This window comes from Adiantum capillus-veneris, chromosome 25, assembly GCF_014529385.1.
Source record: "Adiantum capillus-veneris isolate H3 chromosome 25, ASM1452938v2, whole genome shotgun sequence".
NCBI classification, from domain to species: Eukaryota; Viridiplantae; Streptophyta; class Polypodiopsida; order Polypodiales; family Pteridaceae; genus Adiantum; species Adiantum capillus-veneris.
In genome coordinates this window covers 25,770,995-25,843,083 of record NC_140955.1, presented here as the reverse complement: position 1 = coordinate 25,843,083, position 72,089 = coordinate 25,770,995, and the positions used below count along the sequence as shown (strand labels likewise).

The 72,089-nt window shown below is 41.4% G+C and overlaps 1 protein-coding gene across 1 annotated transcript; it reads right to left on the bottom strand.

Moving 5' to 3' along the window:
- Nucleotides 1-36,989: 36,989 nt before the first annotated feature.
- LOC147424595 (phosphopantothenoylcysteine decarboxylase-like) lies at nt 36,990-63,207 on the bottom strand. Its single transcript, XM_086500687.1, has 3 exons — nt 63,086-63,207; nt 37,986-38,349; nt 36,990-37,401 (listed from the first exon to the last, which is right to left on the bottom strand). Exons 2-3 carry the CDS (start codon nt 38,322-38,324, stop codon nt 37,099-37,101), a joined length of 642 nt encoding a protein of 213 aa, XP_086356813.1. The 5' UTR covers nt 38,325-38,349; nt 63,086-63,207; the 3' UTR covers nt 36,990-37,098.
- Nucleotides 63,208-72,089: the final 8,882 nt, after the last annotated feature.

The following is a 72,089-nucleotide window of genomic DNA, read 5'->3' as shown; positions in this document are numbered from 1 at the left end:
AAAGGCAAGGCGTTTGCAAGAGAGAGAAGCATGGAAACAAGCACATGGAGGAAGGAGGGCACCCCAAGTGCCTAAACACCTTGCATGTTTCCCAGATCTCATTAGTGCAGAGTGGATTCATGAGAGAATGATCGAAGCAAAAGCGCGCGGAGAAGACATGAGCAACAAAGAATGGGAGTATGCACGAAGTTGTGTACCAAAGGTAGAGTACTCATATACCTGAACCATATTGTAACTTTTTTTGTGTGTTATCTTTAATTTGTATTTGATAATAGATATTTTCCTATTTTGTAGTGCCTTTTCTTTAACTCTATGTGGTCAAAAGGTCGTCACTTTTGTACGTGCCACATTGACGAGCGTAGAACCACCATGGATTATGCCATCATGGGCAACTTTGACACAGACGGTGATGAAGCCAAATTTTGTGGAACTATTGAACGGATATGAAAGGTTAATTTTAGAACCTTTCATACCTTCATCTTCGAGTGCAAGTGGTTTGCAAATGTATGTAGATGACATGAGAATGGCCTCTACATGGTGGACTCTAGTGTGCATCACACAAGGAGGTATGACAATTTAGTTTTACCACGCAATTGTAAGCAGGTGAGTGGCATGTATCTTTTTTATTCTTATTTTCTTGTAGCATTAATTATACCAATGTTACTCACTTTGCGCTTCTCTTTTATAGGTTATCTATATCCCAACAATCCACCAACCAAAACTTTGGTTTATAACTCCCGTAACACCTCGAGGAAGAACCATTTTTTCCACTAATGAAGTGGAGACCATCTTCGACCCTCTTCCACCTCCGACTTTGGATGAGGTGGAGACAGAGGAGAAAGAGTTCAATGAATCAAGTCCGGCGGCGACAAGTCTTAGCAAGGATGATTGTCATGATGAGATGGAAGATGAAAAATTCGAAGATGATGAAGCCAACACATCCACAAACGACAATTCCGTTTCTTTCTTTATTGATTTAGGAGCCATGGGCTTAGAATTGGATGATGCCTCACGTAGGGATCTTTTGTAAGATGATTCATAAACATTTTGCAGTTATGAAGTTTTTTGGTTGTGTAATCCATTCATCTATCTCTCCCCCCTCTTCCTCTCTCTAATTTTGTAAACATGCTCAATTATGTTAATCAAGTGACTGTGATTATTTTAGCCGTAACCAAGTGTAATCTTATTATCACCTCCCCCCCCTCCTCTCTCTCTCTCTCTCTTTTCTGTTTAAATTTCAAAATTTCATAGAATATTCTTTAATTTTTATTGAGAGGAGGGAAACACCAAAATTTGAAGAGGGGGGGGGGGATGGATGTTTAAGCAAGAATTTGGAAGTTTAGGCGCTAATTTTTTTCCAAAAATAAACGCGGTAATACAAGCGTTAATAGCTGAGGTAATAAACGCGGGAAAACTCGCGGTGATAGTTTAAATAGAAAAAAAAACCCCACCCTCTTCTCTCTTCCTTCTCCAGCTGAGTTTGGACCTTCTCTCTACAAAACGCGGTAAAACAACGCGGTAAACACTTAGAGATTTTCATAGTGCAAGATGTTGTCAAAAAATTCAAGGGAATCAGATTCTACATAGCATTCAAAGGCTCAATACTCGCTCATGTTCAAGAATTTTTTGGGGCTTATTGAGGGGGTTGACACAACCAAAGCACCCTAGGAGACCAATGGGAGGTTAACAAATGAGAATTAGGCTATATTGCATTTGCCTTGGGGGGTAAATGCATTCATCACACAGACAAAATCCTTCATGCAAAGCAAGCTTGGGAAGAGATTAATAAATTGTTTGGCATGGACATCCTAAAATTTAATCCCAATGATGATGTCCCTAGTTACTTCAGTAAGTACAAGAGTATTAAACAACAACTATCTGTTGTGGATTGTCGGCTAGTTGAAGATTAAGCCAAAGCCACAATTCTAGCTAGTTGTAGAAGGCTATAATACTCTTCTAGAAACTCTTTTCAAGATGGTGAATCTCAAAGATCATATTTATAAAGTTCACTTTTAGAGAGAGAGAGAGAGAGAGAGAGAGAGAGAGAGAATCCCAAATAAAGAGTGAAAACAAGGGCAAATTTATAGTGTGAACTTCAAGAGACCAAGTTTTTGCAATAGCTAAAAGACCCCCAGAAGACCATTATCAACACGAAGAGGTTGAGGATGGAGCTATATTGGATCTCCAAGGCCAATATCAATTTTCACGGCATGTGGCATAGAAGGACATGAAGAGTGGAGTTAGAAAAACACAGGGAAACTTCAATGTTTGAAGTGTTTCAATTTTGGAAGAAATTGTTGGAGTTGCAACCATCAAGGAACTTTTGTTGCATACGAAGTTCATAGAGAACAAGAAGCAGAACCAGCACATCCAAGATATGAAGATGAAGCACCAAAACCATCTAAGCAAAAATCTCAATTTCTCACCAATGGAGATCTTTTCTAGTGGTTATGACTACCACATTTTGTACTCCTTTATGAAGGAGGGACTTATATATTCAGTACTTTCACTCTCTAGTATTGATGCAAAATATATCCACACGTTGATAGCTCACATGCTTAGACGCACTACACAACCATTTATAACTATGGCAAGGTGTTTGTTTAGAGCTTATAACTTGTGTGATCCCACCTTATAGCTACAAGACATTCTGAACATGTAGATACCTATGGTCAATGAGTCCCATGTAAAGGCCATGAGCAAGATCATGTATGATTAGACATTGATAGAAGGCCCTTACCACACATAGAAAACACATATCTTCATAGATAAGCCTGTCTTTTACTTAGTTTTTTCTTGTAACTAGATAGCATGAATAACAACTGTGCTAGTTCGTTGATATCTATATTCCACCAAATCAAAATACTAACCTACTCTTTAGTTTGGTAATGGTGGGAAGTACTAGTAGCCATTTTCTTCTTCTTGGCTTCACTCTTGAATCACCTAAATTTACCCATTGGGATATATAATTATTGTTATCAATGGATATTGATGAATATTTCCCCAATGCTTTAGCTATGAGCTACGCAATTTTGAGTTCGAATCAAAGATATTATCATGGTTTCCTACCCACACACATGTGCATGCATGTGCACACATACGTGCACACACCCACACCAATGGGTCTAGAGACACTAACACAATATCTTGTGTCTTATTGATATGCTACTCTTTGACTTAGAACTCCTCTCTTGTGTGAAATGCTAAACTATAGCATTTTGAGCAAGGGCTGCTACTGTATGTGAAGAATACAACCTTCCACAAATCTACTATAGAGCATGATATGGCAAGGACTAGATAGATCACCTCTAGCTCTCTTCTAGTGGTAGAAGCCAAAGCAAAACCTATAAACTACCTGTGTGAATCAGGCACCTAATCACCCTATGTTTGTTTGTAGGGCATTCATTTCATGAAACTTTCCCTTAAAATCTTAGAAGAGAAAATTTGTCATATTAAATCCTATCTAGAAACATGCTTCCACATTACCCCACAGCCTACACCTTACCTAACGACTACCTACAAGGCACATAAAAAATCCTTTAGATAAACTCCATGTGGATCTAATGGTTGCTTCTCCAGTATCTCCCTTCTACTGGCTTGTCTACTAAAGGCATTATAAGAAGGAGCCAAAACGTTGAGCCAACTAGCATTGCTTTGCTATAATATATTATTATACTATTTGATGGATAGTAGACTGACTCTAAGACACTACACTAAACTTTCCACAAAATCGACCTCAATATATTCAACCAACATAAAAAATGTCATGGGAGAATCCCCTTGGTGGTCTAATTAACCATCTTATCAACTATGCCTTTGATTGCCACCCAGAATATCTCCTGTAGAGATCCCCAAAACGTGTATTGTAAGGACATGGTTTGGCAAACATTACCAAATTCAATTGACCTTTAGAAAAGGTAATACCCTTACACTCAATATAAAGAACATGTTTATTCACTGTACTAGCCTGGAAGAATTTAGGCAAGTCAATGGAATCCCAGTGTGAGACTAGCATGTTCCCGAGTATGGTGCAACCTTTATCTACATGCCTTGGAGCAACTATATCCACGAGAGCTTCAGGAAGAAAAAGTACAAAGCCAAACTTTACTACCTCACATTTTCATATAGACATTGTGATGATATCTTATGGGTTAAATGATCCTGGGATTATGTTCTTTCTAAATGGGAATCACATACCAACTTAGGCATGGATGATGACCACCACATTTTTGGATAGAGTAGCAGTGAGTACCTCGTTTCAATCACTACAACTATATACCTCCCAAGCCAACTCATAAAAACTTTATGTTGGGGTATAGGCGTCTGTGCCTTGCCCGGCCGCCCAGAGTCTGGGCGCCCACTGACTTGTATACCTTATACATAGCATAAGTGTATAGGGGGCTGCTCACTCTTTGAGTCTCCCCACCCACATCGTGTATGTCTCCTTCTCTCTCTCTCTCTCTCTCTCTCTCTCTCTCTCTCTCTCTCTCTCTCTCTCTCTCTCTCTCTCTCTCACTCTCCGTCTGTGGTGCTCCCCGATCCCCTTCAATTGGTATCAGAGCTATGGTGACCGCGGAGAGCACGACGGCTTTGAGAGCTTCGAGGCGATAGCTCGCTCGCTCTCGACGGTGGAGTTCGATCGCGGAGTTTCACGGAGAGCGATTTTAGCTTGAGGAGCATTGTCTTTGGAGCTTAGGAGCTTGGTGTGGTCAAGCTTTGTCGAGGAGGCGGTTGCGGCTTCCTTGGTGAGAGGAGCTTTTGAGCTCACTGGAGCTCGTTAGAGAAGTGCTCGGCGGAGGAGAGCTTGACATTCGAGTTCTTGGATGCTGTTGTGGCAGAGCTCTTGCATTGGAGCTTGCATTGAGAGGACATTGCATCATGCAGTGTGGAGCAGGAGCAGGTTCAAGACTGTGTGCAGCTCGTTTTTGCCATTTTCGGGCTCTAAAATGCAGTTTTTGCGTAGCTCCGTCATACAGAGACAGATCTACATGATCTAGGAGTTTAGGTTAGGGTTTTGGCACGCTCCGGACGCGATGGTGATGTCTATTTGCTGAAATTATGCTTTAAATTACAGCAGGTATAGCAGCAGGTTTATTTGTGCACTTTCGGGTCCCAAAAACACTGTTTTTGGTATATCTCACACACACGGAGTATTTTCTGCAGCAACCAGCAAATTCATAGGTGTACACAGGTTTTTGGATATGCATTTGTCCAGAGAGCCACTCATGCGAGAGTGAGCTATTTTGCCATGGTCTTGGCGGTTTATGTATGCCATATATGGATTTGTGTATTTGTTTATGGCTGAGATTATTTAAGATTTGGATCAATTTATAGAAGAAACTCTGTTGGATTTTATCCAGGTTCTTGCCATAGCTTCTACGTATCCGTAGGTTGCTCTTTGACAGTTTAGTGGTTGAGTTTACTCCCACTTTGACAGGTGATTTTCAGTCATCATTTGGTTGGAGTTTGGAGTCACTTGTGTATGCCCTTGTGTGCCGTATTTCGTATTGCGCATAGCGACAGATCTTGCAAGGTTTTGCGAAATATTGCTATAGTTATCTGGCAGACATTTGCTCATCGATTGAAAGGTATTTTGGCAGCAATCATCACTCACATGTATGTCATTTGAGGTGCCGTTGAGTGGTACTCCGGCAAGAGCGGGTATGCTCATATGTATGACTTTGTGAGGTGATTCCGGTCGAGTTTATTCCCGGATTGGCCATTGTGGCATATATTATTGTCTCTTTGAGGTTTACTGTTGAGATTTTGCTCCAGTTACAAAGGAGACTCTGCCAAAATTTTGTCAGATATTTATGCGCGATTGAGTCATATTGACTTGTGATGTATGCTTATGTGGCTACAAGCTAGGTAGCCGGATTCGAGCACTAATGGCTTGAGGTTTTTCAGCAAGTTTCAGCTACAGGTTTACAAGTTTACAGGCAGGTTTGAGGGCTTATTTGGGCGCTGAATTTTCAACCATTGTTTCCTCTTTGCAGGTGTCCATGTATGGCTCAGTTGTAGGCTGATCTGGGACACGTTTGTGACTTGTTTATGTAGTTGTTTAAGAGCCGAATTTTGGGGCTGATTTGTAGCCATATTTTACAGCCATATTTGCAGACTTTTGTTGATGCGATTCGAGCCAGTTTAGGGCTGATTTGGTTGACATTTGCTACTCATTGTTGGTTGCTCTTTTGCGAGCATTATGGCTGATTTTTCATTTGACTTCCAACGTTATGGTCTGACACAGTTTGATGGTGTAGATTTTGTTGCTTGGAAGGAACATATGCTTGTTGCATTGGCAGATTTGGGGCAGGATAAACCCTTGCATGGTTTATCGGCGAAGGCCAATTCTATGCGTGATGATGATTGGCAGGATCTTGATGAGTTAGCCATGTCTACGATTCGTTTGCATCTGGTTGAGTCTGTTGACTGGCAGGTCTCGAGAGAGACTACAACTCATGCTTTATGGCAGAGTTTACATGCTATGTACGCGACATCCATGTCTACAGGGGAGTCTAGTCCGACTTCTATGTCCATGGGAGAGATTGATCCCACACGCAAGTCTCGACGGCATAGAGACTTGACATGTTGGCATTGTGGACATAGAGGGAACATTAGGCGTCGATGTTTCAGGCGTTTGAGACAACGGAGGCGACAGATGCGTGATGCAAATTTTGGCATGACAGATGCTAGTGAGATCAGTACGGTGGTTACTGAGTATGCTTGTGACGGCGATGTCACATTTACATCTAGCTTGTCTTCAGACGATCTTATGTCTACGGATTGCATATCGGATTGCACATTGTCTTCACATTGGTTACTAGATTCAGATGCTACTTTCCATGTCACGCCGCATCGTGAGTGGTTTAGCACGTTTTCTAGTGGGAGACTTGGTTGTGTGCACATGGCTGATGGTGTTGTGTATGACATTGAGGGTGCAGGAGACGTATGTTTGTCCTTGCCCATTGGTATGAGATTTACCCTGCGTCATGTGCGTTATGTGCCAGATCTGAGATGGGATTTGATCTCAGTCAGACAGTTACGGTATAGTGGATGTCGGGTATCGCTGCTTGAGCGATCTTTTGCGTTGCATTTGGGTTCGCTAGTGATTGAGAGAGGTGCCAGGAGTGGTACAGGTTACCCATTGCATGTGGATCACGAGAGAGACGGTGTTGTCTCTGTGATCATGCAGCCAAGTAGAGAGCGAGAGAGCAGGCGAGTCTCTTTTGCTCATGGGTTGCAGCATACTTTGCATGGAGTGCAGAGTAGTGAGCTCGTTGTGCACACAGTTGGGGCACAACTTGAGCAGTCACACAAAGAGGTGACACAGTCAGACATGCATGCTTTGCCCGTCTGTGCCTTGCCCGGGCGCCCAGAGTCTGGGCACCCACTGACTTGTATACCTTATACATAGCATAAGTGTATAGGGGGCTACTCACTCTTTGAGTCTCCCCACCCACATCGTGTCTGTCTCCTTCTCTCTCTCACTCACTCTCCGTCTGTGGTGCTCCCCGATCCCCTTCACTTTAAAGAATAATACTTTGCCTTGTAATTTCCTTAGCACCTTGATAGAAGGAGCAATAGGTCCTCATTATGAACACATAAAGGCATTCCCAAATAAAACCAATAATATATTTCAATTCAGACCCTACCAAAGCTGATAAAGACATTTAGCTACCAATTAAAGCATTTTATCTCAATGGATTTGAAAAATCTTTCTATGGAGTATCATCAAAGCCTATCTTAGTTCTTGCCAATAAAGTCCCTTCTTGTGCAGAATTCAACAAGTCTCTAAAATTGTCAAGAATGGGAACTAGGACCTCAATGGAGGCCTAGTTCCCCCATCGCCATCTCCCTCTTCATTCCAAATGTGAGTAGGCAAGGTTTTCTCTCGTGCACACATCAACCCATCTTAATGTGTACCCATTATAATTCAGGATCACTCATTCTCCACAATTAGGTATGTGGGTTTTTATGATGCATTGAGTACATTATATTAAGTACGTCCACAATCCAATATTCATGCAAAATATGGTTGCACAATGACAGTGCACATGCTGAGAACCACTATGCCACCATTTAGAATGATGGCAATGTGTTGACTTAGAGCTTATAAATTGCATTTAAAGCTACAAGGCTTTTTAAACATGGAGAGACCTATGGTTAATGTATTTGGTATAAAGGTATTGAGCAAGATCATGTATGTATAGGCATTGAGAGAGCATCACGTTGTCCCTTACTACGCATGACAAACACCTACCTTCATGGGTGTGTGGTTAACCTTGTCTCCTTTTTGCTAGTAAGAGCATGAGTTATTGTCTTTTTCTCTAAACATTGTAAACATTGTATGACTTCTTAAACTATGAATTATATGGTATTACTTGGTGGGCTCTCATGGGATGGATCCTCTTTTCTTATCCACTTATTAAATGATCTCCTTGATCTAGATCTTTGAGTTTAAGAATTCATAAAATCTACTCTATTAGGATTACTTTGTGAATTCTAGTTTTCTAGCAAATGATTGGGAAAACTTTGGTTGAGACTATGATATAATGAGACTATGATATAATGAGAGGGCAATTCTTATTGTGACTCTTTGTAGCATAGTGTTTCCTGTTTGATCTGATAACTCTTTGACATTATTCCTAATCAAATTTTAGCGTGAATTTCCATATGATAATTCAATAACTCTCTCCATAATATTAGCACCCACTATGGGGTTGTACCTTGGATTAAATTGGTTTTCCATCTCCTGTGTATAACTCTTTAGACTCCCTAGCCATTTTGTTACCTACTTTGGTTGGGAAGGCTCACATTGGCAATAGCTCCCTCATCTTTGATATCAACCCTCTAGTGGCACCTGCTATCTCATAGGCAATCTGCATGAAGGATGTATCATTCCTTCTTGTTGGCATGCTGTCAGGCTCTTTCCCCTAAATCAAGGTACTATTACACAATGTACTACGGTTCATAACATTGCTATGGAAATGGGTGGCATGGGTTGCTTGGAACTAGTGGACTCTGGCTCTACGAGACTGCATACATGGTATGGCATATGGATTTCCATGCATTATATACACTTCCCTATTATGTCATTTACCTTGCAGGACCTATTTGGAGGAGACAACCTACTCTCAAAAGGCTAGGCGTGCATGAAGCTTGTATAGTGAGGTGGCGGTTGGCCAAGCAACTTTTTCTCCTCCCACTCTTTATTTTAGGTGAGGAACTTTTCCCTCAACCTTGACAAATCTGAATCTGTGTCTGTAATACTTTGAGAGAATAGAGAGAATATGTGCTTGATTTTGAATACTTGAGAGAGGGTGAGCTTGTATGGTGGTCTACCTTATGGGGCTTTTTGTTGGCTGCTGCTAGTCTACTTGACAAATATGGAGATTGTTGCCATGTATCCGTCCTCGATCTTTCGAGGTTGCCTATCTGAGCTTTTGATCATACTTACTGAAACTCATTTTTTCTAGTTTGAATGTTTTAGAGTATTAGGTTAAAATACTTTTCAGTAGAATGGCCTGATTTTGAAACAACTCATGGTTAGCTTTGAGTATTAAAAGCTCGATTTTCCCAAAGCTCTATACTATAGCACCATGTCTTGTACCCATCCACTTGAATATAAATCTTTGGCAAAAGATTTTTTTTATTCTAAGCCAAGGCATACAATGATTTTTTGAATCTTTTTCACGATAAAAAAGTGGGTTGTATCATGCAAATTCTGATTGTCTTTTGCTAGGATTCTGGGATATTGGGCATTAAGGAGAAATACCTAGTGTTTACATTCCATGACTTATGGGATTTTTTATATGGCGTAATGGTATTGTTCCCTTCTCTTTTTGGCCTGCCCAAGGGGAAGAGGCTTTAGAGCTGTGTTCTATTTTTTTGGCTAAAATAGAAAAAAAATTGGTCTAAAAATGGTGATTGATCTTTGAAATGTATGGTTGGCTCCAGGTGATAGTGGCCACTTATGATGAGGCAAGGCTGTAATAAGTGAGAAAAGTATCAGTGTAGTTTGCAATCATGTGTTCAAGAAATGGTATTTTCCTTATAAAGGAAGGAGGATGGGGTGAAAAGAGTGAGTGTGGATAGGGTGTGTTTAAAGGTTTCCAAATTCCAAAAGCGTGGATAAAATTCTTTTAACATGTCTGGATGAATAAAATGACCCCTTATTTTAGGAATTTTTTTCAAAAGTGAATATAAAAACCCCTTATATTTTAATGTATCTATGTTAAATTGCCTAAATTTTTTACATTTTAAAACCCCTCCTTTTGACTCACGTTATACATTAACATGATTGCATAGTGCACCCCCCGAGCCCTTTACACCCCTATGTTTTGTTTCTTAGTGCTCCAACCCCACTAGGTGCTGCTGCCCGCACCTCCCCATTGTCAACAACCGATAAAAGTGTTGGGTCTGTGTACCGCTAGCACCACCCCACACCACCAAGCCCCTTTGTCGGTGCCCAAACTTGCTGCCAAGTGGCTTTGCCCCACCCACTTGACCTACTTTTGCTGGCATTTTGGTCTATTCTACCAACCTAGATTTTCGTTGTTTCACCAACTGCCCATACCTAGTGCCATCCCCTCTTGATCACCCCCTGTGTACCCTGTGCCATCTAGGCCAGCTTTCCACTGCCTACAATTGTGAACTAGCTCTCACCATCGATCACTTCTCCTGTATGCACCCGGCTGTGAGCCGACTAGTGCCTTGCCCTACCACCTCCAATCGATAAGTGATGCTTGATCCCTTTAACACCCACCCCTTATGCTTGGAACTTCCAACACACACAAAGCACACCCATGGAAGCTTTGTGTGCTCCCATGAACACTTTCAGATGTATCAGAATATCCTGCTTGATTTTATCATGCTCTACCACTTTGAAGATGCGGTCACAAGACATGGCCGGCTTTGGATGGTTAAATTCCGAATGTAAGACCTTGTCTTCGTGCATGGAAGCTCAACCCTAAGATTTTTGCATAAATAAGGAAAGAAACCTTCCTGGTTTGCTAGGCAAAGAATCCTTAATCCTGAACACAGGTGTTTTTGCTCTTGTTCTACTCGTTTCAAAATGCTTGGAGTTCTACCGTTTGATCATGCTTCGGCCCAGCCTTTCTAGTGCATGTGGGGTGTATGGTTTGGATTGCATCTCCTTTGGGTGATGATAAGGTCTCGTGTTTTTGTTGCCTTTATATATTCCCTTTATGCTTGGCTTGGCCTTGCAACCAACAAGAACCTTATTCAACTTGGTTCTCTTTTATTTGGTCGTGATATTGTCTTTGCAAAAATGCATCTAGCACATGTCGTGAATACCCTACTACCAACTTTCTGAACCACCACTTTGGATATAGAGGCATTATGAAACAAAATAGTCTTACCCTATTCTTACATTTGCAAGGCCTAGTCAATGGCTGGTAGCTGCTAGCAACAACAATACTTATTGCATTAAATCCTTGTTGTTTTTGTCCACTCATTAATATTTGAGGCTTACATTGGAGGATTTTTGTGTCTTGAAAGTCTTGGTCAAATCCCGGAAAGAATAGCATAAATCACTTTATTTGCATCACATATCATAGAATAGTACTACAATGAGACTAAACGCCTCATGTCTCAAGATAATACATGGTAGAAATTAGACGACACCGAGGGCAAATGTAGTCCTAGCTTGTTAACATATTGTCCCAATATGTAGTTAGGTATATTGGTGGATACTAAAGATGAAACCACCTTTACTTTTTAAGAACTTGAAATGAAAATAACAATAACCCAGCTTACTGATAGTATAAAAACAACCACCTGAAATGATAAAGTCTTTAAGATGATGCTCATTAATTTTTTAATCATTGGAGCTTTAAGGGCTCTTGATTTTATCACTTGTTTGTATTGTATTTCAAGAAGATAACAAATGATGGGCACGAAGGATTTTACCAGCTGCTCATCTTTTTGTCTTAACATACCTTATAGGACTTTATGACTCTAATCTAAAAAAAGAGAGTATTATTGGAGCATGTTTTGGTGTGCTTCTTTCTCTTGTTATGTTTCCTCCATTGGCTTGAGAAAGATTGTGTTTTTTGAGTCTATTATTTGCTAGTTGTTGGTGCTAAAATTGGAACCTTGATAGGATACAAGACCCTTATAGAGATTATTTTTTGAACGGCTGAGATCTGCATGGAGCAATTTGTCTAGCTCAGTTAGTGACATTCTTATTCTCGTTATCTGCAAACTTCTTGCATTTTGAATACTTTTGATTATAAGATGCACACTAAACTTCTGGTCCTCCTCTTTGCTTAGTTTAAGTCAGCATCCTATTCCATTACCATTTAATTTTTTTCTCGGACTTGTTTATAGTAATATTGGTTACTGTGTTGAAGCATGGCTCTTTCCCGCATTCTCTCATAAATTGAAGTCTTATCCTTCTTTTGTGAAATGGAATCCCATAGGGTATTTTGCATCTCTTAGGAAAGCGAGTGGCTTTGCTTGTTCTAGAATACACCTACTAGTTCTGTTTTATTATTATGAGTTTTTTTTAGGTGTACAACAATATTTTTGGGCTCTTTTTGTGACTTGGATATGGATTAAGCAAAATAAACCTCTAGTTTTTTGAGCTTTAGTATATAACAAAACTCTGGTCTAGAAAATTCTCTAAGGCTTCTAGCTTTTTTATTTCCTCTTTTGCTTAGTTTAAAGTAAGCATATTCTATCATTGTGATCTACTTTAATTTTGGATATGACTCAAGAATAATATACTTATTACAGTATTTCTGGTGCAACACTTTTCCACTTAGATGTCTTATTTCCTTGATTGTAAACTAAAAACCTCATTGGATCATATGATAGCCCATAAGGGGGCATTGCATAGTTGGAATAGCTTGAATATCATGGTTTCTAGCATAGCCTTAAAAGATTTTGTCACATTGTTTTTTGCTAGTTTTGACTACCTGGCCTTTGTTGCGGTTGAGCATGGGGAGTTGAGTTTAGTACTCGTTGACGAGTGCTAGTTGTAAAAAGACTACAATAAATTGTATTTGGTGTTTGGCTTCTTTAACATTAGGGTTGTGTGGACACAAGCCACTTTTGTGGCTATAAGCAACTTTTTTGTAAATTCTTATCCTCATGAACCACAAAAAATCTTATCAAAACTTGTTAGGGATTTGTTCACAAGACATGTAGGGGATTGATAAAAAATAGAAATAAATAATTTTGTATAAAATATTATCGTTCAAGAGCCATCTTTTATGTTTAATTGAACAAAAACTGCTAAAAAGTTTTGTTATTCCATGTAGACCCCTTGAAAACCTTCAAATCACATTGAAACTTTGTTGCAAAATACATGGATAAGTATACAATGAGGATCTATGGATATACTATTTTTTGGAAATAGATTGTTGGCTTGTTTTATGCCTAAAAAATCTAAAAAATGTGTATGCTTGATCTTCTCCACTATTCCTATAAAGATGTCATTCTAATCACTCAATTTCATAAATGCAAGTAACGTCTACTGTTTTTTATTAAAATGGCTCTATCTATAGTTTACCTTAATTTTATGGCCTTTTATCATATCTTATAAAAAGATTTAGCATATCTATGCTAAGTTACGTTGGAGATTGATGGGGATATTTCCATGAGATTTCAGAGTCCGTCGTGTGATGATGAAGACCTACTTTAGCCCCAGTCCTTTGTATTTCCTAATGTATAGGATTGTTGGAATGAATTCTCATTCTAACTATATTGTACATAAATGATTCATACATAGAGAAGTTTTTTCGTGCATATATTTTCTAGATATCTAGAGTCTGTTGTATTTTAAACATGGTGTTCTTTTGTGTACATTATTATGTTAAAACGCAACACACGTGCGCGCACACATACACACACACACACACACTTGATCACTATACTTGGCTATGATTGCTTCATCTTTCACACACATACACACACTATACTAGTTTACCTTTGTTAAACTAGGACTCACTTGCTAGCTAAAATCTTTACCTAGCTTGACTTAAGGCTTGCCTAGACATAACTGCATATAATGCTTGAGAAGAAGGCTTGGTTGTGCTCTTTGTTGGTCTGGAGGGTGATTACCATGTATATTTTACCTTGCACTCTCCTCAATAAGAGAATCTAGTTTGTGCTTTACTTGTTGGATGGTTATATTGTCTTGAGGATGATTGCTATAAAGCTTTGCCTTACACTTTCCTAGATGGTTATAATATCCTCAGTTGATGGTTATATTGTCGTCTGGTAACTACCATGAGTTGATACCATGCAATTTCTTTTAAGGGTAAATTTGAGCTTGTGTACTAAATGCATCATTTTGCTTATACTAAATCTTGATGATAGTTATTTTGACTTGTGGGGTTCTACCTTGAGTTAGTTACCCTATAGGGTGATTTTGAGTGTATCCTAGATACATCCTCCTACTTATGTTATTTTTCTAGTAAGCGAGGTTTGGTGTGATCACTCCCTTAATAAATTAACCCCTAAGAGTTGCATGCATTGTAGGTTATTTGTTAGTTAATGTGATTGGCTCTTTTTGTTTACTAGGGCGGATGTGTCTTCGAGAAAGGTTCCCCATATCAATGTCAATATAAAGACCTTTGAGAACCTTACCATTATGCTTATATGCTTTGCCTTATTTGCTAGATTTATTTTTTTGATGTTATCGAAAGAAATTCTCACTTCCTTTCTAAGGTTGGCAAGAAAGTCTAGAGTTATCTAAATTGTTTCAATACCTGAGTGACACACTCATGTAGTGCATCTAAACTTAGAGAGGTGGCTACATTCAAAAAATGCAATGTTTTGCCAATCATCTTTAGTTGTCCTAGCTCTTAATCTCTCATTGCCAAGAAAATAATTAAAATAAAAACACTCTCTTTACACACATTCCTCTTTGATCAGATATAGTAGGTCGTTTTTTTGGACTTTATTAAGAGGAATCTCCAAAGATGTGTTGCTAGGAAGGGGGATGATAAAAAAAAAGTGAGCATAGAGGCACAACACATAAGCCAGAGATCTATTTAGATGTTGAAAGGTAGGCAGATGGAAGAGAAAAATGTCACTTTTGAGGCGCACTGCTTGCTCGTGCTTGTTGATGTATAGGCCATGTTGTATCTCTCTATCTGGAACACAGTTTTGAAACACAATTTTCTAAGACAAATCTTGGGAGATGCATATAAATCTTGTGCTTCCTCAAGTCAACTTTTACAACTCAACAAATCTTGTGCATTTTTAATCAATGTGAAATTTTAATTATAATATCATTGATCAATATATGGTGGTCATAAGGTATATACACTCTCATTTTTTGCCTAATACTAGGCATTAAATTAGTTTTCTCACAAAAGTAAAGGCCTCAAAACAAATTCTTATTGAGCAACGAATTTTAATAAAAGAATATGATATTTTTATAGAAAATCTATTGTCCCTACATGCATCATTAAAATAAAAGCATGCCTACTAAAGACGGGTCAAACTTCAAGAAGACAAGGGCATTGCATATGGAATGTATGATGTTACATTGCTTCTAAGCTTTCTTCTTGTCAATAGTGCATATCCTAAAAGGTCATTTTTCTTCCCACTACACTTGAAAGACAAACTTGACCCTTTGAGACTCATGGTAATCACCTTGATTAGGAAAGATTCCATTTGAGGTCTATTGTACTAATTTTGGTTAAACAAATTCAAAGCCTTGAAATATGTTGTATGATTTTAATAAGAAAATGTTTAATTCCTTGGGGTTAGTTGTATTGACTTCACAGTTTAAAGTTTATCCTATACTTAAGGAAATTGCCACTAGAGTATTTTAGCTTTGAGATGGGATAGTATAATCTTCTTTACCTAAACTTAATAAAAGCAACTACTTAATAAATCTACTCCAAGATAGTGATTTTGGTTAATGCTAGCATTAATGGGCTTGCGCATTTATAGTTGTTAATACTCTCTCTCTCTCTCTCTCTCTCTCTCTCTCTCTCTCTCTCTCTCTCTCTCTCTACTTACTCGTCGGAAATTTGAGGCAGAGCATGTTTTGGTATCAGAGCGTGTCTCTTCATGCGGTGATGCATGGTCAGCCATTATGTGAAAACCCCAAAAAGAGTACTTTTTGTTTTTCAAGAACTGCCCTGATTCTAGACATCCATAAGTACTGGAAAATCTAGAATTGAGATAATATTCCAACAATATTATGGAAAGTGTGCCCAATACCCAAATGTGAGACAGTGGCAAAAAAGACTAAGGGAGGGCCAACCATTGATGTGCTAGGCTATAGAGACTCTCTTCACAAGGGAATTTAGTGATGATTGCATACATTGCTTCTATTATACTATGAAGTATCTGGGGCACTTGTACTTACTTTCCATGTTCTAATGTACTTGGGCCATACAAAAGGCTCTCTTTATTCTTTGTCTGTGCCACAGTCTTTCTTTTGGGCGTTCCCATCATGAGAAGCAAAGGAATGTACACAACAAGCTACTTGGGGAGATTCTCTTGGATGGGACTTACTGCCTCAATAAATAGATATTTCTAGCCTATATGTTTTTAGGGCAAACTACTCCAAATACTACCTCATTTGCAAATTTATTTATTTTCAAAATTAATTTTACTGATGAATTGTAATATTAACCTTGAAAATCAAGGCCCAATTAGATTATAAAAGAGATCTTTCCCTATTCGTAGTGAAAATTTTGGTTAAAATTTCCCGTGGAAAGCGAAAATTTTGAATTGTGATTTTGAAGGCCAAAATTGAGGCACGGGAGCTATATAAATTTTAGAATAAGCTTTTAAATTTTCGGGAATTTTTGAGAAAATTCTACATGTGAGCACTAGCCTCGATGGGCATCTTGTGACCATCATGACTATAATTGGGCCTCCCTTCAGGCCCTTGCACCTCTCCTACAATACATCAAGCTTTTTGGCCATGCCATCTACCTAGTCAGTCTTCTAAGGTAGAGCTCATAATACAAATATATGCCTTCGGAAATGCCCCATTTGGTTCCTTCTAACACATTGTACCTCAAAGATTCTATGTGCTTGTTGAGAGGACGTTCTCAACTTTTACATAGGTAGAGCTCTCATGTCCATATGCACAAATGTAAATAGTCTTAGATCATGTGTGTGTGTGTGTGTGAGAGAGAGAAGTCTTCATAAATGGGGTATTCCTCATACGTACCTCAAAAGGCTCATGTTGGTCATCGGGATAGATAGGAAGCTATTGCTGCTTCTTTTAATCGAACATTTTTCATAAGAGTACACGCATCTTTTGAGCATGTCTTCCGAGTTCTTTATATGTTTGAAAATTAAGACTATGTGCTTATGTACTTTTGACAACGACAGTGTTACACATGGATACCATAAAGTTATTAAACACCCCCCCCCCCCCCCCCCCCCCCCCAAACAAACTCATGTATATGTATATAGCGTGCACGTGCACATGCGTGCATGCGCGCGCGCACACACACACACATACACAAATATGTATATGCACACATATGTATGACCTTCGCATCCTCATCTGCCTTTGATCGCACACGTGCATGCATGCGCACACACAAATTTATATGCACACATGCATATGACCTTCACATCCTCATGTGCCTTTGATCTTCACATCATGTCTTCGTAGCCTTGAATTGAACCTTTTAGCTCAACTTTGAACATTAGTGGCTGTCCATAGTATTGGCATAAACATCCATCTCTTTATGTGCACTTGCAGGTGCACAAATGGTGACATGATTAAAAGCCTATGTGGACTCTCCACTTTGTTGGATGGCATGGACAACTATGACTAAGGGGTGTAGCTCCAAATCTTGCATGGCTGGCCAACCACCCTAAATCCTGTTTTATGTAATTCGCCTAACAAAAGTGGTTATAAAATGGGCATTCCTTGCTCAATTTCAGTCAAGTGGTTCTTGAAGTGGTTATAAAATGGGCATCCCTTGTTCAATTTCTGTCAAGTGTTCATTCAAGTGGTTATAAAATGGGCTTCCCTTGCTCAGTTTCAGTTAATTGTTGAAAAAGAATGATAAAAATTTGTAAAAAATATGCGAAGAAAATAAATTTGTTAGTTTTTGTAAATTGAAGAAGGATGAAAGCATGTATACGTGGTACCAAAAAAGACACTCCTTTTTTTTAAAAAGAGGGGAGAAATGAGGGTGGCTTGCTTAATTGATAGCGTCATTTATAAAGGTAAAAACCTTTTCAGAAGAGAGAGGGAAGAAATGAGGTGGGCAATGGGCATCACTTCAAAATTGAAAACAATTGAAACAGAAAAACATTAACTTGCTAGCAATGGCATAATAGCAGAATGTTCTCTATCTTCCGCTCAATCTGCAACCCTCTTGCACTCGCTTAGTGAGCCTCTCTCTCCCTTGCTTGGGGGCACTTTGAACATTCTCTCTCTCCTCCCTCAGTCTTGCATGCCTTGTGCACTCGATTGGTGAGCCATTCTTCGCACCTTAGAGTGATGCCTCTCTTCCCACCTTAGGTGAAAAAGGATGGTGTATTGTGAAGCTCTCTCTCTCTCTCTCTCTCTCTCTCTCTCTCTCTCTATGGTTGCAATACCAAGCATATAACTCAACGTTTCAATAGCCATTCTTAGAAGATATTCATTGAATCCCCTCTCGCCCTCTCTCTCTCTCTCTCTCTCTCTCTCTCTCTCTCTCTCTCCATGGTTGCAATACCAAGCATATAACTCAACAATTCAGTAGCCATTCTTAGAAGAAATTCATTGAATCCCCCTCCCCTCCTCTCTCTCTCTCTCTCTCTCTCTCTCTCTCTCTCCTCTCTCTCTCTCTCTCTCTCTCTCTCTCTCTCTCTCTCTCTATTCTACCATGGTTGCAATACCAAGCATATAACTCAACAATTCAGTAGCCATTCTTATAAGAAACTCATTGAATCCCCCTCCCCCCCCCCCCCCCCCCCTCTCTCTCTCTCTCTCTCTCTCTCTCTCTCTCTCTCTCTCTCTCTCTCTCTCTCAGTCTATCAATTTTTTATCCTTATTGGAAGAAAAAAGAAAGACATCATGTCTGTCAAAAATTGTCCCCATGGCTCATTATTATGCCTGATAAGGGTTAAATCCTACTAAAAAACAAACAAAAAATTAAAAATTTAAGCAGCAAAACATGCTTTGTACATCGTATACAAGTAATAGTAGCTTTGGCAGCTTACTGTAAGATCTAAAGCTGCAAGGGGTTGAGAAATTATGTATATAGTGTACAAAGCGCGTTTTCATCCATCATATAATGATTTTTTGTTGGCTAAGCAATGTAAGAAGGTTCTACTACCTCATCTGAGCTTACCTATGTATATAGTGTACAAAGCGTGTTTTCATCCATCATATAATGATTTTTGTTGGCTAAGCAATGTAAGAAGGTTCTACTACCTCATCTGAGCTTACCTAAGATGAAAAGCATGGAATAGGCCGTTTCTTCAAGCTCTCTCCCGTAGGTTTCCACTCGCTCTTCATAGTAAGAAGTTGGTGGTAACATTTGTTGACTTGTGAGTGCTTCTACCGGCTACATGTATTAAACAATAGCCCTATTATCTTGAGGCAAAGGAGGTTGTTGGCCCAACACAGGTTGTGGCTTGTCTCCCCCTTGTGCTACATTGTTTGGTCCTATTTGGTACCTCGATGGTGGTGGCAAGGGTTGCACCCCTGGAGGTCCGTATGGCCTTTACCTCATGTAATTTCGGCTCATTTGTCATGGTGTATTTTTGCTCAATTGCACACCACTTCAAAGCTCTAGGTACATTTACTGCTTGTGGCGGTTGTCGTCGTAGGTTAGGATTTTGTTGATAGGTTTGATTCATCCTTCGAATCACTTCCTCGACCACTTGATCAACACTTAGTGTGTTTGAAGTAGGAGCAACACATTTTGTTGATGGCTCTAATAATTGAAGAGGCACTATTGGTAGTGGTATCTGTGTCATCCGTTACCTCTTCATAAGTTTTTCACTTGTCGAGACTAGATATAACGCTTCTCTCATGACCTGCTCAAATGTGGTGCACACCTTTAAGTGAAAATCCTTCTTGAGAGTTTTGTTTATCAAGCCCTCTATAAAGAGAACCGATAAGCTCTTGTCTTGCGCGGCAGTAACTCTCATGCAAGACATCTCTCAATATATTGCTTGAAACAAAGCAAAGCTCCTTTCATCTTCTTGTTATCTTTTTGCTTAAAGGTGTAGATTTGGGAAACTGTGTTATGCTTGATTCCTCTTTTAGATAATTCGTCTACAAACTCGTGCAAGAGTTGCTCAATGTTTGGGAAATATCTACTATTCAATGGATGGAATCATGTCAATGTTGTTACTTACAAAGCTAACCCAAATCCCTTGTACTGAGTTTGGAAATTCACTACTTGTTCAGTCCTTAATACTTGCTTAAAGAGTGAAACATGTGTGCATGGATCCCTTGACCCATTGTACTTTTTGGCCATACATTTTGCCACTTGAGATGGTCGCATCCATCGTGTTTCAACTACCATTCACATTATTATAAGTTCTCCTAAAAACATCTCTAGATTCATAACCACCATTAAGAACTCTGGTCTAAGTTCTCTCCATTGCTCTTGTCTAGTCGCACATCCCCAGCTTCAGTGCAAGTGTCTGGAACTCTTGTCGTATGGAAAGTGTTTGGAGCATCACCTCCCCAATGTGTAGTCATTGGAACCCTAGAATTCAAGGATCCCATCGCTCTTGGCACTGAAAATTGTGGTCAGTTGAATGAATCTTTTACTCTAGTTCTAACAGGATTCTTTCTTGTAGTTTCTGGCATCATCTCGAAGACAGTCGGTTTAAATGTGCTAGGAGTGAATAGTGATGATGAAGAGGTCCTTTGAAGTAGGTACATCTCTCCAACTCTTTGCGGCCGACAACAAAGTATCTTCACGCATACTTATCAAGCATAATCACTTGGGTATCTCTTCCTTCTTCGTATGTAAACACATACAAGATTTTTTGCTCTTATCAATGTAGGGCTCATTGCACTTATAATAGAGCATCTTCTCTCCATTGTTGTACTTATACAACCCCACATGAGTATCATCCGTGTTGACTCAAGGTGCCATATTCACTCGCTTTAGCTTCGCATTAGGAATGTCTAGCTTAGGTGGCTTGTCTTCAGGCTCCACATCAACCTTATCTTTAGTGCCTGTCAATCCCCACTTGTCCACAATATAGGGACTCTACACAACTAAGTACATGGCATCCTTGTCATCAAAGTATCGATCACCATTGTAGTCCACATGCACTATGTCCTTGAACTCACTAGGTCTTTCTTCTAATTTCACACAGTAGCGATCCATATCGTCTTTGTAAATTTTTGCACCTTGTTCATTTTCAAATTGGATATTTCAAGTGCAATAGTTTCATAGCTGGTGCGGGTTGGGATGGTCTTGCCCCCATGTTTGTTCCCTCTTTGAAACTCATACTCTTGAACCCTTCAGCCATGTAGGTGTCAGATCTCTCTCAAGAAGTGTTAGAAAGATTTTCCTCTGGAATAGGCTCGAAGGTTGGCAACGGTCCTTGATTGACACTCTCTTCTATTGAAATGTGACTAACTTGGGCTCCTACAACATGGTTTCTACTTTGATATAGTCTCCTTGATTGCAAATACATCAAGAAAAGCACTATTGCAATACCTACAAAATTTAGAGAAATCAAAGGTGAGAAAACCTACAAAATTCAAGAGAAATTTAGTGTAGAACTTCTAAATATGTTCAATCTACTCCTCAAATTTCTCATATGTAGGTTTTTGAAGTTTGAAAAACACTTTTTTCAAGCACTACTTTGGACATTAAAGTATCATAATTTTTGTAATTCTTTTGTTTTAACCTCAATAGGTCACTAAAATGATTCAGTGAATATACATTTAGAGTTCAATTTGATAGTGTAGATCTATGGCAGTTGACATTGAAGTTCCACATCATGTGAGATGGTGATAAAGGCGTACAACCTTGGAAATGTCATGGTTTCAAGGATACAATCTAGTAGAAGTTGGAGCCAGGGCTCGGGAAAAGATAGGTTCCCTTTATCCAAAGCCTGTTCAAAATGAAAAATGGCAAGTTCAAATTTGAGCAAGAATGTTCTCAAGCAGTTTCAAATTATGGAATTTTTTGCTATAATATGAGATTTTTAGTGTGATTATCCCTCTCAAATTTAGAGTTAGCCTACTCATATGCGTGTGAAAAGGCTCCAAAGCCGGGTCCACAAAAAAAATTTCCAAGCCAACTTCGAGCACTCCTTGCAATTGTGTTACGATTTTCTCATCATACAAGCCATTATTGGGATTCAAGATGTAAGGATTTCGAAGACTGATATGAACTACATCTCACACATTTGATGTGTTCAGGTAGATTTAGTTTATATGCTTGATCACGAAGTACTTTGACTACTTCATAGAGACCACAATATCTAGGGCTAGGTTTTTTTAATTTTCTTAGGGATAAATTGCCTTTTGTTGGCCGGACTCAAAGAAATACTTTCCCCTTGCTTAAAAGTCTAGATGGATTGCTTCTCATCAATATAGTGCTTTCAATAGTTCGAGAATAGTCCTTAGTAGCCTAAATATTTTTTCATATGGTGGTTGCAATCAGATCACTGTAGTTTTTAGAATCCTTATGTTTGTATTGTCATTTTAGAATTGCTTTCAATGATTCAACTATTGCTTGAGATTAGCATATGATTCTAGCATATATTGACTGTGTTTTTTGAGAGTTTTGGCACTCTTGTAGCCTCCATGCCTTAGTCTACTAGACTACATCCCTTGGATTGATAAATTTTTTGGAGGTTATCAATAGGATTAAAATAATATTAACAACATTGGGGAGCAATGTAGCAACTAATTGTGCACATACCATGAAGATTAAGTTGATTCTTTGGGATATTTAGCATATACATTAAATTTGAGTAGACACCCTTACTATGAAAAACCATGAGAGGTACAATCATAGTACATAAATGAAGGTTTTGATTTATGCTTTGATCGCAAAACTATAGATATAGAATATAAAGATTAGGGTAGAAAGAGGTCCTCTTAATGCTAAAGGTTTAACTCTCTTAAATTTCCAAAGAAAGAGGTCCTCTTACCTGCCAAGATATGGAAACGTCCGGCGAGACTACTTGTTTGGGTGGTTTTTGCTTGGTAATAGGAAGGTCAAGTGAACATTTAATGTGATCACAAGTTTTAGTAAGCGATTACTCAACATTATTAACATGTTCGCTTGTTTGTGATCATGTTAAAGAAATCCTTTTTTTCCCACTATCAAGAAGAAGTTCATGGGATTCCTTAAAGTTCATGAAAAGTTCAAGAAGAAGTCCATGGGATTCCTTAAAGTTCATGCAAAGAAACATACCTACTTGGCTGAATTTCCCATACATGTCAAGGCCCAAAGCAACTATAGCTATGGAAGCCTATATGGAAGGAACTTTAAAAAGCATGTCAAAGACACCGGTGCAAGTACCAAACATCACTTGTGTGATGATGAGGGAGATCTACAACACAATATTGACATGTATCACTACATTCAACAACGTAAAACACACAAATATCTCGTGGATGAGCTTCCTATAGGGAACAAAGGACTTATGTTATGATTTTATCAGCTCTGAAAGCATTTCATAGACACTAGCCAAGTACCAAACATCACTTGTGTGATGATTGAGGAAGATATGCAACACGATGTTGACATGTATCACTACATTCAACAATATAGCCTTTTGTTGCATTCAAGTTCTCAAATTGAAAGCAGTTTGAGGTGCACAATCTATCTCTTTCAATCTGTATAAAAAACACTTGGTGGCTATGAGTTTGCAGCCGCTCTGTTAGTCAAAATATGAAGTTGATAGAGTTTTATTGTGATTTTGGCAAAATTTCCTATTTTTCTTGTAAATTTTGAAAAGACCACTAGGCTCCTTGTCACTAGCTCTAGCTATGGTACAAGTTTGATCTCAATCTGTGACAAAGGAATATGGATGTCAATCCATGTACCTTTGTGTTAGAATGTGATGAAACTTGGTACATAGCTTTCTTCCTGGTCTACTGATCACAACTATATGCTTTTTGTATGATTTGGACTAGTCTAGATCACCCAAAAGTCAAACCCTACATGTGCATAGCAAATTTTTGGCCTTGAAGTATTTTTGTCCCTCTTTTGACCTACTTTTTGAACTCTTTTGGCTACCTTTCTTTCGGAAGTATTGTTTGTAATGTTCTCTAGTATAGGTTGATATGGTCTCTGCCCAAAAATCAAAGAAGGTACATGGATCGTGATCCATGTTCCATTAGATTTGGACCACAAATTTGGCATGTTGATTACTTGTGATGTCAATAGTTTGCTCCCAAAACTTTTTTGGATTTGGACAACAATTTGCCAATTAAAAGCAAAAAAAATTGTTTGTGTTGCGGTTTTTGGCTATTTTTTAAGTTTTTGCAACTTTTTGCTATTTTGCCTTTTAGAAAAGTTGTTTCATATGGTATCAGCAACCTACTACGTAAATCTTAGCCCTAAATGATGAAAAGGTACATGGATCACGATCCATGTTTGACAACATTTTGGCATTAAATTTGGTTAGTTGGTTTTGATATGCCCTACAGAGGTCAATTCCCAACCTTTTTTGGATTTGGATCATTGAAAGTTGAAAACCCCTAAATTTTGGTCAATTTCTCAAGCTTTTGCAAGTTTTGTCCAATTTCTTGATTTTGAGATTTTTTTGGTGTCACTTTCACTTCAAAATTTTGGATCTTGTTGCTTGGAAGCACTCTCAGTCCAATGACATTTGTTTTTGGTCAAACTCTAACAAAGGTACATAGACCGTGATCCAAGTTCCTCCACTAAACAGGATGAAACTTTCTAGTTTGCTTCTTGTGAGTTTTGTGATCCCTTTTTTGCACCAAAATTTTGGGTTTTGATCAGCTTTCAAGCTTTGACCATCAAATTTTCCAGTTTTCAAAGTTATGGTCTCTTTTGCCCCTATATGGTTACTTACTCTACTCCTAATACTAAAATGAATCTATGAACAAACAATGAAATTTGAAGGTGAAATGGATTGTGGAATAGTACTTTCAAAGCATCAAGAAAAATGCATGATGAAATGCCTTTTGTGTCTCACTCAGAGTTCTCTCTTTGTCTATCAAGAGTAGATCTAGAAATTCCCCAACTTCTAGCCTCTACCAAGCACTAAACCCCGTGTCTAACTGCTTGACCGCTAAGGTGTAAACAAAATGGCTAACAAAATTTATGGAAAATAAGGCTATGAATATGACTAGGTCACTCACCACTTAAGGATCACTCCCCGACAACGGTGCAAATATTAGCAGGTCGCAACGATCGGACGTCTGCAACATAGATGTCTGGCACTAACATAATGTCAATACTCAGAGAAGTGACTTGGATGGGGCATGGAGACTCTTTAATGGTGTCAATCTCAAGAAGTGAACCTATGGAACTAAGCTATCATCAGCACTAGTAAAACTATCACTCTCTACTTCGCAAAATTTGCATATGTTTTGTCTCATTGCTCTAGGTCATCATGCCATTTTGTCAAACGAATGATCTCGGAATGCAACAAAACTTTAGGAGGTTCTATAATAGGCTTAGGGGCACTATCCTACAAACTCTAGCAACCATCTGACAAGGTACCAAAATCCCAATCCATCATGGTCCAGGTCCTAAAAATAGCAATAGAACTATCCAAAAAGATCTCCCTATGGTCTAGGGTCACTCTCCTATGGTCAAAATGTTAAAAAACAACCTTTTTTGCACTCAAAACTGTAGAGTTAGCTCACAAATTGATAGTTGTGAACCACAACAAATTGAGAATGATTATCCCTAAATAGAAGAAGAAGAGACAAGGAACACAATGCACTTTTTGAAATTGAATTTTGATTACTAGAGACTAAAAAAACTGATTACAATGTGCTGCTAAGTTGCTGCACACAGTCGTACATATAGAGCTCTTCAAAAACTTTAGATAATGTTACAATGGTGTGTCCAAACTAGAGATTTTGAGAGTTATACCTAGGGCTTCTCATTTGGCCAATGGTTGGCTTACAATGCTTTTAGGTTTAGAACAAAAGAATCACAACTTGGAGCGTACAAAATGCGGCTCAACAATCATGACTTCTCTTTTGTACGAAGATTTTTCAAAAAATAGTAAGATTACATCAAAATGCGGTGTAGCAAGCTAGGAGGATGCCCGTTATGTGTTTTTTGCAAAACAGACAGATGCAGAGGTAGGCACTAAAAGGGCCTTGCCCTCTCTCTTCAAGAAAGTGTATGTCTCCTTCATCAAGGAGGCATGTCTCCTCAGCTCACAAACCATCCTGTCCATCTCCTCAATTGAAGACTGTAATACAAAGTAGACGAGGATTAGGGATGACACAACCAACTACGAGTACTTCAAAACACATTTCTAGCCTTAACAACACTTGTTAGCACCCAAGAGGACTTCTTGCCACTTATCGGCACATGTCAAGCATTTCAATGCACTTGCATGCATCTAAGTGCGAAGTGCTATGAACATCTAAGCACATTTTTGGCCTGAAAAGCACTCGTTAGCACCCATGAGGGCTCTTTACCACCTATCAGGCACTTTGCAAGCACTTGAAAGTCCTTGCACTTTTAAGCATTTTAAAGTGCACTTTTCAAGCACTTTAAAGATCACTTTCAAGTGCACTTTTCATGGATTTTCAAACTCTTTGAAGTACATTTTTAAGCACTTTCAACCACTTTGAAGTTGTTGGGAGCAATTCCTTGCACTTTTAGGTGTTTTCAAAAATGCTACAAAGCACTTCAAGCACTTTCAAATTGCCTTGAATTACAAAGCCATAAGAAGTTCTAAGCACATCTTGGGCACTTCCAAGCATTTAAGGCTCCATTCATTGCACAACCATAAATCACGCTTCTCTACTAACACCAATTTAGAAGACGCAACCTTCTCTTCACCACTATGGACCTGGCCATCAAGAACTTATGAAATTTTATCCACCCAATATGTGTATAGAGACTGGGATGCAGTTAGGTAATTGGACATAGTTGGACCATACAAATAAAAAACAGAGTCCCTTTGTCCATCTAAGTCATTGTAATCAGACATAAACTTGTTCAGGTTGTGATACAAACCTCCCTTTTGAGCCTTGAAATTCACCAAGACCATCCCATTGATCATGGTTCAGGCAATCTTGTGGCTTTTAGAGTGTGTCACAGTATCTATGTAATTTACATATGCAAATCCCCTAAAAAACTTTGTCATCATTTCACCATTGGAGGGGGTAGCCTGGTACACATTATGATACAATTGATGACAAACATCATAACGGTGGTCCTACACAATATAGAGGAAGAGCTTGGAATTCTTCTTTTCAAAAACCTTGAAGACAAGAATCCACTAATTAGGCGGCGAGTCCCCATTAGTGAGGTCCTTGGCAGCTTGCCCTCTAGGCTCAACCTGTACTCATCATGCAACTCAACATTTGAGTAGCAAAAGTGGGACAATTTGGGGCACTCTAAAGACACTAAAAATAAGAAAAAAGCACTATTTTACTTCTCTAGCTAGTATTAACATGCATAGACACAACCCTCCAATAATGCATACATGCATGTAAGACATGGTAGGTGAGCAAAGCACCTTTTTGAGAAGACTTTGTTATTGGGGGGGGGGGGGGGGGGGGGGGGGGGGGGGGGGGGGGAGGGGTTGGTTTTGAATCGGAAGCTTCACCATGCACATATCTTGGCATAGATGAAGGGGTTTTTTGGATAGACTTTGCATCCTCACACGGTCTCTTACTTCCTAGAAGGGGTGGCCTTCTTAGCGGTTGGAGTTCTCATCTCTACATGGCTATGAAACTGTCACGAGTGATGGAGGAGGAGGAGGTTGTGACAAAGGAGTGATGGGAGGAGTAGGAGGTTGTGACAAAGGAGTGATGGGAGGAGGTAGGGAGTAGCAAACAATGGAAAGAGGGTTAGAGGAAGGGAGGGAGAGGAACCGCAAGATCAATCAGTATAGTTTTAGCTATGGTGGACATGTATGAAGAGGTAGGGGGAGTAGCATGTGTAGTTTCACCATGGCAAGCGACACTCATGGTAACTCGGGCCACTTCAAATCATAATGCCAAGTTTTGGAAAAAAAGGACCCGACTAAGTGACATATTCATGCGTAGGCTTTTGAAAAACCACTCTATTGAAGGTAAAATTCCCTCACTCTGCATTTGGAACAGGTAGAGAGAGGGAATTTTGTGTGCTTTTGAAAAAACACCCTATGCATGAAATTTTTCCTCTCCTTACCTTTTCTAGTTCTAAAAACAACTAAAGTTTCCTCCTTCTAAGGGCTAATGGTGGTATGGGGTCCCACCAAAAAGTGCAAATGGTGGTACTACCACCTATACATGCTTTTGCCCAGAATTTTTTTTTAATAAGGCCTCCTAATAATTTGACAAGATTTCCAAATGAACATCAATGAAATGAATTGTAAATTTTTTAGTTTTTCTATGGAACCATACATATCATGCTACCATTGGATTTTGCAAAACATAATTTCAATCGAAAAGTACTATGTGCAAGAAAATATGTTTAGCTTTGGTAAATATTGTTTTATTGAGAAATAGGAGAGTTTAGAAGGTGGCAATAGAATATCTCTCTCCACTTTTATTTACAACAATAGAATTCAAAAGAGGGTAACAAGAAAATACCATTGCTAACTGGCCTCTACGGACTACTATGTGTAGCTCATGGATGAAATTGGAGGGATCAAGGGGACACTACGGTCACCTTGTAGGGTGATGACCCTACCACCACATGCTCAAACTATAGTGTGTTATGCAAATAACTCCAAACTAGACTAGGACCCAGGCTATACAGCCACTCCCTGCCTAGGTAAACATCTACTATAGCCAAGTGCATGAACTGAAAATCAAGCGAAGCCTCGTAGTCCTACATGGCTATGTAACCCCCAAGACTACAATATTTAATACCATCTTATTATAAATGTTGGTCAACCCAGCAATATACTCATGATTGCTCACATTATCAATCAACCTTAACTTTTTAACTAATGAGTAGTTTAAGAAGTTATGGCTATCTCCATCATCTATGAAGACATTGACTCTACGGCCACCTATGGTGCCATACATGTGCACCATGTCATGAGGACCTATGTGAGGCTACCACATAGCAGGTGTCACCAAACAAGCATGATGCTCATCAGAATGACACACACTCACCTCCCTAAACTCCTCAAAACTAAGAGGAAGCCTCTACATTGTAGGCAGCTACCTAGAGGATTTACCATCTCTATTGGGTTCATTACCACTAGTGCTAGCTTAAGCTTTGAACATTCAGGCTTGGTGTGCCCTACCTCATTGCAGCTAAAGCAAAAAAATTTCTTTTGCACTTTAACATAATTCTCTTTTTCTTGGATTTTGGACTCTCAATTCTTTGTAAATGGTCACGTTTTTTTAGTCCAATGACTAGCATGACTCCCCTGGTCCATCCTCTCGCCTTGCTTATCACTACAGAACCCTTTTCTTTTAAACACCGACCCCTTTTTCTCTGTATCTTCCGACCTATTTCTCAACCTTGCACACCACAATGCTGGATGTCATCATGAATTTGTGCATATTTGATTGTCTTGGATAAGTCTTTTGGCTGAAGAGGCTCAACGTTTTACGTACTCAAGATAATCATCCATGAGGCCTCTCTTGAAGCCACCTAGTGTCTGGAATGCATCAATCCCGTTCAACGTTACTATCTCTCTATAGTCCAAGATGTACTGAGTTAAGGACTTGTTCTCAATGGAGCACTGGTCCCATAACTCCCAGTTTCTCTCTTCTGTTGCCTTGCAAGAATTCCTTTTGAAACATCATTTTGAACTTTATCCTAAGTGGCTAGACGAGTTCAAGCTCATTCACCACTTGTATGTCTTGCCAATCAACAAGAAGCTAGCCTCTATGGGCTACACATGGCCAGGCTACTTTCACAATGCATGAATGTCTGACCACTTTTCTAGGAACATATTCACTAAATCATCGTTCCTCTCTCTTCCGTCACTTCCAAAGCTAGGTAGCTTAAAATCTCTGAGTAGGGATGAAGTTGTCTCTATGGACAACCCCATAAGCACATTGGCATGGACTCTCCTGACTATGGGTGAGACTATGCTCACTCATATTGTGGGAACTCTTCTACTATGAGGAAGAGGAGAGACTACCGAAGCAGCTGTCAATGCATCTAGGCGTGTGGAGATGCTTTGTAACATTGTGACTACGTCAATCTGAACCTTGTCTAAGGTGGTCAATTTTGCATTAAAATATTTAAACATCTGGCTAGAGAGCTCTGTTTCTGTCAAGACATCGGCAGGGTCTACTAGGTCATCGTCATCTAAGAGGTCCTCATTATCCCCCTCGGCGATGTCACTATCCATAAAGTTTGGTTCATTGGCCAGAGGAGGGCTTTGAAGGTTGGCGGCCTCTAAAGGCACGCCGGGTCCAAGGATAGGGTCTACGAACATGGATGGCATTTGTGGGTCCTGTGACATGAACGGCACGCATACTCCAAAATGGGAGAGAACCTGACATCTAGGGCCGGACAATACGATCATGGAACCAATGAGAGTAAAGTCAAGAATCCTAGAGAACTAGAGGGTGGCAGGGACACTACAACCGGCAGACATTTGTTTAATTTTTCTAGCAAAATCAATGCAAGGAAAAACAAAACAATGGATTTTTGCAAAAACAAATGCTAACAAATGAACAATAAAAAAATTGTTCACTCCCCTTTCTTTTAAGAGTCACAAACCCTTATCGAAATTGGTGGTGCATTGTAGTATGTCCGTTATGGGAGGCTGCAATGCCAAGAGCTTCATCCTTGCTCGTTTGTGTGAGAATCTACTTATTTGAGCTTGGCGCCTTGAAGCTTTGTCTTAATCAATTTTCTATGTGAATGTTCTCCTTATTTTAGCTTGGCACCTTGAAGCTTTCCATTAATCAATGTTCTTTCTCCATGTTCTCTGTAAATACAAAGAACAGCAGGGGAGAGAGAGAGAGAGAGAGATTCATCGCAGGTGTTGGCTAAGGGTGAAAATTGGTGGTGAATGCAACAATGAACAGGCGGCACAACAGCAACGGTGATGGTTGCATCCGATAATGGCAGCAAAAAGTGTTGGTCAACGGCTGGTGGCAGCAATGACCATCGGGAAGAGAGAGCTAGAGCAAGGGCAGCCAACAAACGACGGAGACAGGAGGACACAAGAGTTATCGGGGGGGAGAGAGAGAGAGAGAGAGAGAGAGAGAGAGAGAGAGAGAGAGAGAGAGAGAGAGAGAGAGAGAGAGAGAGAGAGAGAGAGAGAGAGAAATGGGTGTGTGTGTGTGTGTGTGTGTGTGTGTGTGCGCGCGGGCGTGTGCACGTGTGCCAGAGAGAGGGAAGTGGTGTTTGTGTGTGTGTGTGTGTGTGTGTGTGTGTGTGTGTGTGTGTCCCTCCCTGTGTGTATTTTTTTTCCTAAGTGCTAGACAAAGAGTGTGAGAGCTTCCTCAGTGTGTAGGAATAGCAAATTGTCTCTATGGTGCAATTTTTTGTAAAGGGATTATCCACACCTCCCCCCTTAATCCAATCAAAATTTAGATCAAGGCTCATGTGGGCCCGTTCACACACAATGATCCAATCCAAAGCTCTGACACCAAACCGTAATGCCACTACATGTGTACCTGAAGAGCTCTTCACCTAGCCATTGAGAGAATGAGGCTTGCCACTCATTCTCGAACCTTATATAGGAGTGTGGTATGTTTTCCACATTGGTCCGGCCACCGGGGAACTATGACCGGGTGGTCTCCCTCTGAACACCGTCCTCATGGCTCTACGGTTGGAGGGCAGTCAACCTTATCACCATCATTACATGCTACCTGACATAGCATGAAGAGTGTCTATTTGGTGCTCGAGCTAAGCAATCCAAGATGAGCATCAAAATTGACCTTTATGGTCTCACTATGCAAGATCAAGATGATGTTGCTAGCCTTGTCAAGAAACTTAAGAGTATTTCAACTCAACTTGTTTATGTTGAGGTACAAGTTCAAGATGAGGAGAAAATAGCCATCCTCCATAAAGACCTACCAAATAGCTTTGATAACATTGTAATTGTGCTCAAGGAGAAAGATCCATTCCCACACTTGAAGATGTAATCAATTCACTTCTAGAGGAAGAGAAAAGACTTGGCACTTACACAAGGTCTCAAAATAATGCAATGGTTGTCAAAGGTAAAGGTTCCTCGTAGTGTAGAAAAAGCAACCAAAAATCACAAGATTATTTCCAAAGAAGGTATGACCTCATTGCAATAGGAAGGGACATGCACCAAGTAGGTGTTTTTTCAAAGACAATTCTTAGAACCAAACGAATCCTAGAGATTTCAAAGGCAAAGTACATGTTGTAGAAGAAGAAAAATAAGAAGAAGAAGAAGAAGAGGAAAGGGACATCAACATTATCTACTATGAGGATGTGTTGTAATGGATTTAGACGCTACCTCAAAGCCAAAGTTTGGTGGTAAGACCTACCCTCTCGCATTAAATTCATCTTATGAGCCATATGTAGTTACCCAATGTAGCTTATATTAAACTCCTTGATTAGAATCCATTCCTTTTTGTGTAAGTATAGCTTACAGGGGAGTCTGTTGGGAAAATCCTTCAGCTTACACTCTTTATGTGACCAATCCTTAAAACCAAGCATACTAGCATGCACCCCTATGTGCATGGATACAACCCCCTACATAGAGTTCTCTAACACATGCTTGTCACTCAAACTACACATTATAAAAACATGTTACACATTAGAGACGCATGATACTTATTGTAGCCCATATGTTATTTTCCATTTTCCACATATAGTGCATATCCCTTTCACAATTTATTACCACCTTTCATCTTGAGCTTATATAAATCCAATATGCTAAACTTTTATTCTCTCTCACTCTAACCAATCGAGTAACATTCATTTCATTGTATTGAGTACACTATCTCTAATCTTCTCTCTCTCTCTCTCTCTCTCTCTCTCTATATATATATATATATATATATATATATATATATATATATATATATTGCTATGGTGCTCACACAATGATGAATGCCGCATTGGTCTATCAACCTTAGCACTTACAACAGGAAGACAATTGTGTACAACAAACCGTGGATAATGCTCCAAATGTTGGCCTTGTACTCTTCAATAATACCCTTGACATCTTTCAAGGCCTTGCAATATTGGATATTCTTTCTCTCCTTCTACAATCATTGTATAGGTGCCTCCATTCTAAAAGAAAAATACATAGAGAGACAAGCATGGGGGTTGGGGAGAAATCTCTACTTGTGAAATAATGCATGCATGTGTGATAGGCACAATGTTATCCTCATGGTATGCCACAAGCTTAGTTGCTTGGTTTTGGTCCCCTTTCACGCTCTTTGCTACGTATAACTGTGCAAACCCATCTTTAAGCACCTTTACTTTGATCATGATGCCAAATCTACCCCTTGCGAACATTATCAGATGGCAAGTACCCTTTTGTGCATGAGCACATCAAATGTCAAAGAGACCTTCTAGTGGGGTCTAAGTTTCCCATCTAGATAGGTGTACAAAAGAGTGCCTCCCCTAGAGAGTGGTCCCAGGAGGGTGTAGGCCAAAATTCCCTCCCCTTGAGAATGGTAGACAACAAGGGTGTAGGCGGAAATTTCCCCCCTAGAGAATTGTAAGCAACTAGGATGTAGGATAATATGAGTGTTTGAGAGTACATCTACGTAGCACAATGCTCTATTGTCTTATTCACACTATATTCTTCAGTTGTGTTCTTTGCCTTTATCTTTGTATAAGCACTAGTTAGACCCATGGTTATTTTTACCACAATGCATGCAAGGGTTTCTTTTGTAACATTTTTTAGATGTATGGGAAGCCCCCCCCCCCCCCCCCCCCCCCCCCCCCCCCCCCCCCCCAGCTTGCGGATGTGTGTATATACAAACTAAGGGAGGAAGCTCCTACTAGTGGGAAAAAATTATCGTGGTAACCAATTCCCTTTGGGATTGATGCGGTGAACATGAGTTGGCACTCATGTATAGGGGAGTGCAAGGGGTGGTTGTCAAACAAGAACAACAAAGCGAACAACCAATAGAAATTACAAATTAAGTGAGCAATGCAGAGCCATCACACACCAAAAACTCTATCACAAGCTACTACATTGGATTAATATAAATTACAGTTCAAGTAGACACGCATTTTTTTCACAAGCTAGCCCATGGAGTATTAGAAGAACCAAATAGTTCTTAGACAATGCTACCATACATAGACCGAAAGAGAATTAGAAGAACCAAATAATACTTAGACAATGCTACCATACACAGACCGAAAAATGTCAATGTGAACAAGGTAATTGTGCACAAGATGAACTTTTATGTTTTCAATGGACAAAGACAAATTATTACTAACATTGTCTTAATGAGTATAGGGTGGCCATAGGCAAGCTTACAAGAGGCATCAAACTCGACATAAATCCATTAGGAGAGCCGATAAATCTCCGTGAAAGGTAAGATGCCAAAAGCTAAGAAGCGGCATCAGGTGGTGGCCACCCAAATCAAGTGATAAAACCACTAGTTATCACAGCTACCACCAAAACCAAACCAAAAGAAAACATTGGCAATATAACGAGGCATCCTTCTTAGAAGCCCATTCAAGAGCAGCCAATTGAAGATTTATAGGTGCAGAGTTACATGGTTGGCCCTTTTTGGTTGACAATTCGTCTATAGGCATCGTATCCAAGAAAGAGGCATGATTGTCAAGCATCAACATGTGCATACATCCTCACTACCAAAAAAAAGTACTAGCTATACTAAGTTAGGCTCACTAACAAACACCAAGGTCTCGAACAAAGTCTAAGCCTTCTCTAAGGTAGATCCCTTGAAGTCTTTCATAAATTAATGATTCAAGAGGCAAAGTCGACCACTCAAACAAAGACAAGAGCAGACATGCTACTTGCTTAAACAACCAACAAAAAAAATCAATTGCACTTGGTAGAAATATATTGAGCGGAAGATCAATGGAGAGCAATATAGCCCTTATTCACCTGTAAACAAAGACTAAACTTTGTTATCATATGTCACATTTTCTTTCCCAGTGGAGTGCACTCTACCACTTACAAAAAGGTTACAACTCCTTAGTTTTGTGCCTCCTACTCGGTCTATATACCCCCCTCTGTGGTGTATAGACAAACAAGGTACCCTTTGTCAACCAAGTAGTGGTTGGCCACCCTGAATGTGCTCTCATCCACCTTCTCTTTGGTCCTATGTCAATTGGGTAACCTCCTACCTTGGCATCCTTCAAGAAATACACTTGAGGGAAGTCACAAAATAAAGTCCCCTTCACTTGCCCTTGAGTGTACATGGGATTCAATGCCTCACAAACTTCTTGGGCTAGGCCTCTAAGCTATGATCCAAGTTGCATCCCACAAAGTTCCTCTACAGAGGCATTGAATGTCCTTAAATTATGACATCACAATCGATAATTGAAAGAAGCAACATCTTTTTTTGTAGCTGTTACAATTTCAAAAAAGATATGCAAATTCAATTTTTTACTCTCTTCAATCCATTATAAAATGATATTTGGAAACATTGGCTCTATTGACTCCTATATACATGAAGACAAATTTACATGGTTTATACACTTAAGTCGATATGAGAGGATCAACACGAAGTTTTGACGGACGTTTGTAAAATAGTTTGTATTTGTAGTGAATCATAGATGTCGCCTATATTCGTGATATTTTACAAGGTCTCATGCACTTTTAAGCCTATAGGACACTGCCAACACAAGTTTTGATAAAGGTCTTAACAATATATTTCAAGTTATTGAGGAGATCATGTAATGAGATCAGTCTTGATAGCAAATTTCAAGTTATTAAAGAATGTCTCCTATTGGCTTCCAAAGAATTAAAGTAATAGATACATGTAGAGAACCTCTGAGAAGAAACTTTAAGGAAAAAGTAAACCCATAGCACGCATGCATGCTAACCAATCCCTTTAAATAAAGAGTAGAAAGTCTTTTGAATTTTTATTACCAAGAGGCTTTGAAACTTAAGGTCTCGCCAAATTAATACCTACTTGTCCACACTCATTGTAAGCACAATTGAGTTTAGCTACTCAAGCTTAACAAGCAAGCTACCACCACACCATTGAAACTTTTAACTACGAAACGCCCACAACCATTGAAGGAATTACTGGACAGAAGCACCTTGTACATATTTGAAAGTATAAATTTTCCTCAACCTACTCTCGTTTTGAAGGCACAATTCGTATAGGAAGAGCAAGATTGACCAAAAAGGTAATTGCCATAATGTTTACGCTAGTTTGGTACCAAAAAAAGACAGCGTCCTTTTAAAATGATTCAAATAAAATGGCACAGGCGTGATTGATTTGTTTACAAGTCATGCATGACAAAATTTCAAAATGCAGCTTGATTTATAAGCTGTAGAATCACTTTACATCATAGCTTTGCCCTTCAAAATCTTTTTGGTAATATGAGCTTTCAATTTGTTTCCTAGTCAAAAAATTTACAAACAAAATTTTTCATTTATTATTTATAATAGGCTTTTGAAGACTATTTTTCCTTCAGTGAATGTTATTATCTTTCCAAAATAATCACATGGGAATCATAATTTCTTTAGGAAGGTATAGGCCTTCTATTAAATTTTTAAAAATAGCTTTTAATTTTGGTGAAACTTAAACTTCAAACTTTTCACGAAACTTTTCATGTGGTATTCAATTAACACAGAAACATAAAAATCCTCAATTTTTGCCTTGTCATAACCTAACTACACAATGAACAAAACCTCAAAACTGTGACTCCTTGCTCATGCAATAAATCCAAAGCTTTGATACGAAAAAGGTTAACTTCTCAATTGAATATCCAATTACAAAACTAGTATTACCAAGCTTCTACCTGAACTTAAACATTTCTGAATCACATAAACTTGAAAACTATGCAAACAGTTTTTACTGAATTCATACTACCAAATAGCAGGGTCTGATACAGAGTGTATACCTATAAAGCTATATCATTAAAGTTCAAGGTCTTACCAGACCCAAATCTACAAGGAATCTAACACCATGGGCTTCACCTGAGATTCTCGACTGTGCATTGAGAGCCGTAAAGTTGAGTCTATGACGGATGGCTCTGCCATAGCACCATTTCCATAATCTCCACATGCAAGCTTCTTTGGAATTGGAGATAATAATACAAAACCTAAATCATTGACAGATTCCAGATGCTTTTGAGTGAAGTGGTTTTCCCACATAAATGTATTCATGGCAGGGGCAACAAAAACTGGTTTGGAGTAATCCCAAGCACGGACGATGCAAGTAAGAAGGTTGTCACACAAACCACCTGCTACCTGTACAATGAAAAAGCAGAAACGTGTATGTCAATAAACCATGACATCATTTCAAAGTTCAAAAGACGCCATCACAGACAAGTAAACTAAATCAAGTGTTAAGAAAATGCCTTTCAGCTGATAAGTAGGGCCAGTTGTTGCTAGTCCATATTTGTCATGGACTTGCCCTAAATTGTAGCTTCACTGTGATCATAGCGATATCAATCAATTCATATAGACATATATAACCAGATGAATCCAGGAAAATCTCAAATGATTTGTGGTAATTCTTCTTGAGAAGGGAGAAATAAGGTTATCCCAGAAAATTTCTCAGGTTCAGTGTAGGTCTTTCCGAATAGCTCTTCAAACTCTCACCCCTATAATGTAATGAAATAGCATAACTCATGGGGCCTATGCCTGAGCTCTACTTGTAAACTAAAACCACAGGTTAAATAAAAGCCTACAGGCTTAGTATAACCCTCTGGGGCATAAGAAATGGAAGCTTACACAGATTCAAAACACATAAATATTTAACACACTAATTCTGCACATAAAAGTGTGTGAAAATGATCATGCTAGGGATCTAAACGGTGGTTGAAAATTACCTTGCCGAGTGTATTTGCTGAAAGAGGAGCAATCACCATTGCATCAGCCCACTTCCGCAACTCAATGTGAAGTACATCATCACCAATTTTTCCCCAACTTGCCCATTCATCTTCGTCAACATATAACTTTACTGATGGTGAAAGCGATTGCCTGTCAATAAAATGAAGGGCAGATTTTGTAGCTACGGCCCTTACTTCTGCCCAGTCGGAAAGACTATCAGCAAGAACTCCAAACTTAATGGCCGCTACACTCCCACTTGCAGCCAAGATAATACGAGGTCTTTGCACAGGTTGAGCTCCAGACTGTGAACTTACACTTGTTGGCACTTTCATTGCCATGTCACCAGCAGCACAAAAATCAGACCTATCAGAAAGGTGAACTCAGGCTCGATAAAACCACACCAAAGAGCCAAACACCACAGAAACTTTCTTACAGATAACCGTCAAGGTCGGGGGTCGGAGGGCAGTAGATCTGCGCCGTACATCTACTGTCAGTTATGAGCTGGAACAATCGCTTGCACGCGACAGATGACCACCACGTCAGCACTGGGAATGCAAGGCGCACTCATCGAATCAGGTGATGGCAAGTCAGCAGGTGGAATGGCCTGCGCCGCTGACACCTCAGCTCTCGGAATGCATGCGTGAGTCTCCAATCAACACGCACCAACTCACCAGCTGGAAAGGCCTCTGCTGCTGCAAAATCAACGTTCCAAATATCCCCTGCAGTAGCCAGAGCACACCCTCGCACAGTACTGGTTTCTGAAGTCTGCAATGAGTTGTGCTCGACCAATGATTGCCTAGCTCCCTTCCCAATGATTGGCCCTCCTCCCCCCGACCTTGACGGCCGGGAATGGTCCTGTGGTGACCATTCCCTGCAATGCTTGCTCCCCCATGGCTCCCGGCCTCCGCCGGTCGCCAAGGGGTCACAAGCATTAGAGGGAATGGTCACCACAGGACCATTTGTTGGGGTATAAAGCCCAATGTGGTCGCCCAGGTAAGTGGGCGGGCCGCCAGGTATGTACACATATTCTTTTGTTAAAACCGAATAAGAACTCACTATGCTCTACACATTACAGTAGAGCGAGTTCACCATATCATCGTGCTCTTCTTCTCGCACTCTCTCGCGTCGCACTTCCGCTCGTACTCCTTCAACTGGTATCAGAGCTCAGATCGAGGCTCGGGACAGCACTGCAGGAGGCTAGAGTCACCAGCTCAGATTGGAGTGAAATTCGACAGGCGTCATCTCGGCCACCGTTCGGCTTCGACAAAGGTCTGCGTAGGCCATTTTCGACTACGTGGTCTCGGCGGGTGCAGATCCGACTCTGCAAATTTGGGGTTTTCGGCCTACGACTGCAGGTGCTGAGGATATCGACACTCCCAGAGTGTTGATTTGTGGCTGTCTACACATCGAAGGACGGCTCACGGTTCTTGGAGACGTGTCACATACGACACGGGCGCATCTACACACAGACTGTAGGCGACATCCACTAGTTCATCAGGTAGCTTGTGTTTGCTGCTTGATATTCCAGATTTCATCCTGACATTGCAGGTACTTCCACATGAGATGTATTGTCAGAGATGATGTATGTTTGTTGAGGGTTTGCTGGCTGTGAGTCATGCAGCAAACAACCGCCGCAGCGGTTACAGCATATAGTGCGAAATTTGTGGATGTATGACTTTGTGGGAAGTCTATGTACTGTCAGATTTATTGCAGCCTTTGTTGAGGGTCGAGTGAGGTTTTATTGAGCTGGGGAATTCTCGAATGTTGAGATCCTTTCGGTGATACAGGTCTTGGAGCGATCCCTCAAGCACCCTTAGATAGGCAGCTAGGATGTATTGACTGTGAGTTAGACAGTTGGGATTGCATCTTTGCTTTTCTGCCGTTGAGGCATTGTCGCAGTCTATGCTTACAGGACAGTGACAGGACAGTCAGAGACAGTACAGGTGCAAGACAAGTTTACCCACAGCTTACAGTGTCGGAGAGACAGTGTTTTTTGAGCTGTTTTTGGTCTGTTTTTTAGTACACCAAAGCCATTTTACAAAGGAGACTCTGCCGAAATTTATGCAGAATCTGAAGCTTTCTTGGTTCATTTGACAAGTTGATATTGGTTCAGAGGTCAGTTTACCGAGGAAACTCTGCCGAATTTTTCCCAGGAAAGTAAACTACTGTGAAGCGTAGCTATGGCTGGATCACAGGACACTGCTCTTTACAATATCAAGAAGCTGGATGGAACCAATTTCCCATTGTGGAAGAAGCAGATTTGGCACGTATTGGTACAAAAGAAGCAGATAAAACCTATAAAGCTCAAGGGGATAAAACCAGAAGATATGGACGAAGATAAATGGAGCGAAATGGATGAATTGGCACTTTCTACCATTATGCTGACTTTGGCAGAAAGCGTTTACTTCAATGTAGCAGACGAGATGTCGGCTTATCAAGCATGGTTAAAGTTGAGTGATCTTTATGAGAAGTAGAGTGCAGCTTCACAGGTATACTGGCTTAAAAAGCTTGTTGACTTGAAGATGAAAGAAGGGACACCTATGTCCAATCATCTGATGAATTCAACACAATCTATAGTCAGTTGTCAGCTCAAGGTGTCAAGTTTGATGAACCTGTTAGAGCTATGTTCCTGTTGATCACATTGCCGGAAAGTTGGGACACTTTTCGCACAGCTTTGAGTAATTCTGCACCTCCAGATGGTTTGAACATAGCAGGTGTAGAAGGAAGTCTGCTTACTGAAGAAACCAATAGAAAGACAATGGACAAAGGCAAAGGAACAACCTTAGTTGTCAGGGGAAGGACCAAAGAAAAGTACAAAGGTGAAAAGAGGAATCAGTCTCGTAGCAAGTCCCGCAGTGCTAAAGGCAAGAGTGACATAGAATGCTACCATTGTGGCAAGAAGGGTCACATGAAAAGAGACTGCAGAGAATGGAAAGCAGAAAAAGGCAAAGAGAAAGCTGAAGACCATGGTGAGAAGAACAAGTCCTCAGTGAAGATTCAAGAAATAAATGTGACAAACACTGTTGCAGAGGATGACAGTCTAGTGTCAGGAGACATCTACTTCTTGAAGAATACAATGGACTCAGCTCTTCTTACAGCATCTGATGGAAATGCACTGAGTGACTGGATTATAGACTCAGGGGCATCACTTCATGTGTCTCCAAACAAGGAGTGGTTTACCTCTTATGTGACCACTAAAGATCATGTTCGGCTAGGCAATGGGCAGACATGTAAGATCTTAGGTGTTGGAGATGTTCAATTGAAGTTTCAGAATGGCTCTTCTTTCACGCTGAAGAATGTGAGACATGTTCCCGCAATTACAAAGAGCTTGATCAGCACATGTTTACTTGATGATGCTGGCTACGTCACCACTTTTGGACAGAACATGTGGAAGATATCCAAGGGTTCTATGACAGTAGCACATGGAGTAAAGTCTGAAGGACTTTACATGATTTATGTATCAAATGTCTCTAAAAATGTAATCAATGTAACCGAGCAGCCGAACGTTTCTTTGTGGCATAGCCGGTTAGGACATATGTCCAAGAAGGGAATGGAAATCTTGTCTCGTTCTGGTTATTTGCCTGGCTTTTCATTTAATGATTTTGAATTCTGTGAACATTGTCTGTATGGTAAGCAAACACAGCAGCCACATAAGCATAGAAGCAGTAGAAGAGATACACAGTTGGCACTTGTTCATAGTGATTTGTGTGGACCATAGTGGTCTCGTACGGTCCCGTACGTTTTGTACACGTACGATGATGTGCGGTACTAAACGAACTAAAAAATATTAAGATGTACGATGACGTTACGTACGTTCAAAATAAAAAAACAAAGAATTCTTACGTCTAAGGCTCAGGCCCTTGGGTTTAAACTTTACACTTAAAGAAACTTGACATTATGAGATCTTCAATGGGAGCTTGAGAGGGAGAGACCCAATGGAGAGAAGATGGAGAGGCAAGACTCTAGTCTCTAGAGCTTGTCACTTGAGAGCTAGAACATGGGAGCATTGAGCAGTGAGAGCATTGAGAGCAATGAGCATTGAGAGCATTGAGAGCTTGAGAGCAATGAGCATTGAGAGCTTGGAAGTGTTGGAGAACAAGATGGAGAGGCATTGCTTAAATAGGAAGAGGCTAGAGCATGAGAGAGAGAGAGTTGGGCTGCTCAATGTAATCCATTCACAATTGTGAATTTTGCCCCCTAAAAAAAAAATTTAAAAAAAAACGTACAAAACGTACGAAACGTACGGGACGGTACGTGACCCGCAGTACGAAACGAGACGTTCCGTACGTCGTACGAAAACTACCCTGGTGTGGACCTGTGCCTAACCTATCTCTAGGGGGAGCTTCTTACTTTATGACATTTATAGATGATTACTCGAGGAAAGTATGGGTTTACTTTCTCAAGCACAAGGATGAAGTGTTTAATGTTTTCAAAACGTTTGTGACACTTGTGGAGAATCAGAGTGGCAAGAAGCTTAAATGCTTACGCACTGACAATGGTGGAGAGTATGTTTCAAAGGCCTTTCAAGACTTTTGTGAGTCAAAAGGTATAAAACGTGAACTTACTGCTCCTTACAATCCTCCTTAAAATGGTGTTGCTGAGAGGATGAATAGGACCATACAAGAGAAGGTCAGAAGTATGTTGTCTAGTGCACAGCTGCCAAATGGGTTTTGGGCTGAAGCTGTATCAACAGCTGTTCATCTTGTAAATAGATCTCCTAGCAGGTTTTGCAGAAGGATTCAGTGCCAGAGATGGTATGGTCAGGCAAAATGCCCTCATACAAGCATCTCAGAGTCTTTGGCTGTGAGGCATATACTCACGTTCCAAAGGAATTTAGGAACAAACTTGAGCCAAAGAGTAGAAAGTGCATCTTTCTAGGCTATGGTAATTCTGGTGAGATGGGGTACAGACTTTGGGATCCCGAATCCAGAAAGGTTGTCCGCGACAATGATGTTCATTTTAATGAAGCCAAATATCATTCTAAACCAGAGAGGGTTGAGGAGATTAGAAGAGTTGTCTTCCAAGAAGATGGACCTGCACGTGCAAGACAAAATGTCGGGGCTCAAGAGGAGCAAGGACAGGATAGAGTGGAACCACAGGTTGTGGCTGAGCCTGAGCCACCTATTGTGCGTAGATCTGGACGTGTCACGCGACCTCCTGATAGGTTTGTTCCATCTATGAACTATGTCATGTTGACTGATTGCAATGAGCCTTCATGTTACAAGGAAGCAGTGCAAATGAAGGACTCCGGGAATTGGCAATTGGCCATGCAGTCAGAGATGACAGCTCTGCATAAAAACCAGACATGGAAGCTAGTTAAATTACCACCGGGCAAAAAGGCTCTACCTTGTAAATGGGTTTACAGGTATAAGATCACCGCTCATGATAATCAGCCAAAGTACAAAGCAAGGCTTGTTGCCAAGGGCTTTAAGCAAGAACAAGGCATTGACTTTGATGAAGTCTTCTCTCCGGTGGTCAAAATGACTACATTGAGATGCTTTCTTGCATTGGTTGCCATATTAGATTTGGTGTTGCACCAAATGGATGTCAAGACAGCGTTCTTGCATGGTGATTTAGATGTGGAAATTTACATGCAGCAGCCAGAAGGGTTTGTTGAGAAAGGCAAGGAAGATTGGGTATGCCAGTTGTTAAAGAGTCTTTATGGCTTAAAACAATCACCGAGGGCATGGTACCATAAATTCCACAAGTTTATGCTTTCTCAAGGCTACAAACGTAGTGAGTTCGATCACTGTCTATATACAAAGAAGGCTAAGGATGGTAGTTGGTTGATCCTTATTTTGTATGTGGATGACATGTTGACTGCTGGCAAGCACTTCGAAGAAATTTCAGCTTTGAAGTCAAAGATGGCAAAATCGTTTGACATGAAAGACATGGGTGATGTGTCTGAGGAAGAACAGGCTGAAATGGATAAGATTCCATATGCGTCTGCAGTGGGTATTTTGATGTATGCAATGATTGCTACTCGCCCAATCATTGCATTTGCAGTGGGAGTAGTAAGTCGATACATGTCAAACCCAAGCAAGAAACATTGGGAGGCAGTGAAAGGAATATTGAGATACCTGAAAGCTACAAAGAGTATGCGTATATGCTATGGGAGTCAGGAGCTAAGTGTAAAGGGTTTTACAGACTCAGATTATGCAGGTGACTTAGACAACCGAAGGTCTACGTCAGGGTATGTCTTTACATTGGTTGGTGGAGCAGTATCATGGCGTTCTAGATTACAAGATTGTGTTACTCAGTCTACTACAGAGGCTGAATATGTTGCAGCATCAGAGGCATGCAAAGAATCAATTTGGCTTAATCGACTAGTAACAGATTTGGGAATCAAAGAAGAGATGCCTGTGTTATATTGTGATAGTCAAAGTGCTATATAATTGGCTCGCAATCCAGTTTATCACTCAAAGACAAAGCATGTGGATGTGAAGTATCATTTCATCAGGGAAATGCTCGAGGATAAGCAACTTCAGCTTGTCAAAGTTCACACCACAGAAAATCCTGCTGATCTACTTACAAAAGGACTTCCCTCAGAGAGCTTTGCGCATTTTTGCAAGCAGTTAGGTGTAGGGTAGTACATCACTTCTCTACATCTCTTGTATATTAGCTTGTATAGTAGCTTCTCTCACACTTAAAGTACCACATTGGACTTTAAGTGGGAGGTTGTTGGGGTATAAAGCCCAATGTGGTCGCCCAGGTAAGTGGGCGGGCCGCCAGGTACGTACACATATTCTTTTGTTAAAACCTAATAAGAACTCACTATGCTCTACACATTACAGTAGAGCGAGTTCACCATATCGTCATGCTCTTCTTCTCGCACTCTCTCTCGCATCGCACTTCCGCTCGTACTCCTTCACCATTCCCTACCCCTTCTTTTCAACTTTTTACAAGAAAATCCTTTTTACAAGCAAAAGAATACTACATTGAGTTTCCTTAAAAAAAATTGCTTTTCCTGAGAAAATAGCAACAAATGTATTTTTGGGAAAGAAGAAAAGAAAGTATAAACACTCTCTCTCTCTCTCTCTCTCTCTCTCTCTCTCTCTCTCTCTCTCTCTCTCTCTCAGCAATGGAAGTTTTTGCTGCAGCTGCATTTCTGAACTGTAACAGGGTGTTTTCTCGACCTAACACAACTCGCAAGGGGCCTTCTTCATGAACATGATCCATAAACATGGTTGAAAATGACCCCAATCCCCAAAGATTTTGGATCCCAACACAAGCACATTACCAACGACAACGAAAGCCATAGCATTTTAGAAGATTTCTTGTTGTTGAGAATGAGCACCTTTGAGGTGCTTAGATGCAAATGATGCGCTCGACGCAACTTGAAAATGAAGTTTTAGAATGTAAACGCTCCCTTGTAGACATGAATGCTTTAGAATAACAATTGGACAACGTTGAGAATGTTTATGCATTGAAAGAGAGAACGATGGATACAATGAGACTTGATGTAGGTGAAACGAGGAACGTATCCAAGTCATGGGCTGATATCTATGAGGGGAGGGGTAATGCCGTTTTTCATTCACCTATCATGCACGTTACGGCTCAAGCAAAGAATGCGGAAAATGTGGATGCACAAGAATTAAAAGAACAAGAAAGACGTTCCAAGAACATTGTTATCAGTGGGATTTCTCAAGAGAAAACAGAAACACCTCCATCTCTTGCAACTGCCATTGATGAGTTTTTCAACATCCACTTTGGCATGTCTGGAACCATGGTTTATGGTGCACACAAACAAAGAGCCCCTCGCTCGGAAGAAAGGCCTATTGTATGAACTATGGTTGATTAAACAAAGTGAAAGATTATCTTGACAATAGTTGGATCTACCTCAAGGGGACGGGATGTTGTGTAGAAGACAAAACCCTTATGCAACAAAATGCTCGTCGCAAAGCATGTGAGGAGAGAAGCGAAAAGCTCAAGGAGCTATGACATATACCTAGATGAATCCAGGATAAGCCCAGATTCACCCTTGAAGGAAAGTGCAAGGTATAGACCCATGGTAGTCACCCACAAGACAATATAACCATCAGCTCCATCATGCATAGTATTGACTAAATACCACGACATCCCCACTAACGTCGTCAGTGCCCAATAGTGGGTGTAGAACTACGTACTAACATATGCTTCCCAACACGACACACACCACACGTACACACATGAGCATACATCAACACAAAGTTCAGCGTACTGAGTTTCTGTCATGACTCCGGAGATCAAGGACAGACTCAACCATAATGAAGCCTAGCACTAAAAGAAGCATTAAATCGAAAAACTTAGCACAAAAATGAGGTAGTTGATAGGGCATACGCACCACAAAAGATAGAAAGAATTAGCACAATATCAACTGGTCGTAACTCGGACGAAAACTTCACAATGTTAAGTCTGCATGTCCGCTATACGACTAAAAAATATACCTAGATGAATCCAGGATAAGCCCAGATTCACCCTTGAAGGAAAGTACAAGGTATAGACCCATGGTAGTCACCCACAAGACAATATAACCACAAGGAGCTATCACATGACTTTCAAAGTTTCCGGTTTGTCTTCATTCTTCTCCTCCACCTTAGGACACTTTGCTAAGATGCGTCCTCCCTCTCCACCCTCAAAGCACTTGCCTTGCTTGAAATACTACCTTTTGCTCAACAGACATTTGAGGGGTGGAAAATTTCTTCTTTCGCATCGTCTTTTTCGACTTTGTTTTGTCCTTCGATGCCTCATTCTCTGCTATTTTAGTAACTAGCTCATCTGTGGCATAAGCCAATGACCCTTTTCTTAATGAGAAAATGTCTCATACTCCGTGAGGCGCTGAATGCTGGAAGACCTCTGCCTAAGACAATATCTCTGGATCTCTTTGGGTAGAGTGCAACAATACCGTTCCATTTGCAATTTCAAAGAGACTTTTTTGAAAGAAGCCACTAGTAAAATCGTGTCCCAGTATCACTGTTTGTAAATGGACATTGAAGATAGTGTCTTCTTCCTTCATTTGCAGCAAGGTTGAATCCGTCCATACATATGGATACTTTTCGTAACAAACGGGGATCTATATGTACGGATCATGCTGTACAGGCATGATTTTTTATATTTATTCTTTTAGGGCGATCAATGCCTGCATGGGGTCACTTTGGGCAAATGTTTTAGTGCAGGCACCTATTATTATAGGCGCGTTTGAGTCTGCAAAGCTCTCTAGTTATCTGCAGAGAGCACAAAGCTACTTAGAGCATATGTAGGTTCTCAAGGGAGCTTTTGGGCACGTGCGAAGGAAGGTAATGTTGTTTTCTACCATTTTGCATGCATTGCTCGCACTTTCTCGCACGTACTCAACTCTCGTGTAGATTTCTGCTATAAGTAATCTCTCCCTCTCTGGCCTAATCATTGTGTTTGCAATGTTTCTTGCATCTTCACGCAGACCATGCTCGATGAGCAGAAGTTCCTGATAGACAAGGCATTGGTTCCTGTGAATGCAAGGTGGCAGTTCTGGGTGCCCCATTATCTCAGATGGGTGAAGTGATATTTGGAGACGGCACATCATCAACATACTCGTGTCGTCTTGCTTGGGCTTACTTCTTACGTCCTATAGATGCACGAAAGGCTAGAGAGCGCATCACAACCGAGTTTATTTTTGGGCATATCCACTAAAAGCTATCATTGAGGTTGGTGTGGATAATGTTGTTTAGGTTGCTCAAATTGCAAGGCTATGGGGAGAAATGGTGGAGACAAAGTTCCCTCACATTGTTTGGACTCCACTACTTTTTTTTGCAAGAAGAATCAACCATCTTCAAAAGCCATAACACGCTAGATATGGTGTGTCTTTCCAAAAGCAAATTTGCATACATGTACTAGGGTGTTGCATAGGCTTTTCAGGTTGAGGGGTTCACTCTTGCAGACGGTTGTGGATACAAAGTCAAGAAGATGTACTGTGCACAGTGTCAAAGATGCAACGGAAAAGGGTGAATCAGGTGATGCTCTCTTCTCCAACCGCGGCGAAAACTCCTCTCGGGACCGAGCAACCAATGGATCTCGGATCTATCGCAACAGATCTTCACAGCATCCTCCTCCTATCGCGTACCGCCCACCAAACTAGCATCAGTAGCCGATCTGCTATGCGATCTACACAGGGGAGAGGAAGCAATAGTGGCAAGTAGAAGCGCTAGAGCGAGGAAGTGAGATCACAGGCAAAAACGTTGCAGAGAGAGAAAACGTTGGAGTAGAGAAGAGAGCGACGAAACACCGAACAAAAAACGCTAGAGAGAGTGTACTGGCCCAACGTTGGTTGCTCTGCTAATCACTAATATGACAAAATACATTGAGGGGGTCTCCTGGATATATAGGCCTGGCAAAAATATTTCCTACATACAAGTAAAACCCCACGACCCAAAAAAGGAAGGCCCTGCCAGAATGCCAACTGTCCCACCCAAGTCACAGAAGTGGTCAAGTGTAGAAGCGATCTATCCGAGATAGATTCACGCCTCCCACTCTGCGGTCCAAACGAGAGAAGGCAAGGCTGTCACGAGGCCTCAAAAAATTGGAGCGCTGCCACACATCTGTAACCCGCAGATTCATACAAAACCTCTCCCAAGCGGCTAGCTCAACACCATGCACAGTAGTATGGCTACCACCAATCCTGTCCGAGGGTTCCTCCAACATGTTGAAGTCACCCCCCCTATGCACCATTGCTCTGCCTGCGAAAGAGTCTCAACAATCTGAGACCAAAACGTTGCACGTGCACTCGCCACATTGGGCGCATAGATGTTCAAGAAGCCCACGAGACAACCTTGAACCTGCATAGTGATCCACTGAGCCCTGCCTGACACTATAATCCCTCTGCCCACAATGGCCTGCTGCAAGGAATCCGCAATAGTCATACATACCCCGCCCTGGATGCCGCCAAGTCCAAATGCAGCTGACCAAAAAGTCCCATACTATCCACGCAAAAGCTAACCACAACGTCTAATGCGGCTCACACAGATGATGCTCCTGTAGCATAAGTATGTCAATCTCTCCTCCCACGAGGTGACGCTTGTAACAAACTTGGACACTCCAAGTCAAGAATCAACCGCGACAGCACCAAATAACCACTTCAAAACAATTCACAGATCACAATAGATTTGCACTGGCCCGGCGGAGTTCCGTGCCTAGAGATATTGGCCCCAGAGACTGGCGCCCCTTTCGGTATTTCTTTTTGTATTAATCAATCATCAAAGTACAAGAGAGCGGTTAGGGTTTCACTCTCAGACTCTGCGTCCAGATGCCCTTGAGAAGTGAGGCCCTCACCACTAATTTAAAGGTTACAAGGGATGCCCAAAAGCAGAGCCCCAAAAGCTTTTAAAATCAAAAGCATCAGTTCTCTCTCTCTCTTAGAGAGTCTTTTCTCTTCTTTTTTTTAATAAAAAAAAGCAAAAGCAAAATTCGCGTCGCTCATCATTTTCCAAAAAAAAAAAAAAAAATTTTTTTTTTTTTTTAATAATCCGCCTCCGCGATTTCCGGAATTTAGGGTTTTTGGCAAAAATTAGGGTTTGCAAGAATTTTAGGGTTTCTGGCAGAAATTAGGGTTTTTGCTGTCCGCCACGTCATCACTTTGTGACAACGCTCCTGACGCAATCGGCCCCTCTGACGCTGAAACTGGGGCCCACCTAGTCCCTGTACGTTCCATGAGACGATCCTCATGGGGAGCTAACCGTGCTATCTTCGAGGCTCGCTTGGATGGGGAGTAATCCGCATCCGAGCGTCCTCGAGATAGGCGTGACTGCAAGGAGTGTCTAGCCTAACGAGTAGACCGAGCCGTGCGTAAAGCAACCTCCTCTGTCTAGGAGTCCTCATATATGTGTACATAGCATGGCGGGCTCTGCGTGTCAGCAAAGAAGTGAACCACAATGTGTCTACATCCTGCTGCATCTGGAGGTGTCACAACAAACTTGGCCAATGGCCAGAGAGTCTGAAGCATGTCTGTAACTCCTAGGTCTCCCATGTGATGAGCGAACTCAAGGGCCTATGGCTACAACCACTCCAACACCGAGTCTGTAGTCCACTCAGCCTGGTCCCTACCGCAAAGTGGAAAAGAGAAGCCAACCGCTGAGTCCAAGGCCTCTATCCCCCTAGCTGCAAGGAACAGTACATGAACTCTGAAGCGGGCTTCCTCAAGGTCTGGTGAGGGGTCGTCGAGAAACCGTGTAAAGTCGTAGGCAAAGAAATCCCACCGACAACGAATGTCAAAGCTCGTACGACTACGACGAACTGCTGCAAAGGGAGATGTCTGCTTTTAGCTGTAGCGGAATGAATGTTTGCGCTTTGCTCAAGATGAGTGCTCCGAATTGTGCTCAAGGTTCCTTTTGTTCTTATGGAAAGGAGAGCCTTCTGTTCTTAATGAGAGAATGCTATGATCACAAACAAAGTGAATGGACACTGTGCGTGCAAGTGTATGAGACTAAGAGATAGAGAGAGAAGAGAGATACGACACTAGAGACGTTGTAAAACCCTCCTCCGAAGGCCCCACTCTCGTCGGCAAGAGTGGTCTACTATTAATTGCACAATCTGGTACAAATGAATGCAAGTGATTGATGCAAGTCTAGGCTATGTCGACGATGACGACGGTGATGACGAAGTCGACCTAATGGCTGAAATCTGCAATCTTTCTACTGTTGTTCAAAAACGCTATGGGCTGAAATCTGCAAATGTCCTATCTGCTGAATTCTGACTCCATGTCGATGACGATGTTGATGACGACGATGCGACAACGACGCGCTGAAAACGCAAATGCTGAAATCTGCGTTTTCCGGGCTGAAACTGTAAACCTTGCGGAAACTGACCGTGCGGCGAGGAACTGCTGCGGGAAGGTGAGATCTGCGAGGTTCGGGACTTGATCTGCGGGTACTAACTGCTGAAAACTGAAAACGCTAATGTTCCTTGACTTTCCGTCGTGGTAAAGTTGCAAAACGTTGGGGCTAATCTGCAACCAAAAACGCTAGGGCTGAATTTTAGTCCTTCTGTCGCCGGGATTCTGCAAATGCAAAAACGCTAGGCTGATCTGCTGTGTCTAACTGTTGCCGGGTTGATCTGCCATGCAAAACGCTGGGGCTGATCTGCAATGGAGAAAACGCCAAGCTGTCCTTGGCTGAAAACGCTAAGTCTCCTGCCCGGGGGGTTCACCTGAGAAGTTGCCTGTTGAGCAAGGTGCTCCTGTTGCCTCTTCTGCCATTTAGTGCTAACTTGGGTTTGCTTATATATTTTCTTAGCAAAATTGCCCTACCTACTTTTGTTGGAAAGTCACTTAAAAATAATAAGTGAAAAATGTCAAAAATAGGGAAAATAGGCTAAATGCACTGGAAAAATCCCCTAACTGATTCTAATGGATTATGATGGGAATATTGATGATCATGATGTGTGCAACCAGAGGATATGCATCTACATTAAGTGACTGGGCATGCACGGTCTACGAATAGACTCACAAAGTGCCAGATCACTTCTAAATCTAGACTGACTGGATTGACTGAACCCTGATCATGATGTAGCTTGTCCACAGACACATAGGGTTGGATGTGTCACCTGACATCTGCACCAGAAGAGGGGGTCCCAAGAAAGGTTGTCCCTGAAACCGGCCTGTACTTTCAAAAGGGGCGGTAGACCTTAGACTTAAACCTTATATGCTTTCACCCATTTAATTTGTCGCCCACTTTACCTGTACTTTCAAGACACAACAAAGGGGAGAGGGATACAGGCTGCTAGATTGCACCTGTATGAGTACACCGACACCAGATTGGCCCCTAAGTTAGGCCGCCCTTTCGGTATTTCTTTATCTTCATTGTTTAAAAGAGGGAATAAACGCTGTGGTTCCCTACAAGCTGCCCCGCACAAGCTTGGCTGAATTTCAACTGTTCCGGCCTGATTTCGGGAGCATAACTGTAACCGGCCTGTTCAATCCAAAAAGGACGGTAGACTTTACTTCAAACCTTGATTTAGCTTTCACCCATTATTAGTCGTCTATTTTACCTGTACCTACAAGACAAAACAAAGGGGAGAGGGATACAGGCTGCTAGATTGCACTTGTATGAGTAGACCGACACCAGATTGGCCCCTAACTTAGGCGCCCCTTTCGGTATTTCTTTATTGTTCAAAAGAGGGAATAAACGCTGTGGTTCCCTACAAGCTGCCCCGCACAAACTCGGCTGAATTTCCACTGTTCTGGCTTGATTTCGGCAACATAACTGTACTAGAACCCTTCACAGTCAGTATTCCCACGCACTGACTGACTTTCCCGACGCATACGGGCGAAAATCTGCAGCACGCTGAATTCTCTGTTTTCAAATCAAAGGTTGCAAATCGAAGGCTTCCAGGTAAAGTGATAACACAGTTGGTTGATTGTTGGTCGTCGCGGAGATAAAGAAAAGTTGAAACCCAGCGTAGAAACAAAAGAAACCAACAGAGATTTGTCACAAGGCAAGCACCACGTGCCAATAGAAAAGAACAGACTGAATAGACTTTTAACACTTGAATAACAACTGAATTGAAAGAGAGAGACGACACGCGGCATGGAGTGGCAGAATTCCACCCCAGAGAGTATTGGCCCCAAACCTTGGCGCCCCTTTCGGTATTTCTTTATATTGCATCAACACAGTACAAGCCGGTACTCTAGACTCTGCACCTTCTCCAGGAAGCATGCCAGAGAATGAGCCCTAACCTCATATTAAAAGGCCCTTGGCCTAAAAAGCAATTACAGAGAAAAGCCTTCAAAACTCAAAAGCTCCTGGTCCAAAAAGCAATGCCAAAAGCTGCCAACTTTTCGTAAATCGCGCTGGTGTCCGTACAGCAGGCCACGTGTCAGCCTGCCACGTCAACAAATTAGGGTTAGGGTTAAAGTTAGGGTTAGGGTTTCAACAGAATTAGGGTTTTGGACAAAATTAGGGTTTTTTTATTTTAGGGTTAGGATTTCAACAGAATTAGGGTTGACAGAATTAGGGTTTTTGATTTTAGGGTTAGGGTTTCATCAGAATTAGGGTTTTGGATAGAATTAGGGTTTTTTTTTTTTGAATTAGGGTTTCGACACGTCAACAGTTTGTTACATCTCCCTTTCTTGAAAGAGAGTAATCATCCGCGATTACAGCATATCTGCAAAACAACTCAAGTTAGCTCAAAAATTTCCGAGGGACATTCTGAGGGACAATCAGTTTGCTCTTTTTATCAAGGAGTTAGCTTCTCCTTTCGGCTGTTTTGATCAAGGAGTTAACTTCTCCTTTCTCCAAATCTGATCAAGGAGTTAACTTCTCCTTTCTCCAAATCGGAACTCTTGATATTCCGGCGTAGTAAAATTAGCCATCACACTCAAACCGTACTGATCTTCCACGGGTGTCTTGATGCACTAAAATTACATACCCAGGCAATCTCATCAAATTAGGAATATTCAGTGGTTGGCACATCAGAATGCAACACAAATGCATGCTACAAGACATAGAAACATAAAGCCGCCAATGAACACTCCCCCCGCAAATAACCATCCAGGTCCGGGCCATGAGTTGTTCAACGACTCCCTCATCACTCCTCCCGCAAATAACCTAAAAAGGTCCGGGCCATGAGATATAGAAGCCTTTTACAACCAAACGCCCCCCAGACTGTAGCCTGCGTCGTTTGGAGGTGCTGAGAGTAACCACTGCTCAGACTTCTTAACACTCCCCCCGTAAATAACCATCCAGGTCCGGGCCATGAGTAACAACAACAATACTCCCCCCGTAAATAACCACAAGGGTCCGGGCCATGAGTAAAAACAACAATACTCCCCCCGTAAATAACCACAAGGGTCCGGGTCATGAGTAAAAACAACACTTTTCAATCATTCGATACTCCCCCTGCAAATAACCACAAGGGTTCGAGCCATGAGTATGAACAAGCATTCATCTTTTCTCACTACTCCACCCGGGAGTAAAATCACCAATCATTGAAACCAGTATTAAACCAAAGTCAAACAATTCAAATCGGCACCAAGACAGGTTCAAAATAGATACCATCCATTTCAAATAAAATTTCAAACAAAGCTTCAAACAATACTTTCTCAAACAAAGTTCAAAGGTATCTAACTATAGAACAACTAAAGAGTTCATTCAAGGTTTTGTTCGGACGACCGAACTTTGAGGACTACTGGCTTGCCCTTCTGCATCACGGTGATGGTTCGGTTCCGAACTTGGAGAGTCGCATCATTCTTGTCATGCCAAGGCATGCCTAATAGAACGTCACAATTGCCCAACTTCATAATGTGGAAATCGGCTTTTCCATGATAATCTTGGATAGTCACTGGAAGAGCACCAATGAGTGGTACCACTTTCTGAGTTTGCCCTGTGGCTAGCTCAGCTTCAATTTCTCCACCCTCTGCATCATAATCAAAGTTCATCTGCTTCAAGAATTGTGGATGGATAAAGTTCTCGGTAGCTCCTGGGTCAAAGAAAATTAGGGCTTTCAAACCGTTGACTTTGCCATATGCTCGACACAATTCATTTGTACTTTCAAGGCGTATGCCATAGATGTCAGGTACCAATCCAATGAGTTTGCCCTGTGGCTAGCTCAGCTTCAATTTCTCCACCCTCTGCATCATAATCAAAGTTCATCTACTTCAAGAATTGTGGATGGATAAAATTCTCTATAGCTCCTGGGTAAAAGAAAATTAGGGCTTTCAAACCGTTGACTTTGCCATATGCTCGACACAATTCATTTGTACTTTCAAGGCGTATGCCATAGATGTCAGGTACTAATCCAATGGCCGGTTTAGCTCGTTTGGTTAGAGATGGTCCTGGGTTTCTGTCGACCGTCGACGCGGGAGTCGGCTCCGCAGGTCTGTCAGTGCGTTGGGGACAACCAAAATAGTTATGTACTATTTGAAAGCATCCAAAACATCGACCTTCTTGTAGTAAGGTGTCTCATTGTTGAGGTGTCAAACGAGGCCTTTGTGGTTGACTTTCACGAGACTCTCGAGAATTTGTTCATTGTTGCCGAGAGTTGTGGTTAGCAGCCGGAGATTCTTCTGTGGTAAACTCTAGCTTTCCCTTCATCAGTTTGTAGCCGACTGCGGCATGGTCCATAAGTTCTTGCATGGTAGAGACTTGCTTGGATAGACAATATTCCTACAATGGTGATGGTAGTCCAATGGTGTATCACTCGCACTGGGCCTCCAAGGGAACAGATCTAAAAAAAGACACCGGAAGGTACACATCGAGAAACCTTTGGTTATATTCGTCCATGGTTTCAGTGGCAAGCATTTTCAAGTTGCCCCACTCTGCCAAAATCCGCACTTCAAACATAGAAGTCATGTAACTACGTGTTGAAAGCTTGCCAAGTCCTTGGAGCATGCGGTTGTGTCGCGATTGAACTCCACCATTGCATAGCATTATCTTTAAGAAATCCCGTTGCTCGAGAAATCTTGGATTCTTCTGTATAGTTCCCTAAAGCATAGATGTTGTCGAATTGCTGTAGGAACTGCAATGCTTTCTTGCGATCTTTCACCCCGGAAAAAGTGAAAAATTTGATTGTCGTGCCACCATCTTTGAAATCTTTGGGTTGGTTTGGCACATATCCCGGGTATGGATAATAAGGGTATCCATATGGGCTCCAACCATTGTAGCCTGGTGGCGGTGGTGGTGGAGGTGGGGACAATGGTGGTGGCAAAGGCGATTGCACTGGATCAGGGTCAGATGGCTGCACCGGACAGACGGCTGAGAAGGTTGCCGGTTGGAAGCTCTCGTACTTTCTGGTGCCGGAGGAGGACGTACCACCTGGGATATCAGAGGGGGTAACATGTAGTTCAAAAATTGATGAAAACCTTGCAGCATCGGAAGATTCTGCTAAGGATGCCGCGAAAGAATGTCGTGACGCCCGTTGAGCAGAAACTGCAACTATTCTGCCGAATCCATGTATTGGGTTGTTTAATTGGCTTATGCCCTGTAAGACACTGCGGTGAAGACGGGAGCGTGTCCGATGCGCGATGAAGTAAGGGTGGGAGTGGCTAATAAGTCCGGGTTGGAGGACGAAGATACCTCGAATAAAATCAGTCTGCTCTTTTGTAGGACCGCTATGCTTTCAGAAAAGCACACGCCTGATGCTCTGATACCACTGTCACAAGGCGGGCACCATGTGCCAATAGAAAAGAACAGACTGAACAGACTTTTAACACTTCAATAACAACTGAACTGAAAGAGAGACGACACGCGGCACGGAGTGGCGGAATTCCACCCCAGAGAGTATTGGCCCCAAACCTTGGCGCCCCTTTCAGTATTTCTTTATATTGCATCAACACAGTACAAGCAGGTACTCCAGACTCTGCACCTTCTCCAGGAAGCATGCCAGAGAATGAGCCCTAACCTCATATTTAAAGGCCCTTTGCCTAAAAAGCAATTACAAAGAAAAGCCTTCAAAACTCAAAAGCTCCTGGTCCAAAAAGCAATGCCAAAAGCTGCCAGCTTTTCGTAAATCGCGTTGGTGTCCGTATAGCAGGCCACGTGTCAGCCCGCCACATCAGCAAATCAGGGTTAGGGTTAGAGATAGGGTTTTTGATTTTAGGGTTAGGGTTTCAACAAAATTAGGGTTTCGGGCAAAATTAGGTAGGGTTTCACCAAAATTAGGGTTTTGGGCAGAATTAGGGTTTTTGATTTTAGGGTTAGGGTTTCAACAGAATTAGGGTTATGGATAGAATTAGGGTTTTTGATTTTAGGGTTAGGGTTTCAACAAAATTAGGGTTTTGACACGTCAGCAGTTTGTTACAGATTTTAACAAATTTCCGGTAGGGAATCTCGACAGAGCGGAGTACAAACGTCACTTGCAGGTTGACACGTGTGTGAAACAATTGATCGAGTACTCCAAAGATCCGAAATATGTGAACCATCTGAAGAATTACCCGCTTGATGAGATTCACTCTAGATGGCGAGAGGTCGTTGATTCTCCTCTCAGGACGGTAATGAAACAGAAAGCAGAGCCAAGTGCAATAAAGCGGAAATTGTACTCGCATAAGGAGTTTGATAAAGCTCTTGAAAAGAAGATGAACCACTTAATGAAAGGCTTAAAGCACTCTCGAAAGAAGAAGAAATCAGCCGATTTCCCCAATTATTTTGGCCAGAAGTTGACTTTCGTGATGGTAAGCGGATCCAAGAAGCGTGTGTTTCGAGGATGACCCAAATTTTTCTTCGTCTTCAATAAAGTTCTAATATTTATCGTCCTCTAGTTCTAGAGAGGATGAGAAAAAGCAGAAAAAGAAAAAAAAAGGCACAAAAGCAAGAAAAATACATTTTTGCACAAGTCTAGAAGGCAAAGAGAGCCATTTAGCAATTCAGCAGAAGAGACTTCATCCTCTACTGGCAATTCAGACAGTGAACAAATGGACGAGAAGACCAAGGAGTTCAAGGATGGGGGTCAAGTAGTCAAGTTTGACACATTTTAGGCTACCAAGACACCCATCAAGCCCTTGAATTCATACAACAGTTTGACGCCGCCTTCTTGGGAGGTCGTTTCTTGGAACGCTTCAAGGTGCGAAGGGCGGCATCTTACTTGGAAGGAAATCCACACACATGGTGCTCTACTCTATTACTACACAGAGAAGCACGTTAGAAGTGGGTAAAATTCAAGAGAATTTTTACTACTGCCTGGATAAGGGAAGAAAATGAAGATGTCATCATGGCTTGGCATCGTCTAGGAATGACTAGGAAAGACACTTTCGATGACTACTGCCAAAGGTTTTGGGATACCTATTTGTCAATGTCCTCGTTTTGGAGGGTCACTTTGAAGGACCAGAGTGAGCAGTTTTGTTGTGGATTGCCAAAAGACGTTCGACGATATTGTCTGCAACATAAGTCTGACTCCAATCAAAGACTTGTAGGACATGCCAAGTAAGGTTTTGGTATACATGCCGGCTCCCTGACCTATCCTACGAACAAGCCAATGTCCACCTCAATAGGGCAAGAGTCTTCTAGGGAAGAGAAAGAACCAAGGGAACCGAATGAAAGTTCATCAAAGGATTTCGAAGAAGTAAGGTAATCAGTTGAAATTGCATCCGAGGATTCCAACAAAGCAAGGGAATCAGCTGATGGTTCATCGAAGAATTTCGATGATTCGGACTGAGGTGCTAGTGGATAGGGGAGGCCAAGGAGGCTACCAACAGGTCACAGTGCACAAGAAAAGAACAAAAAGGTAAGCTAGGTCCACCCGATAATTTTGTCAAGGACATTTTTTGGCACTTGATGCAAAGTGGATGGAGGAAAAACATTGCAAATTCTCTTTGGTTTGAGTTGTACCTTGAAGCTTTTGGATTATTAGCAGTGCCTATGCCAAAAGTTACCAATGAATCAACGGGTTGAATCTGGTATTGTGCGGATTGCACAAGAGGGCAGCCACTCCACTCCTTTGTCAAAGATTGCCTAGATTCAATAAAGTCACTAATTTCTTTTTGAATCTCGTGATGTGCGTATTGCAGAAGAGGGGAGCCACTCCACTCCTTTGTCACAGATTGCCTAAATTGAATAAATTCACTAATTTCTCCTTGAGATTATAGGGATATTAATAGGCTGAAAATATTTTGTGGAATGACTTTATGAAAATATATACATTGAATTGGAAATTTCCTTGATTGAACTGTGTTCTTTCATGTGTATATTGTTGGAGACATGTAGAGAAAGATGAAATGACATTGCATCTAGACAATTGTTAGCGATCAGCGAAATCTGGATGTGATGGCTAAGTGAATGAAAACTAAATGAGACTCGAGTGCATCAAGATTTCTATATGGATGAGATGACTAGATACTATTGTGAGTGCACCAAGAGTTCCGGAAGGATGAGATGGCTACATAATCATCTAGTAATCTAGAGTTCTAGACGAGATGGATGGCTAGATTGAATGATTGAAACACAATGTTCCATGTGAACTAAGTATGTGATTTTGTGAATTGCATGCTATGTGGATGTTTGCTTGGAATGTGAAAAGAAAGCGATATGAATCTAATAGTAGCAAGATTTAGTAGATCAAGACATCCGTGAAAAGATCAACGCCGTCTGGATGTGATTACTAAATGGTTACAATGATCATCTGAGACCCTCAACAAATATGTGATTGATTAGTGACTAATGTCTTTGTAGAAGTGCTCGATTTGCAGAAGTCTAGTGCATGGGTACATAGAGTCAATGTCTACTAAAGAAAATTTCTGTCCTTTGGCTGTTTTGCAAGTGTAATTGAGGGCAATTACAACTCTTTCAAGAGGGGAATGTCACAAAGTGATGACATGGCGTGCCCAATTGGAAAGGGGACAAGAGGAACTAAACCCTGTAGATGGGCCGAGAGGCCTAAGGGGTTAGGGTTAAAATCTTAACCCCTACCAACTTATGGAGCACCGGCCGAGGGGCCTAAAATCTAAACATCAAAAGCTTGAACTCTTGACATGATTTCTGTAAATTGCGTTGACTGTGCGGACGTGGCAATGTACGGATTCCCGCATTGTGCGCTAGCTACAATTGGATAGTTTTTAAGCATGCTTTTAGCCACAGATGCTTTTGGTGATCAAATGCTTTTGGGGCTTTGCTTTTGAGCATCCCTTGTAAGTTTATAAGTGCTCAGAGGGCCACTCTTCCAAAGAGCATCTACACGCAGAGTCTCGGAGAGAGTTGGGACCTTTGGAAGTTGTACCTTTGTGAAGCAATAATAAAGAAATAGCAAAAGGGGCGCCAGTCTTTGAAGCCAATGCATCTGGGGACGGAACTCCACCGTTCTGTATCAACTCTCAACTCTCTCTCTCTCTCTCTCTCTCTCTCTCTCTCTCTCTCTCTCTCTCTCTCTCTCTCTCTCTCTCTCTCTCTCTGATTTTGCAGTTTCTATCCATGTGTTGCTAATTCTTGCTTGGAGTGTCCAAGCCTATAACAAAATGCCTCCCTTCTATGCATGTGGCACCAATGTTCCATCTGCTCGTACGAGTAGCCAGAGAGCACCTCAAGTTCATCTCTCTTAGACGCCCTGCAACAACTCCTAAAAAATTCAGCAAACTCTTGGAAAAACTTGAATCATACCTCCTCTCGACAATCTGCCCTGCAGCAGTAATAGTCTATAGCCATGTTTCCGCATCTTCAACCCCAACAAAAATTGAAAAACTTGAACACGTTTCTCCAACGACACCTGCTCTTCAAAATCAATCGATTTAGCATCTCCTAAATCTGCTTCTACCTTCAACCAAGGAGCAAACAGTGTACTCCTCCGTAGTGGGCCCAGAAAATGGAGGGGGGGAAACAAGACACAATCAAAAATGCTAACAAATGCCTCTCTATAGCCCAGGGCATCCATGGCACCCCAATCCTCTCGGAAACGCCTTCAAAATAACACACTTCTTGATATAAAAGCCTCGTCGAAACACAACCCAACGCACACGCTCTGCAAGATCACAACTTGAGACACACCCTGATATAACCAGTCCCTCCCCTTTGGATATCCATGTGAAGGCCACATAACATGACAACTGCATACAACAATTGCAAATGATCAACATGGCAATGGGCCAAATCGGTGACATAGGCGGTAATCGATAGCAAAACAGTTTACAGTAAGTAGATAGATCTAATGGAGAATTAACAAACCGTAGATAGAAGAGATCACTATATAGAATGATAGGGAGACTTAACACATAGAGAGGGACAGGGATAGATGGAGAGGCAAAGTTCCTCCCCTACACGACACTGGCCCTTGAATAGACGTCCCTACCAGTACTTGTTTATTTCATTAATGGTAAAACGGATACAAAACTGTTCAAGGCAAAAGGAGCCCTACTCATGAAAATGTAGAATGCGAGAGAGAGAGAGAGAGAGAGAGAGAGAGTAAAAACTAGCTATTCAACCCTTTCAATAGATGCGTGTATGTGTGTGTTCAAACATGGCAAAAGTATCTTTTGTTCACATCTTCTCTTTCTAATTGGGCCTGTAATGGGCTATTTTGGACAAGTGGCCAGTTGCTTGGCTGCAGGTACCTTTGTGTGGTCGCCTCGACTGAAAATGACAGCTTTTAAAGTCTTTTGGGACATAGGACCACCTGCCATGCCTGATTTGCCGCTTGCCATGCATACCTTGTCCAAGTGTCAAAACCTTCATGCATTTTTCATAACGTGGATCCTCCAAGTAAGTGAGAAAGTGCTCCATGAGAAGTTTGACTTCGGCTTGCCTTGCCTTGCCTTGTCCGGAGCATGTACGCAATCTGGTTGTCGCTTCGCCTCTTATGCATGGTCGTCCTCGTCACCATCCCTTCTTTTGTAGTCCCCTCGTCCTCAACTTGCTCCTCCACTTCCTCTTTCACATACTCATAGTCCTCAGTCATGTTGACTAGAGGTGCTGCGTCCATGGTCGATTCAAGAAGAATCAATTTGTGCTCTGATACCATTATTGTACCCCGCAAGTAACCTAACGGGCGCTATAACAAGACCACCACCACGAACAAACTAAAATCAACAAATACTTGAACTCAAAGGGATAATCAAACACTTGAGGCGAGACACAGTCAGGCGGGGTTCCCAATTCAAATTCTCCCTACCGTAGGCGCCCCTCGCAGTACTTTCTATTGAATTAAGTTGAGTGTACAATTAATAGAGAGAGAGAACCCACCAAGTCTCTTGAGTGATATTGGCTCCCACTGGCTACATATTTATACGCCTTTGGCCTCTTGCTTTACACGGTAGCCAAGAGCTCAAAGCTTTTAAAACTGGCGCCTAAAACGCCACTCAAGACTATTTGACAACCCCTTGTCAGGTGGGATCGACGGTCCATGATCTTTGGATGATGTGGACCGTCCATTTATTCTCAAGAATAAAAAGATTCCGACCGGGTTTGTCCCCGCGACTTGAACCCACAACCTCCCACACCGGAGGCAACGACTCTCCCATAAGCTATCACGCGTCACTTGAAATGGGGGTGAGAACGTAAAATAATACGGCAAAAGTGACGGGGTGGGGATCACACGGTGTTCACTTGGAGATCACTTTGGGATGCTTGGGGTCACAGTGATCACTTTGGAATACGTGGGTTCACAAGGTGATCACATCTCGATTGGGATTTACACGAGGATCACTTGGCGATCACTTGATGTTTACATCGAGTTTCCTTGGGGTTCACTTTGATTGTGATCACATGATGATCACTTGGGGATTAATCCACCATCAAACGGCACAAAACCAATCCCGCCACCCCCAATTAATAGGGACCATTGATCCCACCTGACAGAGGGCATGTCAAGTAATCCGAGGACCACCCAGAAAGTCAATTTCCAACTAGCACTCAAGCTCCCAGCATAGTCAGTGCCACATTCGCAACGTGATGTACATGCCGCGCTAGCATACCGTATGGCGGCGGATTTGTAGTGGCAAATCCACCGCGTTCATAGTTCAAATCCCACAGTGATTTGCAAACCACTGTGCATGGATCCGGCTCTTGCCGGCTCGGATTCTCAGGTTGGCTCTTCCTATCCTCTTCCGGTAAATGGCCATGTCATATGCCACATTACCAAGTTGTGACAGCTGCCCCTACAAACTACAAATACAGCACTTCAAGTTTCCTCATCCCTAATATCTTTGTACCTAAGTGACAATACAAAAAGCACAGAGGTGAAAGATTGCTCATGTGGGATCAATATATAGAGGGTTCAAAGAGAAGGTAGCTCGCGGCAGGTAACAACATTATGAAAAAAGCACAGCCAACAGTACGTCTCTACCATATCTAGGAAAAATATTAGCTAACCCTAGGCTAGCCTACTAAGGGCTTGAGCTCTAGAATTATCATCTCAACAACCCGGACTTGAAAGCTTAGAACTAAGCTGTAAGGTGACGTTCACGGATATCAACAAAATGGACAAGCAGAAGCCTCCCCACATCAAAACGGAACTTCATGATGACAGAAGCCAGAAACCCGCTAAAGATCAAAATAAGAAGGCCCCCCTTTTATTTCTGATAAAGCCTGGTAAATATTGTGCTGCAGCTTTGAGGGCTTCTAGGGCCACACCCAGTGACCTGAGCCCCAGCTGCGAACCTGTTGCAAAACAGCACCTAGCCAACTGCGGCGGAACACCAATAGAGGAAACACAGAGGAAAGAGAGAGTGAGAGAGTACGAGGTTTCCCATTGTTGTCGCTGGGCCTCCCCACCCCTGTCCTCCTATTCGTCTTCGCCACCACGCCACTTCACTTCCTTGTTGCTCATTGTCATTTGCTTTCCTCTACAGGTTTTAGACCCTATATATTGAGTGGGAATTTCGTTTTTCTCGGAAATACGAGTTTTTGGCATGTCCAAAGGGCAAAGGTCACACGGATGACTTCTGTTTTTGGCTGGCTAAAAATAAGAAAAAAAAATTGAGAACAAAAAATTTGATTGGTGAGTGTTGTAGTGCTAGCACTCAAGAAAAAGTAATAAGTAGCCATGGTGGGTTGTAAACTCTAGAGTGGATCTAGGAATCTTGACAGTCGGTCGAATCCTATGTTGTTTGAGTCCTTGGACAAAAGCTTAGAGCGTCTTCGCATGATGAGTTTCAAATCTCACACCAAGAAGTGAATGTTGCTTTCTCATGCTTCCTATTTCAAGATTATACAAAGTCAAAGTTTCAAATTTCAATGGAAACTTTCCAAACTTTTGCTAAAATGCAAAAGTTTGTGAAACGCACAAGGTGCCCCTACATTTTCTCTCACTCTTTATTTAGTGAGTGTGAGTTTTGAAACTCGCTATGGGAAAGCCTTGTTTATATAAAATGAAACATGAGTGACAAAGTTATGGATCCATAAATGCTCCACTTCCTAGTTCCTGATTTTCTAGGCCATGATCTCTCTCTCTCTCTCTCTCTCTCTCTCTCTCTCTCTCTCTCTCTCTCTCTCTCTCTCTCTCTCTCTCTCTCTCTCTCTCTCTCTCTCTCTCTCTCTCTACCTACCTAAATCATCAGATGCTATGTACCCACCAGATCTTCCTTTCCTAGCCCTCTCTTGATAGTCTCAACTCTCCCCTTCTCTCATTTTCCTCCTCTTTCATTAGCTTTGTGCAGACAGCTCATGCTCGCTCCCTCCTACACAATGGGCCACCTAGATTCTTTACAATCTACTCTAGATGAGTTCGCCAAGTGTCAAAGCAGGGCATGAGCAGTGTGTGGTCCGAGGTATACAAAGGCTCTCGGGTAGGTGGGAGAGGGTGAAGGGAGCAATAAGGGAGGTCAAGGCTGCCTTACGGGGGAAGTGGAGGATGATGGGGCAGCCAAACAGTGAGGGCAAAGACAACACGGCATTAGGGGAGATGGCTTCCACGTGCTTAGGCAGGGCCTTGAGAGCAGTACTATGCATAGGGTAGTCGAGAGTGGTTCACGAGAAAAGGGATAGGCAGCACATGATTGTAGAACAGCTCTTGAAATTTATTTTCAGCCCATCTTTGAGCAAAGATGTGACCTTTCACAGGGCTGTGTTCGAGCAGTTTGCAAAATTTACAACGAGACACTCTGGTGGTACGCACATGGGGCAGCTCAGCAGAACGTTCGGCCATAAAGTGCATGCATTAGTAGGACCGACCCTGGCAACTATCTGCACTCATATCATACTATTGGAGTCCCCCACCCTCATGAGCACGTTCAGTAAGCGTTCAAGAAGTAGTATGAGGGTCTCGCAGGTCTGCAAAAGCTGCATGAATCTTAGCATGGAGCGTCTGGAGCCCTACGTCCACCTATAGAAGAGTTGCCATCAAAAATTTGGAGGCCGATATATCACGATTGATCGGTGGTGAACGCCCTACATACACGCAAAACAACATTGGCTTGTCGTCTTGGTTTAGATGCATTAATCGTGCACTAAGAGCAAAATAGTGGGTAAACAATCACACTCAAATATACACAATACCGCAAGAAATGTCAAATGGAAGAGTTTCCACCTGCGAATTCATAGCTATGCTCGAATCGCAATGCTACTCTGTATGACAAAGATGAAAATGGAAGAAGTAAAAGAGAAGGCAAAGACAACAACGACATTAGTATGCTCACTTTGCATTATCCAAAACTTACGCTATTTTTACAAAAGTTTTCTTTTATACCTTAGCTAAGGGTTAAAAATGATGGCTTTGACTCAAACATTTGTAGGGGTTCATGCCAATTGGCCGGGTCTAATACTAAGCTCCACCAAATATGTGTCTCCTTGCATGCATGCATTCTTTCAATGCTCTTACTCATGCTTTACAAGTGGTATCAAAGCCGAAGGTTGTGGTGCTACTCCTCTTCGATGTTTTCCTCTTCCTGATGAGCTTCACATTAGCAAGAGATTGAAGCTCAGATCTTTGATGGCTATGGAGGCATTGTGAGCTTGGCACATAGAGCTTATGTATCAAGGTAGCAAGGGGCTAAACCCCACAAGCCACAAGGGGAGAGAGATTGAGCTTTTTGATCTCAAAGTGAGAGAAGTAGGTCACCCAGTTCAGGGCAGATTGACAATAGGTCTTTATTTTGCTCATAACTTGAGCTAAAAACTTGAATTTGAAAACTTTTCTTTCTCAAAACCGAACTCTCTTCAAGCTTTATGACTTTGTAGAAGAGCTCGTCGGCTAATTTGGAGTCGAGGTATGTCTAACATTGAGAACACGGAGGATGTTTTCTTAGGACAAACTGTGCATTTGAGTTGAGTAACAAAGGAGAGAGAGAGTGTAGAGAGTGATAAAGAGATGGCTTCATCTCAAATTCAACATTGAAGGCCTCAAGGACCCACACAATGGAGCAGTGAGAGAGCTTGATTTGATAATTACCCGGTCGTTTCCGAGACTTGGTCCGAAAGAGCCTTTTTATAAGACTGTGGCTAGTCATTGAGTCTATTGAACCTTTGGAGGGCTAGGGTGCTCGTGGATATATGAGACACCTTCATTGATACAGGTTGCGGGAGATTCCCCTACTCCTCGTGGCCTTGCCATAGGACATGTATAGAGGTGTGAAGGTGCTTCTGATGCCTAGTCGGCAATCTTTCTGAACATTGTTTTTTGAGCAATATATGTGATTTGATGCCCTTTTAGCAGTCTTTTATGGTTTATGCATTGATTTTTTTTGTTTCGGGTTTGAGATTTTGGTCTCTGTACAAAGGAGACTCTACCACAACTTTTGCAAAAGAATTTCCATAAATCCTTAGTTGCATTTGCTCTTGTGAGTTATGATTGGAGCTTCTAAGAAAAAAGAGTATTGTATCAAGAAGTTTGATGGCACAAACATCATGATATGGAAGCATTGTATGCTTGATGTCTTGGTCAATAAGGGCCTTGCAACGCTATTGAAAGAGCGCAGAGAGTGTCAACCATTTGTGTGCACCTTGGTGAGTCTATTTTCTTTAAGATTATGGACAAGACTACAATGAAGCATTTATGGGAGTCATTAAGCTCAGCTTAGGATGGCATTACTACCTCTAATAAGGTTTTTCTTATGGAAAAGCTCATGTGTTTAAATATGAAAGAGGGCAACAATGTTAGTTAAATGAGTTCAACATCTTGTTTCTGCAACTTGCATCTAAGGGAATCAATTTCAATGATGAAATGAAATCCATTTTTTTGCTATGTTCTTTGCCTTTATCATGGGACATGTTTAACACTACCATTAATAACTTTGCACTTGCAGCTAGCTTGCTTTCAGTGATGTTACTAGTAATTTTCTCACTGAAGAGATTAGACGTCAGTCCCTTGACATTAGTGGACATGGCGATGCATATATGGCTAGTGGTGGTCATCACAAGCAAAGAGGTCACGGTTATATAGTGATGGTCGGTCATAGGATCACAAGAAATCTTGTAGCAAGAGTCATGGACGTGACCTGCAAAATGTAGAGTGCTATCATTGCCATAAGAAAGGCCATTTGAAGAAATATTGCTGCATTTCTCAAAGTGAAAAGGGTAAAGCCATTGTCAAGTCTTACCCTCCTAAGATCAGTTTGAAGATCGAGGAGCTCGATGTAGTTGAGTCTCCACTCCACCAGCTGAGGTTGTTTGATATTCACTACTGACTCAAGTCCAGATACATTATTAGCTCTCGATGAGTGTTATACGCAAAATTGGATCATTGTATAGCTCATAGGGTCTGGACCATCCGGTGGTCAAACTCTTTCTCTTTGCATCTCGCCTCCCGGTGAAGCACAACACCAGGTCACCTTCCGTGAACCTTTTCTTTCTTAGTTGTTTTTTGTGATAGGCCTTCATTCCTCTCTGGGCTACTTCCTATTCCCACAAGTCCCTCCGGCGTAGCTCATTCAATTTTTTCACTTCTATCAGCGTGCTTTGGAGGTTTGTTTCTGGGTCAAACTGAAGTTCGTAGCACTGGGGTGGTAAAATCAGATGGCATGATGGCCTCTTGTCCAAGCACCATACAAGATGGTGTTTGTTTGGTTGTCACCTTCAAGCTATTCTGTATTCCCATAGTGCCGAGTGTAGATGCATATCTTAGGATTCCCTCATTGTTTGTGCCATTTTAGCTAATATTCCCTTCATGGTTTTGTTGGTGCTTTTTGCATGACCATTGCATATTTGATAATAGGTTGTTGATTTTTAGTGCTTGATTTTAAAGACTTTTGTCAATGCCTTGACTTCAAAAAATGTGTGCCCTTGTCAGTGACTAACTTCAATGGGCAGCCATACCTGGTGATAATGTGCTTATACAAGAAATTGGTTGTTTTCTTGGCTGTGTTATCTGTGAGTTCCTTAGACTCTTCCCACTTGGTGAGTCAGTTTTTGCCAATATATACTTGTATTTCCCCATATTCTTGAAGGGTTCCATGAAACCAATCCCCCATTTCATGAATGAATCCATGGGTTGAATAGGCTATAATGGCCCCGTGTTGTTGGGTAAGGGTCTTCCCATTCGTTGACACACATTGCACCCCTTGGTTCACTCCTAGGATTCCTTAAAGAGTGAATCCCACTAGTATCCTACTTGTAATTGTTTCCTAGCTATTACTTCCCTTGACATGTGTATATATGCCCTCTTGCTTCCCCTTCATGAGCTTCCTCTAGCAGCTCAATTTGTTCCTCTGCTTGTACACACCATCTCATTATTCCACCCTTCTCTAGTTTGTACAGTGCTCCAACCGCCCGTGTGAAGTTCCTAGCGTGGATGATTAGCGCTGTGTTTTTTTCATAGGCCAACCAATGGATAGTTCTCTAGTTTGTAGTAAGTTTCCATTCTTTATTGTTTCATATAGTTCTCAATTTTGAGCAAGGCTTCATCGAGGAGCTCGTTGTTCAAGCTGGTACTATTATTAGTTGGTGTTGTGTTGATAAGAAATCTACCTCAAAACGAATTTTTCATGACTTATGGATGATCTTGAACTCAAATCCTTATAGCAACAGTGTCCATCTGAATAGCCTGCCTTGAATGACTACTTTGTTAATCGGGTGCGTCAGCACTTGATGATCCACATAAAACACAAAGAAATTCCCCCTCAAATAATGCTTGAACTTTTTGTACCGCAAACACCATCCCCAGAGCCTCACGCTCATGGTAGTATATGCTTGTTTAGCCTGGGAGAAACTTTTGCTTGCAAAGTATATTGGAAAGTCTGTGTCCCCTTCAAGTTGAGCTAGTATGGCTCCTATTGTTAGTCCCGATGTATCCACATGCACATGGAAAATGTCCCACTTGGGTTGCCTCAGGATTGGTTTCTCTGAAATCATTTTCTTGATGGCCTAAAACCCGTCCTAGCATTTTTTATCCCAATAGAATATGACCTCCTTTTTTGTTAATGCATATAGTGGGGTTGCCAATTCTACCAACTTCTCCATGAATCTCCTATAAAGTTGACATATTCCATATTGCAATGCCTCTGCTTGACATTGTGTGACTCAGTAGTGTCCCTCTGTATGCTCCAAACACACACTTGTTGGCTTTTCATGTAAACTGCTTTTCATAGGCCAAGAGCCTTTAAATATGAGCCAAGGGGTCATTCTCTGGCACGCTCTGCACCAGAAAGGTACTTGAACAATCTCGGTAATTTCTCAATTTTTTTTGGCAAGGCATGAATTTTTTTTCAAGTTTCTACTTGAAATTTTTTAAGCATCATTCAAGACTTTCTAATTAGCTTTGTTGAGGACCGAAACATCCATCATCTTCTACTTCTTATCAAACAAGGCATGGAAGTTGACGATTTTCAAATGTCATACTTCAAGTAAGAAGAAAATTCAACAAGTTTTTTGGGCAAATGGTGAATTCCGGTGTCAAAGAATCTAATACTTAATTTTAGATTCAACTAAAATTAACAATGAAAGGAGAGAGTTTTCCTTAAGAGAGAGATAGCAAGGAGAACATAGTGTTACCATATACATGTGGTAGTGATGTGTGTGAACACATTAGGACCGCCGAGGCTTTTTTTCCCTCTTTAGGAGGTTTTTTCCCCCGTGCATTGTATATACGCCCATCACTCTAGGGCTATCCATCTTTCCATTGCACACTAAGTAATACACTCTCTATTGTGTGCCTTGAGATTCCTTTGTCTTCTCCAAGATGTGTGCGTTTCTCTGAAACCCTAATTCCAACAATTGGTATCAGAGCAGGTTGCGTCCTCCCAGGCTTAGTCGCTAGCTGCTTCAGTACACGCCTGCTCACTTTCTCCGATTTCAGTGAGCTTTGGCTAGCGTTCGTAGGTCGACAAATATTTTGGGATAGCTTGTAGAGCTTGGTTTGCTCAGATTTTTGATTTGGGCTCATTTCGGCCTCCGTTTCCACTACAGACAGTACTGCACATGCTATTTCATCATTTTGTGCAGAATTTCTGTCAGTGCCGTTTTTTGCATAACAGGTGCCTTATAGTCTTCTACGGTTTGTGCTATATAGCACGTGTTGTTCCCGCTCCGTTTCTCCTATTTTCGGGCAGTTTTCACATCAGGTGCAGCATTTACCATGGCTGACAACAACAACACATATGTGTTCAAGATGTTTGCTGTTGAGGACAAGTTGGATGGGGACAACTACCCTATGTGGGCTTATATGATGCAACATGTTCTTGTGTCAAAGGGCATTTGGAACATTGTGCAGGGCATTGATGTATGTCCTGGTTTTGAGGATGTAGGCGATGTTGAGGATGTTGCAGGTCTTGCTGCAAGGATTGCTGCTGTTAGAGTTGTTTTGCCTACGGCATAACAAGCTCATTGGGATGTAAAGGATGCACAGGCTCATGCATTGATTGCGTTGTTTGTGAAGCGCACCATTGTTCCTCACATTCATTCAGCAAAATCTGCAAAACAGGCTTGGGATATTCTAGCAGGTCTTTATGCAAGCCGCAATGAGGCTAAAATTGCTTTGCTGCGTAAAGAGCTAGAGTCAAAGATTATGCATGAGGAAGATGATATGGACGCTTTCCTTGCTAGTGTCAAGGATATCAATGAGCAACTTATTTCTGCAGGTGAAGTCATTTTAGACAGTTCCCTTGTGCAGACTGTTCTTGATACCTTACCAGATTCTCTCTACCAGACTTTTGCTAGTACTTGGAGACTGATGACCCAAGGAAATCCTGAAGTTGTCAAGTTTGATGCATTATGCACATTGCTGTTGCAAGAGTCACTTTCTAGAAAAAACATAACTAGGCAGCGTGCAGTTGAACAGGCTTTAATTTCTTCTCAAAGAAAGGGTGGTAACAGTAATGCAACCACTTCTTATGGTTCAGCTGTGAGTGGAAAAAATTCCGTTCCTAATGCTTCTATTGGCAGCAATTCGTCTGGAAATTCTGGTGATAAGGGCAAAAAGAAGATGCGTTGCCATTATTGTAAAGCTAATGATCACTTGATCAAGTCTTCTCCTAAGTTGAAGGCCAAAGAGGCTAAGAAGAAAGAGGGTGGTTCCACTGCAAATGCTGGTTCCACTACAAATGCAGCCATTGTTGAGTCTTTTGTGAAAGGAGATTGTAATGCTGATGTTGATGCAGAATGGGCTTTTAGCGCAGAGTGTACTTACAATCCTGCTATCCATGATGCATGCTTGTCAGTTGCTGCAAACTCACATGTGTGGTATTTCGACAGTGGTGCTACAAAGCACATTACCTCACATCGTGAATTGTTTACCTCTCTCGAGTCTGTCCCTCATGGGAATTCAGTCACTTGTGCCAACAATGCCTCTTATCTAGTTCAGGGAGTTGGAAAGATTGTGCTTACTGCTACTAATGGCAGTTCTTTCACACTTGTTGATGCACTTTATGTACTTGGGATCAAGAAGAATCTCTTGTCTGTATCCGCACTTGCTAGACTTGAACTTGTAGTCAAATTTGTGGATGACAAATGTACACTTCATGATCTCAGTTTTGGTGATGAAATTGTTGCATCTGGCCTTTTGTGCCGTGGGCTGTATAAGCTCACTTTGTATGAAAAGTGTGGACAAAATTTTGCAAATGCTGTTGCAGATTCAAGGGCTATTTCAGATGCAAAACTTTGGCATGCACATTTTGGTCATCTGAATTTGCCAGTTTGCTGCGTTTGCAAAAATCTGATATGGTTGCTTCCCTGCCGCCTCTTGAAGCACCTGTCAAACATGTTTGTGAAGGCTGTAGTTTGGGTAAGATGCAGCGTTCTAAGTTTCCAAAGGATGGTTCAGTTCGGGCCACATGCAGGTTGCAGCTTGTGCATAGTGATGTTTGTGGGCCCATGCAAACTCCGTCCTTGGGCAATTACCTGTACTTCATGACTTTCATTGATGATTACTCCAGGCATGCATGGGTATTTCCGCTTAAAGCGAAGTCCGAAGTTTTTATGTGCTTCAAACAATTTCTGGTTATGGCTGAAAATGTCTCAAAATGTACTATGGGCACCCTCCGTTCCGATCGAGGGGGGGAGTATATGTCTCATGAATTTAATGCATTTCTGGCTAGTCGTGGTATAAAACACCAATGTATAGTGCCTTATACACCTCATCAAAATGGTGTTGTTGAGAGGAAAAACAGGTCACTGACGGAAATGGCACGATGTATGGTAAAAAGTCAAGCTTTTCCGCATTCCTTTTGGTTTGAGGCCATCATGTGTGCCACTTACGTACTTAACAGGTGTCCTACGAAAGCTTTGCAGTCTATTACTCCATATGAAGCATGGCATGATAGAAAGCCTTCTATTGAGCACCTGCGTGTTTTTGGCTGTTTGGCATATGCTTTGGTG

What these genes read in the sequence shown, in the direction of transcription:
- LOC147424595 (XM_086500687.1), bottom strand. Translation starts at nt 38,324, where the DNA reads ATGGCAATGAAAGTGCCAACAAGTGTAAGTTCACAGTCTGGAGCTCAA. An exon ending in CAGCAAATACACTCGGCAAG is followed by an intron (nt 37,402 to 37,985) that starts GTAATTTTCAAC and finishes TTCATTGTACAG; the next exon opens with GTAGCAGGTGGTTTGTGTGA.